We start from the raw sequence: 71,416 nt of genomic DNA, 5'->3' as shown, positions 1-71,416 counted from the left end.
CATACCCTCTCAGAGGTGTCTCCTTTGTGAAATTACTCATACTCTCAAATGAAAACTCATACACTGCTTCCGAAAAAAAATCAGGGCCAATGGAACCCTCCCACACTACCGGTGGTCCTTTCCTACCCCCTTTCCTCTCCCAAAGACAAAACCCTTCCCACTAGACGATCCTCCACTAGCCATTACAACTCCAGCAAAGGGAATGGCCTCAATGGTGTTGTATATAGGCAAAGGGACATGTCGGCTGTTGGGCAGCCAACAGGTCCCTGTCGGCCCTTGGGTAGCCGACAGGACCCTGTCGGCTACTGGGCAGCCGATAGGCCTGTTTGGAATAATTGGGTTGTCCACGGCCGTGGGCCGACAGACCAATCGAGCCGATTAGGACCTGTCGGCTTTTGGACAGCCGACAAGGCCTTTCGATGCTGACAACCGGCGTCTGCGGGATTCAGTTGCGCCAGATCATACGCCACGTAGGCAGTCGGCCCTTCAATGGCCGATACCTAACTAGACGGCTGGCCAATAGCCAACAGGCTACTACTTTTGTAATTTTTTCATTTTGGCATTTATTTTTTTGATTAGTTTTTTAAATAATATTATTTAAAAAAATCGTGAGATGTATGAATGCTTTCAATTTTGTACTTGTCATGAAAACCATGGCATTTGTGGGAACCGATTTCTCTGTTCCTGTTTTTTTAGGGAAACATGGTGAGTGTTTAAGCTCATCATGGTTAATAATGTAGTATGATTAGGGCCTCATGGGGCCTTCCTAATCAGTGCATAAGAACTCTTTCGTACTGATATTTTTAGAGCAACTCCAAGAGACTCTGTAAAATGTTAGCCAAATTTACAGATTTTAACCTCCTTGTAAAAATAGAAATCTTCCTAAAAAGATAGGCTATCCAAGAGACTAGGTATCTCATGACTCTCCATATTCAAAACTGAAAACCCTTGTACTTTTTTCCCTACGCCGATCCATATTCTCTGCTTCTGTCGCCGCCCCCAACTTGCGTCCAGCACAGTGGGGAACCCAGCACCCGGTCACCTGGGGCACTGTCCCGGGCTCACCTAGGCACAGCAACTGCGCATGCTCTCCGCGCAAAAGAATACCTATGAACATAAGCTTAGGATAAATAGCTGACTATGCACATACCCAAGGTTTTAAATCGCCGGCTAAGATGTTTAGCGGCAGAGCTGCCGCTATAGCGTTTAGCGGGCTATAGCCGGTATTTAGCGGGCTATAGTAGATTTTAGCGGGCTAAATGCCATAGCGTTTGGCTTTCCTAGAAGCTATAGCCGTTTATAGCGGAAGCTATAGCCGGCTATTTAAAACTTTGCACACGCCATAAGCACAAATTAATCTATATATAGACGGACATAGCTATTATGGCCTAGGCTCAAAAAAGTTTTTGGGTTCGCCGCTGCTTCCCGCATCCATCCGCCGCCGCGGCAAGGCTCGATTAGCACAAATCCATTACGTGCTGAAGCCTCTGCCGTGCTGAAGACTCCTGCCGTGCTAGCCTGTTGCCATGCTGTTCGTGCTTTGCTCAAACCTCGTGCCCCAACCCATCCTGCACGTGCCTGAGCAGAGGACGCGAAATCCGGCGGCGGGGTGTGCTTGGAGCGGCGGCGTGAGGGCAGGAAGGCGCCGCAGCACCAGCAGGGTGTGTTCCGAGAGCGGCGGCGCGAGATCTGAACGAGCGATGGCGGCAGGGCTGGAGGCCGACGGGCGACGGCATGGGAGCACAAGTAGCAGCAGGACGAGGGCACATGCGATGGCTTGGCGGGACGGCGCGGGGGGGCGGGAGCATCGCGCGGAGGGCGGGAGCAGCGCTGGATTCAGGGAGATGCCGAGTCGTCTGGCTCGGCAAACATGCCTACCGAGAGGAGAGGAACAGCGAGGATGAACAAGAGTCCGTTGGATGTCTGTTTTTAGATGTATTTTTTTTCTCTTTTACAGACACAGATCAATTTTGCTAGTCTGTTAGAGTAGCTCTTACAAAATTGCACTATAGAAAGTAGCCCTTTTACCATGCTTGAAAATACTTTCTAATACTTTTCAATGCCTCTCAATACCTGCATAAAATAGTTTCTTTTCTTGATTTTATTGTTCGCTTGGTAATGTGATCATTGTGCATCGCAAGTAAAAAGGCAGTACCGCCCGGTCACGCCCTCTTCCTCAATCACGCCGCCGCCGCCGCCGCCGCCGTGAACTCGCCCTCGCCTGGCTCCCGCCGGCCTCCGCGCTCCCGGTGGCCTCCTTCTCCCGCGAATGGTGTGGTACGCACGTGCGTACATCCGCACGGTCATGGACGACCAGGATGGAATAGGATGGACGGTTCGGATGAAAATAAGCTGGACGATTAAAGGCGGCGGGTTGGCTACTGGCTATTAGGTGGACTAATTGGTCGTTAACTGGAGGGCCAAATATGGGTCTTGTTCACACGGACTGCTATATAGTAGCCTAAACCAGCCGTCCAAAATATCTATCTTTAAGTTGCTCAAAAAAAATATGTCTTTAAGTAGAAAAGTGAAGCACGCAAGCATCCGTTGACCACATACATAGATGTATTATTTATCTTGCAGAAAAATTGACAACGTATGAATTTACATATTCAATTGACAAAATCAAACTGACCTTCGACCTTGGTGTTCGGTACGGCTGAAAGTTATCGTTGTAGGCCTCTGCTGTTTCAGGTTTAGAGTTTATGGTCTACGGTTTCAGATTCAGGATTTAGAGTTTAGGGTCCGAGGTTAGGATTTAGGATTTACGGTTTAGAGTTTATGATTCGGAGTTTAGGTTTAGGGTTTGGGGGTCTAGGCTCTGAGGTTAGGGTTTAGAGTTTATAGTCTACGGTTTAGGATCTTTTAGAGTTTGGGGTTTAGTGTTTACGGTTCGGATTAGAGTTTATGGTCTAGGGTTTAGGGTTAGGGATTTTAGGTTTAGGGTTTATGATCCAATGTTTATTGTATTTAAGTTAATGGTTCGGGGTTTAGAGTTAGGAATTTAGTGTTTAGGGTTTAGGATTTATGGTTCGGGATTTAAGGTTGAGGGTTTAATGTTGAGGGTTTAAGGTTTATGGTCCGGGATTTAGGGTTTATAGTCTGGGGTTTAGAATCTAGGGTTTATGGTTTAAGATTTATGATCCGAGATTAGTGTTTAGGGTTCGGTGTTTAGAGTTTATATTCTGGAATTTAGAGTTTAGGGTTCAGACTTTACGATTTATGGCAGCGACACTGCTGACCATGGCGAGTTGCGCTGAGCCTTCGCGGTTCCGTCCGTCCACCTTGTTTTTTTTTTTGAACTTAAAGGCGTCCGTCCACCTTGTTGCCTTCTTTGCACCTGACCCATGGGCCCATATGACCCAACCAACTTCTGATGGCCCCTCGACCTGAACCCGTTCTGCCAGTGTGAAAGGATATACAATTTATTACTAACGTGCGTTATTAACGTCCGGCGACATAGTCATTAGCTGCCAGTGCCGTGGGCGGACCACTTGGACAACACGAATCTTATAGCATCTATCAACGGTGAAAATCCGCGTTGCTCCTTCTCCACCACGTCGCCCTCTCCCTCTCCCCCGACGCCGCCTCCACCGCGCCACCCACGCCCTCGCCCGCGTCGGTGCCTCCCGCCGCGCCCTTGCTCTCCTCCCTGCTGGTTACCCCCACCCGCCTGCCCCAGATTGACTCCCATCTCCAACCTCCTCGCGCGCCGGGTCCACAGCCGTCAAGCTCATCGGCAAGTGCCGGTCTCTCTGGCTCTTTGAACTCGTGTGGATTGAAAATTTTCCAGTTCCAGGCTATTTCTCTTTGGTTTTTTCTTAAGCTGATGGAGCTATGGCCCCATAGTACCAGCATATTGCTGCAGTGGTTTCCTCTGCACATTAATGTTGAAATAAAACCTGAACAAATAGTCTGGATTGGGCCTTGCTGAATAAATGTAGGAACTCCTTGTGGATTGCTATATTGTTTTAGTCAAAGTCTGTGCAGCAATGTATGATGTGCTGCATATGCAGTCAAAGTGCTCTCTTGTCTGTTAGTACTTTTACCATTTGTTTGACAAAAATTATAATGGTGTGATAACATGATCTTGGTTTCAGGAACCGAACCAACCTATATACACTGGAGATGGATCTGTCGACTTAACTAGAAATCCTGTTGTGAAGGAAACAACTGGTAGATGGAAGGCATGTCCATTCATATTAGGTAATTTTTTGGAATATGGTCACTAAGTGTGTAAGTATGTTCTTCCATTTAATTCCCTTATAACCTGCAATTAATTATTGTGGTTAACCTAGGTGATGAATGCTGTGAGCAGCTGGCCTATTATGGCATCTCTACAAACCTTGTTACTTACTTGACAAAAAAGCTACATGATGGAACTGCCTCTGCTGCTAGCAATGTGACTACATGGCAGGGAACTTGCTATCTGACTCCCCTTATTGGAGCAATCCTGGCTGATGCATACTGGGGGAGGTATTGGGCAATTGCAACATTCTCCACGATATACTTCATTGTAAGTTATTTTGCTCTGTAGTGCCATGTTACATTCCGTATTGCTGCTCATTAAAGAAGGCAAATGGATGGCATATGCGGGTAGAAATTGTCTTCTTGATAGCATGTGATTTTTACTGATACAACACAGTTTGCTTCCAAATGATATATCTCTATGACGCATCTCTGTCAAGCTAAAGATATTTTCCATTTCCACCGCCCTGAACCCACACACGAAAAGAAAAAAATTCTAAAGATGTTGTACTCTTATTGATCTGTCAACCCTTAACATGGATGTTGAAAAGGTACATGCGAGTAATTTGTTCTTTTTTACCAAATGAGCGTGCCCTCTAACTTCTGTGAACTAGGCTTGCTTATATGTTAGCCCATACACAAAATGCTACATTCAACTGATCCAGGTAGGACCTTGTTAGTTTTTTATGTTTTAGCTTGACATCATCTTTTATTCTTTTAATTGTAGGGGATGGCAATACTGACTCTTTCAGCATCAGTTCCTGTGCTCATGCCTAGCCTCCGTCCTGTGAAGGATCCTTCTGCCCACCAGCAAGCCCTTTTCAGTATACTGTCTTTTTTCTTGGTCTTTATCTGATTGCCCTGGGTACTGGTGGAATTAAGCCATGTGTCGTCCTTTGGAGCGGATCAATTTGATGATACAGGTCCAGCTGAGCGAATCCAGAAGGGGATCTTTTTTTAACTGGTTCTATTTTTCAATAGACATTGGTGCTCTCATATCAAGCAGCTTTCTGGTTTGGGTCCAAGACAATGTAGGATGGGGGCTGGGCTTTGGCATCCCGACCGTATTCATGGGGTTGGCAATCATAAGCTGATGTTTCAGATGTGTAACTCTTTGTATGCATGCATCTAACTTGAGCAGTGTCGCATTCGCATCCTCATCGAGGGTCTGTAAATTGCAAGTTGATGCACATAGCTGAGCAGCTTACTGGTGTTTGCCCAGTTTGTTTTTTTTTTAATTAACAGTCGGGCATGTGATGACCGCGAGGCTCCCCAAGCTCACGTACACGACGGACCGGTCCGCCTGGCCGTCGAGCCACGCGACGCACCCATCGTCCTCGGTCCACAGGCTGGACGCCAGCGCCGGCATGGCGTGGAGAGGGCCGACGGCGAACACGTCGCGCATGCGCGGCGCGATGTGTGCGAGCGCCACCCCCTCCAGGGAGGCCGTCGTGTTGAGCACGAGCGCCCGTGCCTCATGGCTATGCGCGCTGGCCTTGGCGAACACGGGCAGGATGGGGGTCGAGACCGATGCCGCAGGCGGTGCCACCGCGACGGCGGCACACCCTGGGAAGATCCATTCCCGGAACGCCACGCAATGGCTCGTCGAGGTCGCCGCCTTCAGGGAAGGGGAACTCGCCAAGCTCGAGAAGCTTGGGAACGATCTGGTAGGCCAGGAAGCTGAACGCGCTAGACTTATGGAAGGCAAGCGCCGGCACGGCGAGCTCCTCGGTAGTGTCGATCGCCCAAGTTAGCAGGCCTTTGGAGACAATGCAGGTCACCGGCGGGAAGCTGCGATCGCCATCGATGCCGTCACTGTCGTCTTGGCTACGGCGCTCTGCAGACGACAAGGATGCGAGCAGAGCGCGGTACCTCACGGCGCCCACCTCCCGCAGGGACCTTTCGAGCTCCATCATGTCGCCCAGCGAGCGAGGGTGGTCGTCGGTGAGGCCGTCCAAGACGGAGAGGAAGTGGAGGCGCGGCGAGCCGGCCATGGAGGAGGCGCAGCGGAGGTTGTGGTCCGTGTGGAGGAACATGATGAAGACGCCGGCGTCGAGGAGCGCCGCGGGGAAGGGGAGCATGCTGTTGATGTGGCCCTGCGCCGGGCACGGGAACATCAGCACGTCGAGCGTCTTCACGGCACGGCCGAGGAGATTTGCAGTGAGGCGGTCGGCGGGCAGCCTGGCGAGCGCCGCGGCGACGGGGCCGACGGTGAGCACGGCACGGGCGGCGTCGTAGGAGATGACGAAGAACCCTAGCAATATTGAATCTGATCTGATCATCTTTTTCCTTAACACAAATATTCATCTCACTATAGGACTTAAATTGTACACCCTAACTATACTATTCAAAACATTATTTCTATAATTGTGCATTTACCATGATACCCTTGATCGAAAAAATAACTACGAAATACAAATATATCATGATTTTTAATTCTCTTAACTTCGGAGCCATTGAGAGGCGTTGGAAGGCATTATGGTACATATGGGCCTACCGACCATAGACACATCTAACGTCTCCCAATAGCTCCTTATTGACGCCTCCCAATACCTACCCTCAATTAGGCCTACAAATTATAGACACATGAAATGCCTCCCAACGCCTCCCCAAGTATTGTAAAAATTTCACTTTAGGAATATTAGGAACGCACGCAATGACCTCGACAGGACGCTACCCATGTTTGCCCGCTGAAGTGTTGGGGTCGGCAGCACCACAGCAGCTATCTTTGCTGGGTGATCATGAACATCGGAAGGAATGGAGAGCAAAATTAAAAAGGTGTATGTCAGAAAATGAAGGTGCTCCACTGGCGAGTGTTATCCCAACTCCCGAGTCCTGATGCGGAACAAGTTTTTTTTTTCGAAGTAAGCCTTCCGGCAAGCTTTATTGATGTGATAGAATAGTTACATCGTTTACAAGCAAATGTCGGACAAATACTGGGGGATCATCTATCCAAACGCAAGAATTTCTCTCTAATCTTGCTTGTCTAGCCAGCTCATGAGCTACTTGATTACCCTCCCTATGACAATGAGATATGGAAATTTCCGTAAGCTCCTCCCAGAGATGATTACACTCCTCAAAAATAGCAGCTGACGCCGTGGCTGAAAAACCACCATCCCGCATTATATCCACCACCTCTGAACAATCAGCTTGGATTTGCACACGAGTGCAGTCGATCTGTTGGGCCAGTAGCAGACCATCTTGAAAGCAACCAGGTATGTTTAGGAAGCGTTCTCACCTCTTCGGAGGCCGCGTAGCTTTGTTAATATATACAGAGAAGAGCCCTCTGCATGGCGTACAAATCACCAACCGAAATCAAGGAGATGCCGGTATTATACCTTTCTATTTGTACAACAACCATATCTGGACTTTCCTATCTTTACAACCCAGGAACTTTCTACACAATTCTGTACATCAGGACTCCATGATTTCGGTTGGTTTGTTTCCATACAAAGCATATGTTACAATATTATCTAACAGCCCCCCTCAATCATAACTTTACTAAGTTAAGATTGCGTCTGAAATTATGCAGTTTGTCTCTTGTAAGAGCCTTGGTGAATCCATCAGCAACTTGATCATGTGTTGATATAAACCGAACCTGCAGAAGTTTCCGAGCCACACGTTCTCTCACAAAATGAAAATCAATTTCAATATGTTTTGTACGAGCATGAAACACAGGATTCGCTGTGAGATAAGTGGCCCCTAAATTATCACACCATAACCTTGCTGCAGGTGGCGTTGGAACTTTTAGTTCCTTAAGAAGTGATTGCACCCAGATAACTTCTGCTGTTGCATTGGCTAGAGCTTTATATTCAGCTTCTGTACTTGACCTTGACACAGTGGCTTGTTTTCTTGCACTCCATGATACAAGATTACTGCCAATGAAAATTGCAAATCCTCCTGTTGATCTTCTATCATCAATGTCTCCTGCCCAGTCTGCGTCAGAGAAGGCACTCACAAGCATAGATCGGCACTTGTTTATGCTCATGCCAATATCACACGTGAGTTTTACATATCTAAGAATCCTTTTGACTGCAGACCAGTGAGCTGTAGTAGGACAATGTAGAAACTGACAGACTCTGTTAATTGCGAAAGAAATATCTGGCCGAGTTAAGGTCAAGTACTGTAATGCCCCAACTACACTTCTATATCGTGTAGCATCTTCAGGTCCAAGAGGTTCACCTTCCTTAATGCTTAATTTTTCAGCAACCGATAGAGGTGTAGTCATGGGTTTGCATTGAGTCATGCCAACCCGTTTAAGAATATCTGAAGCATATTTACTTTGTGATAAATGAATACCATCACGTACCTTATTCACCTCTATGCCAAGGAAGTAATGTAATGTACCTAAATCCTTTAGGGCGAAATCTGTCTTGAGATCCTTCAGCAATGCTGACACTGCTTCTGAGGAAGAGCTGACTACTATAATGTCATCTACATAAACCAACAAGAAGATGCTAACATTGCCTTTATTAAATATGAACAATGAAGTGTCGGCCTTAGAGGGGCAGAAACCAAGTTGCTGCAGTTTATCACTCAACCTTGAGTACCAAGCTCTGGGGGCCTGTTTCAGACCATATATTGCTTTATCCAACTTGCATACATGATGTGGGAATTTACTATCTTCATAACCTGGTGGTTGTCTCATGTAGACATCCTCCTCAAGAACACCATGAAGAAATGCGTTCTTTACATCTAGCTGCCTAAGACACCAGCCTCTAGACACTGCTATAGAAAGCACCACTCTGATAGTAGCAGCTTTGACAACGGGGCTAAAAGTATCCTCATAATCTATCCCATATCTCTGTTTAAATCCCTTTGCTACCAATCTAGCCTTATATCTGTCTATGCTGCCATCTGCCTTTCTTTTAATTTTGTATACCCATTTGCAATCGATAAGATTTTTTCCTTCCTGTGCTGGTACTAAATGCCATGTTTTGTTATCTTGCAAGGCACTAAATTCCTCATCCATAGCATGTTTCCAATTTTTATTACCAAGAGCTTTAGATAAATCATGTGGTTCATTACCAACCGCTAAGCATCCATAGCCATACCTTATAGTTGTTGGTGATATGCCCAAGAGTCCATCATCACAATACGGTTTAAAGGCCCAAGTGGATATTGATCCAAGAGGGATTAGGGTTACTAATGGGCCTATGAGATAGAAGCCCATTAGTACGCCCTATATATATGAGGGAGGGGCTAGGGGGGCGATGACCTGAACCGCGCCACCTCCCTAGCCGCCGCCCCTCCCTCTCCCTCGGCCGCCGCCCTTGCCGTGCGTGCGGTGCTAGCACACCGACGCCCGGCGTTTCATCCCCGTACGTGTGGACTCCGTGGAGGCGCTGCTGCGACTGCTGCGCTGATCGGCTGCTGGGATCAAGTACGAAGGAGCTCGGTTCGTGGGACGTGATTGACTACTTCCTCTACATCGACGCGCGACTTCTTCCGCTGCGCTGCGCGTCTAGTGGTAACGATCTATGATCTTCTACTCGCAAGTATCTTGGGTTTATGCGGTAGTGATGCTAGCGTAGCCTACCCGTTTACCTACAGTGGTACCAGAGCCATCTTGCGTAGTTTTTGGTCTGGATCTTTTGCATATAGGTGATATGTTGTTGTAGTAGATTGGATCTATTACTTTTGCACGGTTTGATTAGATCAATTGGTCATAAGGGGTTAAAACTGGAGCGAGTTGATTGCGCGGCATGTGACAAAAAGATTAGTTTGTGTTCTTTCTCTGTTATGCATACGACATGTCCCTACCGGCTGGAATCACCATCAGGACTAACTGTGTGCATAGTCAGCAGATTGAACCAACAGATCAAGGTCATGTGTAGATGCAGTCTTCTCAAGTGCAAAGTTTGCACGGTCAAGGTGATTGACCTAGTGAAAATTGAGGCATTATGAATGGCTCGGATTTGAGGTGATGCGATCACTCTGATGAGATTTTCATAGGGATTCCATAGATGCGATCTGTGTAATTCCGTGAGACCCGCGGGGGGCGGCTCCCCCCTCGACCCCCCACCCGCTGACCGGCCAGCGGGACCGCCGTTGCTTTCTCGCTGTAGCGGCTTCCCAAGCGCTACTTTGGTAGAACACGTCGTACGCCTAACTTGTTTTTGCAGGGTGTGATGTGAATGGTATGGCCTCAATGTCATGTGATGATTTGTGCGGCCTGCGTGTCGCAAGTTAACACAACCGGGTTGATGTTGCACCATTATTGTATAACGACCTGCGTGTCGACTTGTGATGTTTGAATCCTCATGTAATTATTTCACTAGCTATTAGATGTAGTAGCTTAGTATCTTTTTATGGAGGTTTCAATCATGATGGCGATGATGATCACCACAAGACAGGACGGATGGCAATGGAGGTCACCTTGGTGCCATGGCGATGGAGCCAATTGTGATGCAAGAGGCTATACTATTCACAATATAATATGATTATATGCATGTGATATTTATTTTCCTGTCATACTATTCTTTCATGCTTTTACATATGGTGGATGCTTTAATCATGATAGAATAGCTTCCCTCAGAAAAGTTTGAGTTTTTGATGCCTTTTACTAATAGCTGCACCTATAAATTTTGATCGTTGTGTGGTAGGTTTACCAAAGTAGAGTACCCTCAGCTATCACTTTTGTATAGGGTGGATGTCGGACATTCACAAGCATAGTATTGGTTTACTCAGCAAAGCTATCAAAACAGTTTTGGGCTTTAAGGCATAGGGTTGGGGCCGGGGCATTGGATGCCACCCAACAAACAAGAGTCGCATAGAGATGTGATTAGTAATTTGTTACTTACCTGTATCACTACTTTTCTAGCCGTGATGCTAAAGCTCACTAGAATTTTAGTGATTATGGATCTTGAACTACTATATGTCATTAGAGGGAAGATGACTTTGATATAGTAGGTTGTCTTTTGTTAAATCAGTTAATGAAAGTCTTTACATAAACTTAGTGCTGAAATCTTGCTTTACTTTAATGTTGTAGATCATGTCTGCCAGTAACAATTCCGCTTTTAATTTGCGTTCTGTTCTTGAGAAAGAAAAGTTGAATGGAACAAACTTTATTGATTGGTACCGCAATCTGAGAATTGTTCTCAGACAAGAGAAAAAGGAGTATGTTCTTGAGCAGCCATATCCTGATGATCTCCCTGACAATGCAACTGCTGCTGATCGCAGAGCTTATGAGAAGCACTGTAATGACTCACTTGATGTCAGCTGTCTGATGCTCGCCACCATGTCCCCTGATCTGCAGAAGCAGTATGAGCATGCAGATGCTCATACCATGATCGAGGGGCTGCGTGGGATGTTTCAGAACCAAGCCAGGACTGAGAGGTTCAATATCTCAAAGTCCTTGTTTGCATGCAAGCTGGCAGAAGGTAGCCCAGTCAGTCCTCATGTGATCAAAATAATTGGTTACATTGAGACTTTGGATAGACTTGGTTCTGAACTTCACCAAGACTTGGCTACTGATGTTATTCTCCAGTCGCTCCCGGCGAGCTATGAGCCTTTTATCATGAACTTTCAGATGAATGGCTTGGATAAAACATTGAGTGAGTTGCATGGGATGCTAAAAACAGCAGAGGAGAGCATTAAGAAGAATCCGAATCATGTGATGATGATTCAGAAGGGGAACAAAAAGAGGAAGCGTTGGACGCCTCCTAATCCCAAAGGTAAAGGCAAGGAAAAGAGTTCCGGTGGTGAGTCTTCGGGCTCTAAGCTAAAGCCAGCACCTAAGGCCAAATCTGGCCCTACTTCTGAAGATGAATGCTTCCACTGTCATGAAAAGGGACATTGGTCTAGGAACTGCAAGAAGTACTTGGAAGAAAAGAAGAAGAAGAAGGGAAGTGAGACTTCCACTTCAGATATAAATGTTATAGAAATAAATATTGCATTATCTTCTAGTGAATCATGGGTATTTGATACTGGATCGATGATTCACACTTGCAAATCGTTGCAGGGTCTAAGTGAGACTAGAAGATTTGCAAGAGGCGAGTTGGACGTTCGGGTCGGCAATGGCGCAAAGGTTGCGGTGTTGGCGGTCGGCACCTACCACTTGTCTCTACCCTCCGGATTAGTTTTGGAATTAAATAATTGTTATTGCATTCCTGCTTTGAGCAAGAACATTATTTTCTTCTTCATGTTTGGAAGAAGTTGGTGATTTTAAGATTGTAATTGAGAACAAACGTTGTTCTATCTTTTGCAATGGTATTTTTTATGCTCATTGTCCATTGGTGAATGGATTATATGTTCTTGATCTTGAGGATAAATCTGTCTGCAACATTAATACTAAGAGGCTTAAACCAAATGATTTGAATCCCACTTTTATTTGGCATTGTCGCTTAGGTCATATAAATGAGAAGCGCATTGAACAACTCCATAAAGATGGATTGTTAATCTCATTTGATTTTGAATCATTTGACACATGTGAGTCTTGTTTGCTTGGAAAGATGACCAAAGCGCCTTTCACTGGTCAGAGTGAGAGGGCGAGTGACTTGTTGGGACTTGTACATACCGATATATGTGGACCAATGAGCTCAATAGCCAGAGGTGGTTTTTAGTACTTCATTACTTTCACTGATGACTTTAGTAGATATAGCTATATCTACTCAATGAGGCACAAGTCTGAATCGTTTGAAAAGTTCAAAGATTTTCAGAATGAAGTACAAAATCAATTAGGCAAGACAATTAAATTTCTGCGATCTGATCGTGGAGGAGAATATTTGAGCCTTGAATTTGGTGATCATTTGAAGCAATGTGGAATTATTCCGCAGCTAACTCCGCCCGGAACGCCTCAATGGAATGGGGTATCCGAACGGAGGAACCGAACCTTGTTGGACATGGTTAGGTCCAAGATGAGCCAAGCTGATCTTCCATTGTCATTTTGGGGTTATGCTCTTGAAACTGCTGCGTTCACACTGAATAGGGTTCCAAGTAAGTCTGTTGAGAAGACACCATATGAGATATGGACTGGGAAGCGTCCCGGATTATCTTTTCTCAAAGTTTGGGGATGTGAGGCTTATGTCAAACGTTTTCGCAATGGTGTTTTCTTAGAAAAGGAGTTTCTCTCAAAAGGATTTAGTGGGAGCAAGGTGCAACTTGAAGAAATTCAGGAAACAACCGAAACTGTTTCAGCACCCACTGAAGATCCACGAGATATGCAAGATGTTGCACAACCCGTAGTTGAGGCACCAGCCCCACGAAGGTCTATAAGGGCACGTCGCGCTACTGACAAGCTCAACCTCCTTATTACGGAGGAGCGCCATGTATTATTGATGGAAAATGATGAGCCCTTGACCTACAAAGAAGCAATGATGGGACCCGACTCCGACAAATGGCTTGAAGCCATGGAATCCGAGTTAAAATCCATGCATGATAATCAAGTTTGGAACTTGGTCGATCAGATTGACAGTGTAAGACCTGTCGATTGTAAGTGGATTTTTAAGAAAAAATTAGACATGGATGGAAATGTTCACATCTATAAGGCACGATTGGTGGCGAAAGGTTTCCGACAAATTCAAGGTGTTGACTATGAGGAAACCTTTTCGCCCGTCGCAATGCTAAAGTCTGTTCGGATTCTCCTAGCAATTGCCGCATATTATGACTATGAGATATGGCAAATAGATGTCAAAACCGCTTTCCTTAATGGACATCTAAGTGAGGATGTGTATATGACATAGCCTGAAGGTTTTGTCGATCCTAAAAATGCTGGGAAAATATGTAAGCTTCAGAGGTCCATCTATGGATTGAAGCAAGCATCTCGGAGTTGGAATATTCGTTTTGATGAAGTAGTCAAAGGGTTTGGCTTCATCAAGAATGAAGATGAGCCTTGTGTTTACAAAAAGGCTAGTGGGAGCGCACTTGTGTTTCTGGTCCTATATGTGGATGACATATTACTGATCGGAAATGATATTCCAATGCTTGAAGCTGTTAAAACCTCATTGAAAAAGAGTTTTTCGATGAAGGATTTAGGAGAGGCGGCTTATATTCTGGGTATTAGGATCTATAGAGATAGATCAAAAAGGCTAATTGGATTGAGCCAAGACACGTACATTGACAAGATACTGAATCGGTTCAATATGCAAGATTCCAAGAAAGGTTTCTTGCCAATGTCACATGGCATTACTCTAAGCAAGAGTCAGTGTGCTACGACACCTGATGAGCAAAAGAGGATGAGTACGATTCCTTATGCTTCAGCCATAGGGTCGATCATGTATGCTATGCTTTGCACGCGCCCAGATGTTTCCTTTGCTCTAAGTGTTACGAGCAGGTATCAGTCAGATTTCGGTGAACCTCACTGGACAATTGTAAAGAGTATCCTTAAGTACTTGAGAAGAACTAAGGATATGTTCCTAATATTTGGAGGCGAAGATGAGCTCCTTGTAAAGGGTTACACCGATGCTAGTTTTCAAACAGACAAAGATGACTCCAAATCGCAATCCGGTTTTGTTTTCTGCCTCAATGGTGGGGCAGTGAGCTGGAAGAGTTCCAAGCAAGATACGGTGGCTGATTCGACGACAGAGGCCGAGTATATTGCAGCTTCCGAAGCTGCAAAAGAAGCTGTTTGGATCAGAAAGTTTGTTTCTGACTTGGGTGTTGTTCCTAGTGCGTCCAGTCCAGTGGACCTCTATTGTGATAATAGTGGTGCCGTTGCACTAGCAAAAGAGCCTAGAACAACTAAGAAGTCCAGACATATACTGCGAAAGTATCACCTCATCCGTAACTTTGTTGAGAGAGGTGATGTGAAGGTTTGCAAGGTGCACACAGATTCAAACGTTGCTGATCCGTTGACGAAGCCTCTCCCACAATCAAAGCATGAGGCGCACATGAGATCTATGGGTATTAGATACTTACATCAGTGATTCTAGTGTGCGTGGGAGATTTTGTGTCATGAGTATGTTTATGTAATGATAAATAATTGTTATTTGTTCCATGGATTATTATTTTACATTGATTATCAAGTATGTGACTTGTTCGTGAAACTCTTTGTTGAAAATGATATGATTCTAAATTATCCCTAGTTTATGTCGTTGTGTGGGACAACAACGACGTTGAGACTAGCACATGCATTAATTGATGATCATGTTTCACGGATCATGGATATGGAGATATCGGATTAATGATGTGGACACATGTTGGTGAACATGGTGTTGGATTGACCCACTCCAAGACAATGTTGGGATTGTTATTTTGTATGTGCCATCAGTTGTTCTTGAGTGTTATACCTACTGAATCCTTAGACCTGAGATCGCCATTGTTTCTCACTGTGTGTAGTGGTGCATCTTGGGGCTGCTAAACGCTACTCCGTGACTGGGTAGTTACAAAAGCAGGTTACAGGTATGTCATGAAACATGGAATGGGATGTGAGCGGATCAAGATGGAATTTGCCCCTCCTAGATAACGGGAGAGATATCTCTGGGCCCCTCGAGATAGTTGGATTTGAAAGTGCATGGCCATGCCAAAGTGATTAAAGAGTTAATCATGATGACTAAAGGTTAGTTATGAATAGAATCCACTATTAGATCGAGAGAATGGTCGAGCTATCACAAAGGTGGCACGCATCTCGCTTTGAGCTTGACTGGTATCGTGTGGCAAAGGGATCGGTGTATGAGTATATCTATGGTTCGGCCGATATGATCTTTATGTGTATTTGTGAGTCACTATGCCCTGCTAGGTGCCGCTATTGACTTGTGATTCGGAAATGATTTCCGATCACGACCACCTACACATGAACCTAACGGGTCACACACTTAAGGGGTTTGGAATGTTGGAAAACTTGCATGTATGATTGTCTCTAGTGCAAGTGGGAGATTGTTGGTGATATGCCCAAGAGCCCATCATCACAATACGGTTTAAAGGCCCAAGTGGATATTGATCCAAGAGGGATTAGGGTTACTAATGGGCCTATGAGATAGAAGCCCATTAGTACGCCCTATATATATGAGGGAGGGGCTAGGGGGGCGATGACCTGAGCCGCGCCACCTCCCTAGCCGCCGCCCCTCCCTCTCTCTCGGCCGCCGCCCTTGCCGTGCGTGCGGTGCTAGCACACCGACGCCCGGTGTTTCATCCCCGTACGTGTGGACTCCGTGGAGGCGCTGCTACGACTGCTGCGCTGATCGGCTGCTGGGATCAAGTACGAAGGAGCTCGGTTCGTGGGACGTGATCGACTACTTCCTCTACATCGACGCGCGACTTCTTCCGCTGCGCTGCGCGTCTAGTGGTAACGATCTATGATCTTCTACTCGCAAGTATCTTGGGTTTATGCGGTAGTGATGCTAGCGTAGCCTACCCGTTTACCTACAATAGTGCCATCTGTGTATGCTTTTGGTTTTCTGATCCGGTTGGTCCGGCGTGGAAGATTTGTTGCTGCAGCATTATCTAATACAGAAGACCCAGTGCCAGGGACATCCTGATGTGAATCCATCTCGGTTGACGATGGGCCAGTGGGTTCCTGACCCATGTCCGCTGTCGACCCACCATCAGACGAAGTCGACGGGATGCCATCATTGCGCAATGATGCGCTGCCGGCACCTGGGATCGTGCTTGATCTTGGCTCCAAGTTTTGCTGCGCACAAGCACCACTGTTTTCAGCTGGGATCGTGCTTGATCTTGGCTCCAAGATTTCCTGCGCACAAGCACCACTGTTTTCTTCCAAAAAAGTATCATTAGGTGCAGAATTTTGGGTATTTTGAATATCAGGCAACAATGAATCAGCTACATTAGTATCCCCCGGATGATTCATGGTGGGACTGGAAGGAAACAAGTGAGGAAGGAGATTGACTTCAGCCCGTAAACGAGCGCCGGCATTGGGATGGAACTCACGGAAAGGAAAAACTCCTTCATCAAATATGACATCTCTTGATATGTAGACTCGTCCTGTACTAACATCAAGGCATTTGTAGCCTTTATGAGATGAACTATAGCCCAAGAAGACGCATCGCTTGGAACGAAAAGCAAGTTTATGAGTGTTATAAGGACGAAGGTTGGGCCAGCATGCACAGCCAAATACTCGAAGGAACTTATAGTCGGGTTTCTTATGAAAGAGACGCTCGTAGGGTGTCATGAAGTCAATGACTTTGGATGGGGTTCGATTAATAAGATATGCTGCCGTGGCAAAAACTTCATCCCAGAATTTTAAAGGCATAGATGCATGTGCAAGCAAGGCTAGACCAACCTCAACAATGTGCTTGTGTTTTCGTTCAGCTGGGCCGTTTTGTTGGTGTGCGTGAGGACACGATACTAGGTGTGCTACTCCAATTTTTGTGAAGAAGGAGCTCAGTTTTTGGTACTCTCCACCCCAATCTGTCTGTACAGCAATAATTTTGCTGTCAAACATTCGTTCAACCATATTTTGGAAGTCATGAAATTTCTGAAAAACTTCAGATTTAAAACGAAGCAAATAGACCCAGGTGAACTTACTATAATCATCGATGAAAGAAACATAGTATTTATTTCTGCCTACCGAATCTGTGGCAGGACCCCATACATCAGAAAAAATGAGTTCTAGTGGCTTGGATGAAGCACTAGTGGACACAGGATACGGAAGCTGATGGCTCTTTGCCTGTTGACATGCATCACAGACAGAGCCTTTATTTGACTCAACTAAAAAGGGCAAATTATTGCTACTAACGACTTTCTTAACTATCTCAGATGAGGGATGACCAAGATGATAGTGCCACAAGTCAGGAGATGATCTGGTGGCACCAAGAGCTTCTTTCAGATGCGCACTCGGTATGGGGTAGAGACCGTTTCTACACCGCCCTTCAAACAGCGTCCTCTTGGTAGCTTGATCCTTAACAAGAAAATGATTTGGATAAAATTCAAGGTATGCATGATTATCAGAAGTAAGACGGTGCACAGATATAAGATTTTTATCAGCAGCAGGAACATGAAGAACACGATTAAGTTTCAAATTGGAATTAGGGGTACTAATAATAGCATGACCAATGTGACTGATATTCATACCTGCACCGTTTGCTGCACGGATTTGATCTTTTCCCTTGTACTTCTTCATGGAGAGCTTCATATGAGTATACCAGTTTGTGTCCACTCCATATGAGTGTGTCGCAGCCGATGCACTCCTCTGATTGGGATAAGACTCCTCATCGAGCCTGTACCAGCATTCCAGGGCGGTGTGACCAGTCTTGTCGCAGATTTGGCACTGTGGTTTGTCGTCGCTGTAGCTGTTGTTGTTGAAGTACCCGCGGCCTGTGCCACGTCCTCCTGGTGTAGCTAAGCCACGGCCACGACCGCCGGAGCGGCCACGGCCACCACCACGGCCTTGCTGATTGCCACGACCGCGGTTATTGCCGCCTCCACGGCCGCGTTTGGCCATGTTGGCAGATCCTTGCGATCCGCCATGCAGTAGATCCAATCTGTGCTCAAAGCTCAACAGCTGAGAGACCAATTCACCCACTGAGATAGACTCGGTGCGCGCCCCCACCGCCGTCACGACTGGATTGAACTCCTCATCAAGGCCGGCCAGGAGATAAGAAACCAGCTCTTCATCATCAACTTTCTTTCCAGCCGAGGCCATATCATCTGCCAGGGACTTTATTTTTGCAACATACTCCGTAACAGACATGTTACCTTTGCGGGTCGTTGCAAGTGCGATCCTCGTGTTGACGGTCCTCGCACGTGAGGCAGATGCGTACATCCGCACAAGTTCTCCATACACCTCTTGCGGTGTTTCGAGTGTGGCCACTTGGGCCATCACCTCCCGTGACAGCGACGTCATCAGGAACCCAAGCACTTGCTGCTCCATGGCTTTCCAGGCAGCATGATCGGGGTTGGGCACCTTCTTGACCTTCTCTCCATCCTTGGCTTCAAGTTCTGCAGGTGGAGGAGTGTCGGTGCCGTCGAGATAGCCCTGCAACTGCGCTCCTCGCAGTATGGGCAGGACCTGCGCCCTCCATAGAGGGAAGTTGGTCTTGTTCAATTTTTCGGTGATGACCTGACCGAACAATGGAGACGCAACGTTGAGCGCCGAGGAGCTCGCCATGACGACGGGCAAGACTCAGGCGACGCTAGATGTATTTTTGTGGGAGTTGGCTCTGATTACCATGAAAGCAACCAGGTATGTTTAGGAAGCGTTCTCACCTCTTCAGAGGCCGCGTAGCTTTGTTAATATATACAGAGAAGAGCCCTCTGCATGGCGTACAAATCACCAACCGAAATCAAGGAGATGCCGGTATTATACCTTTCTATTTGTACAACAACCATATCTGGACTTTCCTATCTTTACAACCCAGGAACTTTCTACACAATTCTATACATCAGGACTCCATGATTTCGGTTGGTTTGTTTCCATACAAAGCATATGTTACAATATTATCTAACACATCTCTCAATGCCGAGGCCTCCGCCATTGTTGCATCCAGAACATGGGAGATGTAGCTGTATGAGGCTGCGATGAAGCTCCCCGAGGTATCTCTTATGACTGCACCAGTGCTACCAATCCCCGTTGTCTCATCAAAGCATCCATCGACATTTATCATCAGGAATCCCTCCACCGGCTTCTGCCACTTCTTGTTTATCACCGCTGAAGCCTTAGGAGCTAGAGCATTATTTGTTACTATCGCCGCTATCGACATAGCAGCTCTCGTTGGAGTCTGAATATCCTCCCCATGTACTACTCACCGTCGCTGCCACCAAATGTACCAGCAACCTGTAATTATCAGTTCAGACCGGCCAATGTTGTTAAACTCCTTTGACAAGCCTCCTGTTCGGATAATTTCTTCAATCACTTTTTCTTCAATCCCTCAAATGCCAAAATAAAATTGTCAACAAAAAATTTACAAAACTTCCAGAATTTTTCTATGAATTACAAATAACAGAAGTTTGAGGATGTCCTAGGATCCCTCAAATGCCAAATGAAAATGTCTAACCGAAAAATTTACAAATTTCCTAAACAAAATCCATGAAGAAGAAGGCCGACAACTCCCACGGCTCAGCCAGCAGCAACACCGGCGAGCAAACTAACCCTAGCCTACTAAAACCAAGCCTAGTAGTATTGGGTATATACACCGGACAACCAAATCGAAAGTTTCCCCATCCTCCAGAGCCGGCGAGGCTGCCGGATTCAAGGAGAACCCGTCGATTTGGTTGCCAGATAGAGAATCGTCTCTGATTCGCACTAGCTGAACTGTAGCAAAGGGGAGAGCCGAAGGGATAAGGCCGCTGGCCTTTGCTGGAAACCAAATCGCAAATTGGCATATGAATCACACCTACCCAGACAACAAATCGCCAAACTAAACCTACGAATTCGAAGAGAAAAAACTAGAACAAACAACCAAATCAAACAAACTGAACAACACAGAACGGAAGAAAAAAGAGACAACGAGTGCTGCTAAGGTCTCGAACGAATTCAGTGGATCAAATTGAAGAGAACAGAAGAGATTGGGTTGAAACCCTAGAAATCGCCACACATAGAGACTTCCGCCTCGCAGAAATGGAGGCGCACTACTACACAACATAGATACTGTAACACACTATTGTTACAAAGAAGTTTCATAGGAACACAAAGCTATGTGTTACAAATAAATGTTGTAACACTTATACTTATTTTATAATTTTTACTAAACATGGTTATAGTAACATAAAATTAATGTTACAACTAAAATGCTACAAACATGGTCGTATGTTGTACTCCCTTCTTAACAAAATAAATCAACTTCAACAAACATGGCGAAATGAAAGTGGCAGACAAGGGAGGGAAGGGGAAAGGTAAAAGTGCGCGGTTCCCGAAATATAAAGAGTGAGTGCAAAGAAGCTGGCCCCATGTCATACGCATGGTTCACAAAACCGGACGGGAACCGACGCGGTTTCCGCGGTTCCCGTTTCTCGTTCCGATTCAAAAACGAAAACCCAGTCGGAAAACGCCGGAAACCGCACGGAAACGCCGGAAACCGCCCGGTTTCCCGTTCCCGGACTTCACCGGGAAATAACTTCCCGACGGGAAGTTAAACCCTGGTCATACGTAGAACAGATCAAAACACAGAGCGATGGAAGGATTCATCAGATGGAGGGCGAGACCAAATCAAACGGTGGAAAATTCGAGTGACAGAGCCATACAAAACACTCAAGTGAGCGCTTTTCCAAAAAAAAACAATGGCAATATATAGCACGATTCAAATCAGTCAAAATCCATTAGAATGCCAGAAATTTCGATGAAGTTTATTATCACAATTTGGGTTTAATCCTACTACATTTGCGTGTCTTCTTCCTAATTCCTAGTCATATTATAGCCATGAACATAAAAACTCTCGCACTATCATCAATTGTCACTGCTGCCGTGAACTGAGGAGGGGATTCGATCGAGCTGCTTGCTGCTAAGCTACTCCGGGAAGAGCTCGTCCTTGACGGCGGGCGCGATCCACTGGATCTGGATGTGCGTGATCTCCCAGAGCTCGTCGCCTTCCCTCGGCACCAGCACCTCCTTGGCCTTCATCTCCATGATCATCCGCTTGAGCATCCGCGGCACGAGCTCCAGCATCACCCCGGCGCCGCCGCCCGCGGCGAGGTCGCACTTGATGCACGTGTCCATCCGCCGCAGCACGCCGAGCCAGAAGGTCCGGAACCCCGGCGCCTGCGCCAGCGTCGGCAGCAGCAGCACGAACACGTCGGCCAGCAGCTCGGCGGCGGCGGCCAGCGTGCCCTCCATGCTCCGCGTCTCCCGCTCCGCGCCCTCGCGCCGCGAGTACTCGAGCGTCTTCTCCGTCAGGTCGTCCACCATGGCGAAGATGACGAGGTTGAAGCAGGCCAGGCACCCCGCGGGGCCCAGGTCGAGGTCGCCCGCCGCCGCCAGGTTGAAGGCGCGCCCGAGCTCGAACACGGCCTGGCACCGGATCTCCTCGCGCCGGACCAGGCTCGTCTTGCGCAGCGCCTCCGCGAGCTTGATGAACATGTTCGCCGCCAGGTTGCCCATCCGCGACGCGTCCTCCACCGACGACGCCGACGACGACGACGCGCTGCTGCTGCTGCCGCCGCTGAAGCCGGCGCTGTTCCCGGGGTCGGAGTAGCCGGACTTGTGCCACTGGATGAGCCAGTTGACGGACTCGGCCATGAGTTCGAGGATCCTGGTGCTCACGTCCAGTGGGCTGATCTTGAGCGCGGCGAACCCGAAGGCGGCCTCGATGACGGCGGCGTAGTTGAAGCGCGTGACGTGCGCGCCGCCGTCGCTCATGAGCTTGACCATCGCCGCCACGGACTGGTCGAACGTCTCTGGGTGGCGCCCCGTGACGGTGAGCAGGTGGAGCAGCGTCTTCCAGCCCAGCGGCGTCTGCACGCCGCCGGCGTGCTCCGTGAGCAGCCGCACGATGCTCTCCGAGATGGCCTCGCAGCAGGTGTCCAGGATCTCCTTGTCCAGCTTCCACATCATGTTGATGGACTTGAAGACGAGCTCCTCGGAGACGCGGGTGTCGACGGCGCGCTGCGGCGCCGCCGCCGCCGCCGCCGAGACCAGCCGTACGGCGACACGGAAGAGCGCCACGATGGCCTTCTCGGCGAAGGGGCACGGCGAGAAGAGCGGCAGCTGCGACACGGCGTTGAAGCAGTCGAGGAGCGGCGGCCAGAAGGTGGCGAAGCGGTGGAGGTTGGCCGACACGAGGAGCGCCAGGAGGTCCCAGCAGAAGCCGACGGTCTCCTCCTCCTCGATGGGCGTGCTGAACTTCTGGCCCTTACCGCCGGCTGCGAAGATGAGCGCCCGCCCGAGGTTCTGGAGCGCCTCGTCGGGCAGCTTGCCGCTCTCCTTGAAGATGGCCCCGACCTGGCACTGCTGGATGATCTTGAGGTTGTTCTCGAACTCGCTGCCGACGGAGAGCAGCGACTCGCCGCCGGAGTCGAGCGACAGGAACTGCGAGAAGCGGCCGATCATGCCCGACACGTGCCGGCTGGTCCCGGCGCCGCGGTGCGTGGCGGGGAAGATGACGCCGCCTCCAGCGTCCGAGGTCGACGCCCGGTGGCGGTGCCCCTGCCCCCCAGGGCGCTCCGAGGAGCCGCCGCGCCCGCCGCCGCCGCCGTCCGGGTCGATCACCGCCGGCGGCAGCAGCTTGAGCCGCTTGAGCTTTAGCAGGCAGTCGACGACGTTCTTCCAGGCGCCGCGCACCGACTCGCCGAAGCGGTTGGCGATGGTGAAGAGCGCGAGCGTGGCCATCCGCGGCTTGAGCTCGTTGCTGAAGGTGAAGAGCGTCTCCTCCGTGGTGGCGTAGGGGTTGAGCAGCGTGGTGAACTTGCAGAGGCAGCACAGGACCTCGTCCAGCACGTCCTCCAGCCCGTACCGCGCGATGCGCGCCACGGACACGAGACCCTCGACGCACTGGTTGAGCGTCTCCTCGTCGTCGGCGCCGTCGAAGATGGCGGCGAGCGTGGCGACGGCGGGGCCCGAGACGGCGACGAACACCTCCCGGCTGAGCTTGTGCTTGAAGTCGCAGGGCGTGAAGGGCTCCATGGCGCGGGAGCGCTTGACCAGATCGGCCCAGCGGCTGGGCGTCATCTCCGCCGCCGCCGCCGCCGAGGTGCTGAAGACGGTGATGGCGTTGGTGGAGATGGAGTGGAAGAGCTCCGAGAGGTACTCCCGCGGCAGGTCCTTCTTGTCGTTGATGGCGCGGTTGTTCCGGATGAAGTCCTCCTCCGACATCTTCTTCTTCACCTGCGGGTTGTGGAGGTCGGTGTTGAGCATGATGAGCGAGTAGCAGAGGATGAAGGCGGCGTCCTTGGTGGCGAACACCCCCGTGGTCTGCTGCTCGAAGAAGCGCTCCGAGAAGGCCTCAAGGATGCGCTGGATCTTCTGGGACTCGCCGGGCAGCCGGAACGCCTCCAGGTAGGTGCGCAGCGCCGTGTCGAGGATGGCGCCGGTGAAGTCGAACGTCTCGGTGAACTCCTTGAGGACCTTGAGGTTGAACTCGTCGGGGTCGCCCAGGAACTCGCCGATCTTGTTCTTGTCCAGCCCCGGCGAGTAGCGGAGGAAGTAGGCCATGCTCCGGGGCTCCGGCGGCGTCGGCACCAGGTGGCACAGCTTCAGGAACTCCACGCCTTTCTTCTGGTCCCGGTTGTAGTGGTTCGCCGCGATGGCCACCTTCTTCTTGCGCAGCTTGCGCTTGCGCACGAAGTCCACCCACGTTTCTCTCTCGGTGCCGGCGCCGCCGCCCCCGCCGGAGGAGTCCCAGCGCTCGGTCCAGAAGAGGCGGAACTCGGACACGTCGACGGCGTACGCGTCGTGGTCGGGGGCCTTGTCCACCTCGACGTTGTCGGCGATGGTGGTGATCATGCTGACGAGGCCCTCGAACGCCTGCAGCTGCACCGGCGTCATCGGGCCCGGCGCCGCCGGGAACGCCGCCTTGCAGAGCAGCTTGCCGACCTCCTCGAACACGTTGCGCAGCAGCGGGTCGCAGTCGTAGTTGACGTACATCTCGATCACGAACGTCGGCTGCCGGATGAAGCTGATGAGGCCCTCCACCGCCACCTCCTGCAGCTGCGGGCCGTTGGCGCCGCCGCACACGCGGAGCAGCACGAACATGAAGAAGGCCTCAAGCTGGAGCTTCAGGAACCTGTTGGTGGTGGGGATTGATTCTGATGTCAACGGATTTCGACCAAAATCTCCTCTAAATTTTGACCAAATTGAAGAGAATTTGAATAACGGAGCAGCCAGCAAGCATCAGGCGTCTCACCGGCGGAGGAAGTGGTAGAGGTTGAGCGCCGTGCTGCAGATCATGGAGAGGACCAGCGGGCTGTACTCGGTGGCGTAGTGGATGAGGTGGTAGAAGAGGTCGTCCTGGATGAGGCGCAGGAGCTTGGCGTGCTTGCCGATGGCCTCGCCGCCGAGCTCGACGGCGGAGTTGACGAGCACCAGCGAGAAGAGCATCACGTCCTCCTCGGAGGTGAAGGCGCCCTGCCCGTCCGGCGTGGCCACCATGTCCGACGCGTTGAGCAGCAGCGAGCAGAGGAAGCTGAAGACGTCCACCATGCACCGCGCGCCGAAGCCGGCGCCCGAGCCGCCGCCGAGCACCGCGGGGTCGTCGCCGTCGCCGTCGCCGTCGCGGATGTCAGGCAGCCTGGCGAAGACGGCCTGCAGGATCTCATGCATGCAGTGCCGCGCCGTGCGCTGGAGGAGCTCGCTGCTGCGGCTGCCGGCGGCGTGCTGCACGATCTGGAAGCACGTGTTGACGGCGGTGCAGACGGAGCTGTCCGAGAGCAGCGGCGCGGCGCGGGCGCGGAGGAGCGCGGCGAGCACCTGGAGCACGCGCAGGAGCACGGCCTCCTCGGCGCCGGCGTCGGCGAAGCGCTCCATGCGGCAGTTGGTGAGCGCGGCGAGGATGGCGTGCACGGCGTCGCGCGCGCCCGGGGAGCACTCGTCGAACACGTCGATGCGGAGGATCTTGAGCACGGAGGAGAGCGCCACGCCGGTGGCCGCCGGGGGGGCCTCCTCGCTCTGGACCACGTCCAGGAATGGCGTCAGGTACGTGGACGGGTCGGAGCAGCGCCACGCGCCGTGCCGGGGCTGAAAGAGGAGGCCGCGGAGGGCCTTGAGGGAGCTGATGAGCCCCGCAAAGGTGGCCTCCTCGGCGGCGGCCACGGCCGGCGGGAGGTACGAGTAGGGATCCGGGCGGCGCCGGATCACGGCCAGGAGCGCGGCGACCTCGGTGTTGAGCATGCAGGAGATGCCCAGGTCCTTGAGCCGCGGGTCGCGCCGGGGCCCGCGCTGCGCGGCGTAGGCCGGCGGCGGGCCGTCGTCGTCGTCGTCGCCCGCCGTCCTGGCCATTGCTGCTGCTTGCTTGGCCGGGACCGGGAGGAGGAGGATCGATCTTGATCAGTTCAATTTGTCGGGAGGACGGAAGCCATCTTTCTGCCACGTGGCAACGCTGTCCGGGATGATCGATGTCTTCCCAGTATCATGCCACTCACTGGCTGCGGTTGCATGCGGATATGCCATGTGATTTACTAAAAATAGCATGGCTCGGTGCTCTCCGGAACTTTGGTGGAGCCCACAACGTCCGGCTATTACGAATTTTGAGGAGCTTACGTATGGCTGCATGTGGTCTAAGCTTTTTAACCAAAAAAACGTGCTGTTCCAAATTTTCAACCAAAACTAGTCGACGGATATCACGCCAGCTTTTAAAGATACGTTTTTACCCATCTCTAAATAAATCCGTTTTTGTAGTAGTGTATGATTTGGCATTACCACTACCCACAAATTGGTATCGAGTGAATTTCACAACCCTACTAATTAATCCCCTGTGCTAACAGTCACTAACCTACCATAGTTTGTCCCCATTTTACAAACCAACCACTATTTTGAGATTTCTTCTCACAAAACTACAACTTTATATGGATGTTTCACTTCAATGACTAATTGACCACACGTGTCAATGATAGTTCATCAAATTTTACATATGGGCCTTGCTCACAAACATTAAGGTGTTGGCGTGTTGCTCACATGTGGATTTGGCTTAGGTAATTCTAACAAACAACAAACACTAATACGCACAACTAGAAAACAAGCCTTAGGTCCACCCCAAAAGTACCAGTATGGAGATGAACCGGTACCGGTACTTTTGGAGTGGATGAAATTTATGAATGAGCCTTAGGTACCGATTGGTATTATCAACCGGTACCTAAGGCTCTCCATAGGTATCGGAACCGGTACCTTAGAAGCCTTAGGTACCGGGTGGTACCACCAACCGGTACCTTAGGCTTATCCATTGGTTATTTTAAAAGGAAAATATCTTCTTCTCGATCAGAACAACTGTGTAGCTGAGATGGTAAAGGAGCAACGTGCGAGGCTAGAGGTCGCGAGTTCAAGTCCCAACCAAAGAGAATATTTTGCGTGAATTTTGAAGGCTTATGCACCGGTTGTTTTACCCGGTACCAAAGGCTCGGCCTTTGGTACCACTTTGAGGGTACCGGTTCAAAAAAACCGGTACCAAAGGCTCCTTGCAACCGGTGCCTTAAGCCGATTTTCTAGTAGTGACGACATCAGACAAACACGATATGTTACTCCTAATAGTTCTCCCACTTAGCAAACTATGTCGAACCGTCTCCATAGTATCCTCCCGTAGCAGAAGGTGCTGGCGGTGCCGGCGGAACCGGAGGCCCATTGTTCTTGTGACATGGGCAGTTGGAATATGGATTAGTGCATGGTTCCTTCGGTGAACTGCCACCTTTGTTCTCATCATCCTCCTCGTCGTTGTTGCCGCTACTCACTTCCATTTCTAAATCGAAGATACGATTCTGCAGATAATAGATGTACTCTGCGGGAGGATGAATTGGGGGAGCATCGACCCATCTTACGAACCCGCAGTTCTCTGGAGCATTGGATGCCTGAAACAGAAAATATAGTGTCAGTGATACAATGCAAATTAAACATATCCAACACATCATTAGTAGTCAAAATTACTCATGCTCGGGGGAACTTGAAGAAACGACGACCTCCATCCGTTCCCTCGGCGCACATCTGTACTAAGCAATCCTCATCATGTATGCATTTTGGCCAATCTTCTCTGCGGTTATCATACCCTCTCAGAGGTGTCTTCTTTGTGAAATCACTCCTGCTCTCAACTGGAAACTCATACACTGCTTTCGAAAAAAAATCAGGGCCAATGGAACCCTCCCACACTACCGGTGGTCCTTTCCTACCCCCTTTTCTCTCCCAAAACAAAAACCCTTCCCACTAGAAGATCCTCCACTAGCCATTACAACTCCAGCAAAGGAAATGGCCTCAACGGTGTTGTATATATAGGCAAAGGGACCTGTCAGCCGTTGGGCAGCCAACAGGCACCTGTCGGCCCTTGGGAGCCGACAGGACCCTGTCGGCCACAGGGCAGCCGATAGGCCTGTTTGGAATAATTGGGCTGTCTACAGTCATGGGCCAACAGATCAATCGGGCCGATTAGGACCTGTAGGCAGTCGGCTCTTCAATGGCCGATACCTAACTAGTCGGCTGGCCAACAGCCAATAGCCTACTACTTTTGCAATTTATTCATTTTGGCATTTATTTTTTTGATTAATTATTAAAATAATATTGTTTAAAAAAATCCATGACCCATGCCTACAAAACCAATGAACGAGAATCCTATTATCCTAGCACAGTTCTAGGTACAGATTAATACAGTAATAATATTGTTTATATCGATAGTCATACAACCGGTTGTGTTAGATTGCAAAGTAACTCGTTCGAAAATAACACATTATTAACAGTGCCAAGTTCCAAACGTAAAATTACTTGTGCTAGAACCTACCCATGTGGATTCGAGTCCTTGACTACGGAAGCTCATATTTTTCTAAATTTATTCCAGAATTTAAATGGTGATATTCTTTCAGTTGTAGAAGGACATACCCCTCAGCAACGAGAACGCCTCTGGTAATTTATTTATTTCTTCAATATTAAGGAATAAGGATCAGTCACCTTACTTTTTCTCAGATATGCTTGTACGTGTATGATTGTATGCATGTAATTATAGGGGCGAGTGTACGCACATGTATGTAAGCATCTGCGTTTGTATGGTGTTTCGCGAAAAAAATTCCAAACCAAATATTAAATCTTTTACATAAATAAACAAACAAAGTACACGATTCCAAAACAACCATATACAAAGCAGTTCGTTCGTGTGCCGTTGGGTTTACATCGATGTGCTCATCGTCGTTCGTGTGCCGCTGGGTTTACATCGATGAAGTTCAAAATCGGGAACAGGATTTGCAGTGCCAAGCAGTTCCTGATTCAGTCAGGTACGTAGCCCTCTGCCAAGTGAACACCATTTGCTATTTCTATTTGCTGCACTGATTTGCCGTCTCTAGAGCAAACGCAGCACATGTCCGATACGTCCAAGGCCGAAGTGTATTGTTATCCAGAAGTAAGACTGGCAGCCTGAAATGAGCAGATGTTGCAGAGCCAGCTCCGCAATACTATCCTACCGAAAAATCACTGCGCCCGTAAATTCTGGCTAGCAAAGCCTTGTTTCAAACACCGTTTGTACATTAACATTGGGCATGCAAAACTTCGCTGCTGCACTCTCGCAAGAATCCAGCCTTTTATTACCTACACAGCACTGACAACTTGAATTTTCGCTGGAGCCCCCTGATTATTAAGTACATTTGCTGATCCCTCGGATGTAGCGCACCCTCATGCACTAGGAGAACTGTCAGTGACCAACAAGCAGAAGTTTGAGCAAAGCCATCCTTATGTAGAGACCATTCTTAGCCTGCCTAAAATAAGCAGCTCTCGGGTCACTATCAACATCTACCGTGATCTGCAAAGGAATTAATCTCATTTAGATTTCTTGGTCAGCACCAGACTGCACTAAGAAACAGCACCAACATCAAAGAGCACATCAATTGTCAAATTGTAACCAGGATTGCTGAAAACTACCATGGTTATTCATCAGTTATGGTAAAACATGAATAATTCTCACTGGCTTTACATGATTTCTGTATTGCTTTGATGTTAATAAATAAATAAATAAATTTGCACAAAAATGCTCCTAAGAAAGTGAAAAGGTTCCAAACGACAACTTCAATATGCTTTCCTGCCAACTTCCAAATAGACTGATGCCAACTATACTAAAGATCCAGAATCAGACATCCATTGGAACCAACTCCAGACAAGTGCTGTGGCTAAGCAGATTTACAGGAGGTTTTGACATTGAACATCATATACATACTCAAGGAAAACTGGTACTTACCATCTAACTGGAACTTTTGACATTGGATGATTGGAGGATCATATCTATCTATACTTGAGGTAAACTAATACATCAAGTGAGGACATGTGTGCAAGTATCCCTCAAGGAAAACTGATGCATCTACCTACACAAAGCCATTTCATTTGGTACAGTAACTACTAACTAATCAAAACAGAAAAATCCTAGCATTTCCATCCACAGATTCACTAAGGGCCAGTTTGTGGTATTTGCGCTGTGATGTGCTATGCTGGATTTAGTTCCAAAGTTGCTATGGAAAGCAGTCTTCAGAAGCATATTGTTCGGAAAATTATAGTTTTACCTAGTTATGTCATCTATAGTTGATTGTTGCTTATTTTTTCTGCCATGAATAGTTTATATAATTATTTTGGTTTTTTCCCCTCCTTTCAACTCAACAGGGTCTGCTTTCAGCATGAACAAACACCAAAAAAAAATGTAAGATTATCTTTATCCTCCATGATGCCGAACAAAGCCTAGTGCTCAGACTTAATGTTAGATTAAACTGTGGAGTGCTAACACTTGAAACATTAGATGAAACTGTGAAATGTTCATGCAACACACCGTAAGACCAACAGGACAAAGCCAGCTACAGCTGTTAATTCCTAATGTCAAGTACAACTAATTATATTTCATTGGGAACATTGACTGCATGGGACAGCATGAATACTGTGAAAACTATTCCATTTATAAGGATAACTTCTAACCTCATCAAGCCTTGGAAGGGGATGCATGATCACAGCATGCTTTGGCAGCACATCTAAGACCTTCTTGTCTACGATGTACTTGCCACGAGCGGCTTCATAAAGATCAATCCTCTCACCAAATCTTTCTTTTTGAATACGTGTTTGATAAATAACATCACACTGGGATGCTACCTCCAACAAATCTGAACTTTCTTCCCATTCAACACCTTGGGAATTTAGGTGGTCCTTGATGTCATCCTTTGGACAGAAAGGGAAACAAACACCATTTAGGGCTAAAATACGGAATAAATGAAACAAAAGTCAATGATGTTGATTTACAAGAGTAGGACCTTCATTTTAACAACATCAGGAGACACAAAGTATATCTTAATGTTCTGGTATTTAGCAATCAAATAAGCCAGGGAACGAACTGTCCTCCCATTAGCAAGGTCACCAACCAAACCAAGTTTTATTCCATCTAGTGCGCCAATTTCTCTCTTTATTGTGTACACATCCAATAAAGCCTGAAGAAGAGAATGAAATTATCAGTTAGAAATGATACTACAAAATCCTCAAACTGAAAGATAGATGCAACATAAAGGTATTTTAGAAAGTTGTTACATAAAAAGTACACTCCGATTAGTACTATATGACTTTACTTATCAACATGATGCCACAGAACATGTTTGTGGCAACTGATTCTTGCGGGTGCAGAACATACGTAAGGAAGTTGCCAACACAATGAAGTCCTAGTCAACTTATAAATAAATAATACTCCCTCCTTCCCCGTTTATAAGGCATGGTGGAACATGACACGGTCTTCTAAACAACACTTTGACCATTTATTTATCATATATTATATCACTTTTGATTATAAACTTATAATCATTGTAAACTATGTTTGATTATGAATCCAATCATATGAAATTTGCATTATAAAAATAAAAATTTAATAGTCAAATTATTGGTCAAAGATGAGAAGGTTTGAATCTTGATATACGTGTATGCCTTATAAACGGGGAAGGAGGGAGTACAAATTATATTATATGCCAGTACATGATCTGTTTTAAGGAGATCTAAATGGTTTATTCCATTGTGGTAATTTCATTCTTCCAGTGCTACAACCATATACAAATACTAAATGGAGCATCAGACAGGTTCAGAACCAGACATAAACAATGTGAAGAATTGCCTCAAGAATATCCAGGCTAAGGCTTTGAATAAGTGTCCATCGTCAGGTCCAAGTGCACATCCTTATCCTTTTTGACATCCTCAAGTACCCAAACTCCAAAATGGCCATCCAAGAGTTCATTGCACTTGTGAATAACTTTGAAACTATCGTCCACTACAACACTGTTTTAGCTCTTTTCCCGGGATTAAAAAAAAACTGAAAACCCATTGTCTCAGTAGCTACCCTCCACAGCATCTGATTGACGACACTATTTTTTAAGTAAGAAAGAGGAGACTAGGAGAGAGGGACAGAAACTGAATATTAACCTGGGTTGGGTGTTGCCCTGGCCCATCACCTGCATTAATAACTGGAATGATTGCAGTATCAGCAGCCCTCCTTGCAGCACCACTTTCAAAATGTCTCAGAACAATAATATCAGAATAACCCTCAACAGTCCTTATGGTATCTGCAGCATGGATAGACATGATTAGTAACCTGGAGTGCACTCAAGAAGATGTAGAAATTGATAAAAATGGATACCAATAGTGAACATAAGGGTTAATTCAATTCTACATCGAAATAGTCACCGCGATGCATCCATACTTTTTCTTTAATTAAATTCATGTCGAACATGACAAATTCAGAATTGAAATTTAGCGGGAAGCTAAAATAAAAAATAGTACACTAGAATTGAAATCCATTTCAAATTTCACTGACTCAGAATTGAAATTTAGGGGCAAAAAAATGGACAATAGTTGACCAGCGGCAAGTGACAATTGTTCCCAGAAAGCTTGAAACCCCTGTTTCTTCGCCTACCCGCTTACGCCCAGCCAACATCCATTCTCAACGGCACCCAAAATTACTCGACTTTATAATGGAGCCACCGACCGTCCCACTCCAACCACTCCCTCCCCAACCCGAAACCTCACCAGATTCTGACAGACAGCCGAAAGCCCACCTTCTAGTGTCTCCCCCTTGGCGGCCGAGGAGAACTCTCGCGCGTTCTCGGTGGTGAGCACCTCCCCTCCGAGCCTCCGCATGGCGGCCTCGAAGGAGAGGCGCGTGCGCGTGGAGGGCTCGTAGAAGAGCGTGGCCATGAGGTAGCCCTCGAGGACGCGGCTGGGGGCGCCGTGGGAGCCCCGCTCCACGGCCTCCATCTCCCGCGCCACCTCGAAGATCTCGTTCAGCGCGGCCCGGTCGAACTGCTGCGCCTCGATCACGTCGCCCAGGCGCGTGGTGACCTGCGGCTGCGGCGGCGCGGCGGCGGCCGCCGCGACGGGGGCGGCGGCGCGGGGGCCGGGGACGGGGGAGGCCGCCAGCGAGACGCTGGGGATCCGGCGGGCGGAGGAAGGGAGAGCGAGGTGGGGGCGCGGGAGGGCGGCGCGCGCGGCGGCGGCGGCGGCCATCGACGAGGGGCGGCGGGAGGGAGGTGGGGAGGGTTTAGGGTTTTGCCCGTTTCGGGTGGAGCAGGGGGGGGGGGGGGGGGGGAGTGACCGGCGGCGGGAGCTCGCTAGATTTTGCCGCTGTGTTTTTTTGGTCCTGCGTGTGTGGACTCGTGGTCATTGTGGGTCAACTCTTGTGGGCCTGTGGTCGAAGTGACGGGGTGTCCAGGAATCAGGAATATTTTCCTCGAGATAGCTTTGTAATTTTCGCAGCTTTTTTTTAGGATTATTTTCGCAGCTTTTACGAGATAGTATAGTACAATTACGAGATATCCGTAATATTTTTATCTTGTTCGTTTTTTTCTGAAAGAAGAGTTTTGATCATGTTGCCTTCTAGTGCCGTCATTGTGTTAAGGAGGTGACTTAAGTGTTTTGGTGCAAGTAATTTTCATCACAAAATGAGCAATTCGCATTATCACGTAGTATCTTTCGATGGTAGAGTAGTGCGCATGCTCGTGGAAAAGGAGATCAGCACACAATTTCACCACTCTTTTATCAAATTAGTGGAGATGCGGCACGTGTTTAAAGAACAATTGTATTTAAAAATTATAAGTCTCGCCCGCCATGGAATCGCGAGGTGGGAAAGCAGTCCAAAATCAAAGTACTATGACGGACTTATTATTTTATTAACCAAATAATTAACCAAACAAAGTCCAGGAAAGAAAGACACTTGTCCGCTCATAGCAATTCTCCATACTATTGGGAGCTACTAAACGTAAACATCTAATCCGAATCCAAACTAATCTGGCATGATATGATTACAAGTCTAATTATCATTGTTATATAGATAATTGTACATATAGCGCATGGACGAAACTCTGTCCGAGACCCTTGAGGGTGAGTGTACATTCTTGATCCAATCTTCTCTGACGACAATGGCCCTTTTAACTGCATCGTGGTACATGACGTCCGTACGGAGTAAAGTTCGGACACCTGTATAATAAGAACAACAAATCTTGTCACAAATAGAGCATATATATATACAATTAATGTTGTGGTATGCACCTTCAAGTGTTGCAATCGTGGGGGGTGTATCAGGATCTAATAAAGTGATCACCGTGTGGTCTGAATCCACGAGGCAACCTGCAAACAACAAATGATAAACATGAACCATCAAAGCCATCTTTGAAACACCAAATCTGTTTATTTTTGTACCAGGAAGACAAAACTCTGTCACGGTTTACACGGACTTTAGTTGCCATCGGATATTTGTTATGGATTTCTGCCTCGAGGAATTCCAACCCTGCGCTATGGGAATTGTCATCAGAGACAGTACGAAGGAATCCAATGCGACTGCAGTAAAAGCGAGGCATAAGTAATCTTCAACTGTTGGCATAAGTAAATTAAAAGCGAGGCATAACAAATCTGGAGTCAACCAAACAAATCTCCCGTCTGAGTAATGGCTCACGGGAGCAGTTGGGGATCAAAGGACCGATAGAGGCCACAACAGCAAAAACATCAACTATGGATCCATCAGCCATGGCAAGGGCCTCCTCCATGGACACCAACTTGGTGCAGTAAACCATCTTTGCCTACTTCTTTGTTTCTTTTCTTTTTTGTTGGCGTCAAATGGGCTAGGTAGCTATTTATAGAGGGAAAGCAGGGAATTAGAGGACAAACAAAATAGAAAGTTTGATTCCAAAGGAGCACGTACGTGGGTATATTTCCAAAATCAAAATATCAACACTTCCAAAATTATACAACAAATAAAATTGGGAATGTTATCGGATGAATGGAAAGATTGCAGGTATATATTAGATAAAAAGATTGGTTGGCAGGATTGATTGGCCGATCATTTCCTTTTCTAATTCGTGTTGTATGAAAAATTATGAATTTGCAAAATTAATACCATAACTTTCGTAAATCGTGTGATCAATCTCGATTGTACGTATGTGTTGCGGCATGCATGCACAATTCCTTGCGTGCAAATCAATCACAAAGCAAAGTAGGCATGTTTCATTTTTCTCCCTCTATTTTTTCATTCCATTTGCATCCCAGCAGTGTAATCAGGAAGCTTGCTGCATGCGCTCCTCTGTTCTGTGACCTACTGTTCATGTACTATACTGAATATTGACCACATACACGGACTGCCGATCATGCTCAGAGACATGACAAGATTTGGTTTTTTTTCATGCATGCATATATTTATACTTTTATAATTGTTTCCAAGTGCCCTTTACACATGCTGCCTCTGATTATCGCGCAATAATATTATGATGCAAAAATGCATTGATAATAAGGTGAATATTTAATATATGTTGCAATTAGCAGACATGCTATTTGTCAATTTATTAATGTATAAGACTGGAAAGTAAACTTGTAACTCATTACTAACTCTAATTGAAACTCATTGCTAACTCTAATCACCATCATCGCGATTCATACTATTGCCATTGATCATGAGCTCGTATACATCAGTTATGGAGTGGGGGCTGTATCTCCTCATCATTGCGCACTCACGTGTACAATGCAGCTTCTTTGTCTTATCAGCATGTTCGGCACTTGCACGTTTAATGCCATCATGCATCATAAAATCCGTGCGCAACTCCCGTCTAACATCTGAAAAATCCATAGTAAATACATTAGTAGTACACATATCTATACACACACACACACACACACACATTAGTGGATTAGATTTGCTCGTTTATTAAAGATCAAAAGGATAATTTAATAAAATCAAAAAAATAATATAAGATAAGAGCTGACCTTCTTCAACTTTGCATATTACTTCATCATGCGGTTATATAAAGCTGCTATACAAATACACCTCGGGATTCCAAGACATCTCTATATACAATATTCTTCGTACTCTTTCCAGTAGGATCGATGTTCATGTTTCTCTTTGCAAGAACCCACGTACTCTCACGGGATACACCTCTTGACAGCGCTACATACAGCTGTCCGTGTGAAAACACAGGCTCGGAGAGGTAGATACCAACATTAGGTATGGTCTGACCTTGTGCCTTGTTAATTGTCATTGCAAAACTCAACCGGATGGGGAATTGCTTCCTCTTAAACTTGAACGGAAGAGTGAGGTCTTCTGAGGGAAACATTGGTATCCTCGGTATGAACACCCTCTTTCCTGCATGTTGCCCATTAACAATCTCAGCATCAATTGAATTATTCTGGAATCCCCGTACCACCAGCCGAGTTCCATTGCAGAGGCCATTATGAGGATCGAGATTACGAAGAAATATAACAGGACAATTCTTCTTAACCTTCAGCTCATGAGGGGGCAGCCCATTAGGGGTAATCAAGTTGAGAAAATCAAGAGGATAATTGTTGCATGAGTCATCATCGACAGAGTCGAAGCTGTAGAAAACCTTCTGCTTCCCTGGAAATCTATCAATCATAAGTGCATTCACCGTATCAACATGTTCATTTCTGGTGGATAGTATCGCACGCTCACGCATATAAGTGGCAGAAGTGCAATTAGCAACAAGATCTGGGAACACCTGATCAATAAGAATGTCAATGGAATCGTCATATGGAGGATTGTGAATCAATATGCCATCAGGAAGCCACACATAGTCACCATCAAATGCTTTCTCTGTCCCATTACCGATTCTCAATAAGTAATCTGCAAACCACATATCAGCCTGAGCTCGCATGTTCTGGGTCAACCTGATCCGCCGAACACTTTCCCAGATGTATGACCTCAGTAAGGTTGCATCAGTGATATGGGCTCTCGTACCACGCGGCACCACAGGAAGAACTTGTCTGAAGTCGCCACCAAACAACATAACCTTCCCTCCAAACGGCGTATCACATCCCATAATATCCCTCAGTGACCTGTCAAGAGCCTCAACTGCTTGCCTCTTAGTCATTGCAACCTCATCCCATATTATCATAGATGCCCTTCTAAGCAGCTCTGCAGTGCCACTCTGCTTTGTAAAGCTACACATAGTATTGCCACTCAGTTTTATTGGAATCTTGAACCGGGAATGTGCGGTGCGCCCAACAGGCATAATGGAAGTAGCTATACCAGATATAGCAATAGAAACATCAATAAGATCCATCGACCGCACCTTAGCAATCAAAGTTTTGTAGAGATAAGTTATACCCGTGCCACCTGGACCATCTACAAAGAACACCTGTCCTTTGTTCTTCAAAACATGATAAAAAATTTCCTCATAACCAGCCATTTGTTCTGCATTCAATGTATCAACAATTTTCAGATGATCTTCATCAAACCCAAGGTTTTGCTCCTCAGTAAGTTCCCTATAATGATCCCTCGACCGCTCTTCCTCTGTAAAGCATGGAATAGGACAAACATTTTCATGAGTTCAAATTATAGATAACGGTACTCAAAGCATATGAATATATAACTAAAGCAATCAAGATTACGTACAAGTCTGGTGTAGCTCCAGCAGACCGTAGTGCCTGATATCCTTGCCCATAGATGTCAAATGATATGATATATCTCCAAGCACCATTTGTTCAACTATCGAGCTATTGTCACATGTACAGCGAAAATCCTCAGACATAGAGTCGAGATGGTTATCCCAAAGACGCCGGATATTAAAACACTCACAAAAAACCATTATAGTGGCGAAAAGCCTCCGCAATGAACAAGACATCCTGAACTCAGCCGACTCCCTAAGGCAGTCATCAAGTGACTTGTCTGATTCAACAAGACCCATAGCCTCACATGCCTGTCTAAATGTCGCATAAGTAACACCCCTCCATGTTCTCAGATTCTCATATGAGGTTGCACCTCTAACATGGTTCAACATGATCCGAAGATAATACCTCTCACCTTCAGCAGGATTTGCATAAACCAACCTGTCAATTTGAATCCTTTTAGTTTTTCTAGGATTCCAGAACTTTTTTGATTTGTTTCAAGTGAAGTGCTCCGGAAACTCCCTATAGAGATATCGGCGAGCTACAGGGTTCACTTTGAAATACTCTGTAAGCATGGACCTCTGTGATTTTTCAGACCGCACAACATTATTCAAGTTAGCAGTAGACTTATAGGCAACCATATGCATACCCTCAAGGTGCACTTGCATCTGCAGTACCGGTGGAGACATAGAATACAACTTAAATGCATATAGTCTGTACATAGCCTCTATAGCAGTTATCATCCTAGAATCCCTGTACTGTTTTATCTCATTAATTACTTTCTTCCCATTATCCTTAGGCTCAATAGAGAAAAATGCTCGATCATGCCCTTTATATATATATTTGTAGAGGTACTTAACAGACTTGATACTGCAACAGATTTCGACATTAATGTGGCAGTTATACCTCATCAACAAGATTGGATTATAAGGAACCACCCATCGATTATCCAGCCATTACTTTCACTTTCTGCCCATCCTCTCGTCTTCTGTATATTGGATAAGAGTCCTTTCCCTGCTGCGTACTTTCACTAAACTAGCAAGGATACCGGAAGCGACATTCTCCATCAATCATGCACGGACAATTTTTATTTAGAACTCCACATGGACCGTGCATCATATGTTTGCATACAAGCTTGTGCAACTCAGGATATTTTTTCTTGTCTGGAAGTTCAGCTGAAATATATTTATCAAAATCATCAGGACTCTTTAACTTACTCCCAAGCTCCATAACCAGCAGAAAATGCTTATGTGGCAGGCCCCTCTTTTGAAACTCTGTTACATGCGCCCATGCAACAACCTTGCCCAAGTGACCCTTTTTAATTAAAAAATCCTGAAGGTCCAACAACTTAGCGTGATACACCCTGGCAACAACATCAGGTCGATCTTGGGGTGTCTGCCCTAGCAGCAATTCTGCAATTATCTCATCCCAATACGGATTGCACATCATTGTTACAAAGAAATCCGGCTTGCCATACCGCGTAACCAGTGTCATTGCATCCATGAACCTACATTGCACATCACGATCACTGCCAGGGAAATCCTTACTCAAAACAACTCTAAGCCCAGCCTTTGAAGCATCAGCCTCTCCCGCAGCGAACGTGTCAAGAAGACCCTGGCCACAATAAATTCAAAACATTTTAGAAGCTAATTGATAGAATTACATCCAATTATTGAGTATAATGATTATTGTTTAAATTGATCTCACATGATATAGATCTGCACGAATTATAGCCTGATGTGCTGGCTTCGCGTACCAGTCTAGACGCATTGACTCAACCTTGACATACATATCAACTGCAAATTACTGAAAAAGTCGACCAGCATGAAAGAACACATTGAATTGACCTTCACGAATCTGTAGCTTGAAACAATAGTACTCCCTCGCGCTGACGTGGCGCCGGGATCCCCCACCAGCTGTCATTAGGGGTAGAGAGAGTTGTAAGGTGAAACCATATGCAATACATTAAAATAATTGGAAAACTTCTTGATATACCTATGTCGTCGAGATCATCATCGGGACCATCCTCTTCCCCGCTATCCTCTTCCATATCATGATCTTCCCCATTAAAATCATAATACACTGTATGTCGGTGTTTTGCCTTCTTAAGAGGCTGTAACTGAACTGCACCTGATTCCTCATCAATATTTTCATCTGTAAATGGAAATATATGTTTACTCTCAAAAATAGTAATATATAATTAATATTACTATCTACCATATTTTATTTGAAGACAATTATAGAAATTAGAAAATACTAAACAAAACTTGATTCTTACGCTTAGTATACTTTCTCTTCGGCTTAGCAGGAGGTGGATCCTGATATTCAATCTTTGTATCCTCCCATCCAGTCTCACTACCTGGCAACAACACAAGGTAGGCTAATGGGTCATAGCAACCATGGTACGCCCTGATATAGTGAGGTCGATCCTCACTGCCATATATTATTATGCTGCGAGAAAACCGCTGCTGAGGGTCATTACCATCCATCCATATAGCAGCGACCTGATCCATCCCAGGTGCGTTATATCTCCTCTGATCAACAGATATACTCGTATTAAGTTCAATGTTGTACTCTGCAATGTTAGACACCGAACCAAGATTCTTGAATAGAAGCACATATGGATTGTCCTGCAGAATCCTCAAAATCAACCGGATCATTGAAGTATCAAGCTTAGGAGACCTCTTGACCCTATATGCAATGGTCTCATCAGTGTCATAAAAATATAGTTGCATATGCCGTGGCCCTCTCCCACTAGGAATAAGCTGATCCAATCTATGATAAATCTGACCATGTGCTTTAAAACAATAGACACCAGTACCTCTTGCAGATGCGAGATTATGATCAATGGAAACTCCAAAGCTTGTGAATGAGAAGTGACTGTTAAAATAATGAATGTTCTTCCTAAAATATTTTGCATCCCTGTCAACCGCTTTGCATGGCAGAATTGACAGTTTTTTGCCTTTTTTAGAACATGGTGTTTTTTTGGAAGATCCTTGTACACTGCATCATATGGATTCGAACCTCCATACCCAATATCAGCATCCACATCATACTGGTACTGGAAATCTGCGAGATTATAGTGAAATAAGGGATTGTTTATCAATTAAAAATATATATTAATATATTAGTGAGTTCATTTGGATTAGTAACTAACCCTGGCGATGAAATACACGTGCTTCGTCGTCCTCTATATCAGCAGGTCCATAATCCTCGGGGTTTAGTTGATCAAAATCATTTTCTATTAAGTAACACAAGCAATAAATCACTTCATCATTTTTTTACTTTAATCATTATGAAAACACAAACTTAGGGTACTACTAATAATTTAGATAGGTATGCAAAATCATTAATCATACCTTCAACACGGTGCATTGGATCATCTGGTTCCCATAACCCCGAGTCAAACTGATCATCTCGATCCACATTTCTAGTGCGCGCCCTATTTAATGGAGGAGACTGTTGTTGCGTCAACGCAGAATGTAAGTTCCCAGTAATAGGTGTATTTATTTGTTCACCTGAAATTGTAGGCTAAATATTATAATACACAACACATATAGAAGAAATTATAGTCCTCGGCAAAATAATTTATCCAGCTATAAGCAAACTGGTAGGACCACGTTGTATACCTGTCAAATAATTGTTCTTCTGACGTCTTCCTTCATTAGTTCTGACTATCTTTTCATGTTTTGACAGAGTTGGCATCTCAGCATACCTCTTCATATCCCTTTCTTTTTTAATGCTTTCATGCGATACTTCATCTTTTTCATCTGTAAAGATAAAGAAAATAATTAGTTTAGATGCAAATATAACGACCAGAATGAATCATACTCGAAGCCTATACAAGCAACGTCTGGAATATGAACCTATCGCAGGGGCCAGCCCAAACTCTTGAGTGAAACAAGGTTCTTTTGTGCCGAGGACTGGTGACTGAAATGCCAGACCTGTATTAGAATTATATAATATAAATTTATTAGCAATCACAAAACTTACTCAACAAATAGTATAAATTTATATAATTAAAACCTACTGACGAACCTGCACTTTTCATAATATTGTATCTTTCCCTTTGTTTGGTATTCCTTTCGGTCCGTTTCTCAATGGACATTGTTGCAAACCTAATTCGCTCCCTCTCTCTTTTTTTCTGTTTTCTTGCACTACCAGGGGAGACTGTGACGACATTATCTGTCACAATTCAAAAGAAAATGAAGATAACATGGAATGCAAGAAATCATTATTTTCATTATACCTGTTTTCACGGTGTTTGTGTTGGTCATTATAGCAAAATTGCTACTGGTGTGGAAGCTCCGTGTATATGAATCATTGCGATGAAGCCAATCTGATGAATCATTTGCCCCAGTAGCTAGTAGGATATCTGTATACCAAGGAAAATAATGATATTGCACTGGCACAAAGCACATTGAAATGTATACATATTATAAATTAATTGTAATCACCGGACAAACCATTGTCATGTTGATCCATGGACACATGTATTTGCTCACTTCCACCAACACCATCAGTTCCATTAAAAACTGCAGTTCCATCCACATGCAACAAAGCCGATAGGGGGGGTGTCTGACAGTCCTATGACCATGCATTAGCATTTTAAAATTATCTAAATTGGATATATAGTGGGTTGCAACATTCAAACGTGGGTACCATTGAAAGGACATTGAAATCTATATTATGTATATATATTAATTAATTGTAATCATGAAACAAACCAGTTTCGGGTTGATTCACGGGCACGTCTATTTGCTCACTTCCACCAACACCAGTAGTTCCATTGAAAACTGTACTTCCATCAACATGCAGCAGAGCCGAAAGTGGGGTGCCTGATATTCCTGTAATATGTCATAACATTAATCATCCTTTGCGAAGAAGAAAATTATATAAAAATTGAACTAACCTGCAGTTCCACCAATGTGGAACGACGACTGAGGTGTGTCCATCGAACATAGAATTCCATCAACATGTAACAATGCCGACTGGGGTGTATCCATCAATGCTGGCATAAATTATATTTGTGGCATAATATAACTTTCATAATATATTTGTGGCATAATATAACATTCATAAATTATATAGCAACATGTAACGAACCTACAGATTGCTTCTCTACCTTCTTTCGATGATAGTTTTCCCGTTTTTTTGCATTAAGTTCTGCCTTCTTATCTGGCGGCATATTCGCATAACGTTCTCTAGCTTTTTGACGCCTAGTGTTTCTTAGATCATCATCATCTAGGAAACAGACATATATATATTTGTTAAGATGTAGGGTAAAGAATTTATTTTCCAGATACTGGAATTGAACAAACTAATGTTGTGGAACTCACCGTCTTCAAGATTTCTTGTTCTTTTTTTAGGAGCAACATCTTGATTTCGCGTGTTGGTTACATCCCCAAGCGGAACACGCTGTTCCTTGTAGTCGCGGCGCGCCATCGACGTAGACCGTGGTTGTCAGTGTGGTCGATTGTTCGCGCTGTCGACGTAGAGCGTGGTCGTCTGGCGGTTGGCCTGCTCGCGGCGTCTACGGCACCCTTCTCGCCTTCTCGGCGACTGTGAACGTCTAGGGCACTCTTCTCGGCCACAGCGAAGCAAACGTGTCGTGGAGGCAAGAGTGCAGGCTTGTTGCAAATTCAAACGGTGCTTAGAACATGCAAAAGAAATGTAAAAAAAATTCTGGAGTATGGTTTACCTTCCAAACAACGTCCGACGGGATCGATGGCCGTCAGGAGCCGTGGCCGTCGGGATCGATGGCCGTCAGGAGCGAGGACCGTCAAGAGCTGTGGCCGTCGGAGCAGCGGCCCTCGGAATAGCCGTCGGGCACGGCGAACGTCGGAGCAGCGGTCGACTGCCGTCAGCGCACGCGGCCACCTCGTCACACGGCCGTCCGGTAGCAAAAACTGACCTAACAGATGATGTTGCAGACGTTGAGTGCAACAACCCTGTACGTGAACTTGGGACAAGGATAGATTGTGAGTGGATTGGTTTTGCTTACGTGAAGCTGCGAGCGTGGGAGAAGACGGCGAGCAAGCTAGCCTCGGCGCAGGCGGCCAGGGAGAAGCGCGTCGTGGCGGAGGCCAAACTGAGTCACCGACGTGCTGCAGCAGACCGGGCACCTGCCGCCGTCCTCCTCCTATCGCACACGGACGTACTCCAGCCCGTCCGGCGAGCGCACACCTGAATGTGGAAGGCGGCTGATGAATATGGAAGGCAATCGTCGGGTTCCTATCGCCGCGCGAGATTGAAGCGAGAAAAGGCGTCGGTGTCGCACGGCGGGTACAGGGGCCGGGTAGAGAAGGCATCGGTCTCCAATTTTTTTTGTCGCACCGCAGAATCCACAGGCGCAAGGGGGTTTTCAGTCTGCCAAGGCCCCTGTCAAGCACCTAGCCCTTACACGTGGGCCACCTGGAGGTGTTTAGTGAGAGGATGGGTAGATGAAGGTGGGTGGAAATTGTATATGAAAGTTTCAACTTTCATAGTATAGATTTTGTAACAAGATCAACCGATACCTTTCTCTTTGTGGACTACGATGATCTTCGTATTTTCGTGTTAGGCCAGTCTCAATAGGTGGTTTATGGAGAGTTTCATGACATTAAATATTATCAATTTTGATGACATGGTAAGGAGAGAGAATGATGAAGTTTCATGGGATACTAGTGGTAATGCACGTGCCACAAGCACGTGTTTAAAAAATAATTATATTTAAAAATATTATGTATTTATAGAATAATTATATATAAAAATAATTGGATTGTATCTAGACTACTAAACATTTAATTCATTTATTAGTACACCTAATCCAAACCAGAACTATGCTTCCGATCAAAAACTATTCTACTCTAGCTTAAGAACTAATAAATTGTAATGGAACAAATCCATATGCTGAGCTAGGTCGTTAGACATGAATATCAAGATCCCATGTATATCTGCATGACTGCATCTTTATCACATGATTGATTCTTGCCTTGGTGTGGAATAATACGACCTAGCTGAACAATTTTTCAACTCATCTGTCCCTGTTTAGTTCCCAAAATTTTTCCTGTGCTAAGTAATTTTGAATGATTGACCACTAATTAGAAGTATTAAATAAATGTGTATAACTAACAAAATCCATTCCATAACCCCAGGTGAAATCACGAGACGAATCTAATGAAGCTAATTATGCAATAATTAGACAATATTGTGCTACAGTAAACAGCCTCTAATGATGAATTAATCAGGCTTAATAGATTCGTCTCGTGATTTCCCATCCATCCGTGTAATTAGTTTTATAATTAGTCTATGTTTCATACTCGTAATTCGTGTTGGAAATGGGGCCAAAAAAATTTTGGTAACCAAACGTGCCCAGATAGGCATCCAGATTCACTTACACTTCACAAAATCATATAAGCTTCAAGTGTACAACCACATGGTTAGATATGCATCATGAACATTACTGTGGCCTTGCATCTATTTTAATGTGGAGACATCCAGGCAAAATTATCCTAAGAGCTTTCTATTTTCCTAAAAGACTGAAATTGATCAGTATAAATTTTTGAATGTATACAAATAGTTAAGTACTTTTCCCCATCTAGAGTTCATGCTACATTATTTCTAAAAAAGCCTCTGCTTCACCAATGGCCATGACATAACTGCAAAAAGAAAAGTTAGCTGCATCAGTTATATCATAAAGCAAGCATGTACCAAAGGGACATAAAGCATCCATTTGTACTCATGGCAAAATGAAATGATTACAAGCACATAACAGTAATTACAGAATTCACCAAAGTTTCATGGGGACAATGAGCTGATATGAGATGAGCAGGTATTACATCCCACGTATCCAATCAATCGGCACAAGATAGATAAACTGAATGGTCAGAACCTGCAAGCACAGAAAGTGGCATACCAAGGTGACGTCTAAAGTAGGCTAATTCACATTCGTGTACTCATCACTGCACCTTATTGTCCCGGCATCCAAATTACAGTATGATTCTCCTAAACCAGTGATTTGTGATGCCAATCATCTAGTGGAATTAATCCTCTCGAAAGGTCACTGATACACACACGATAGGAAAATAGACATTAGTAATCAATTAATTTACTCATGAACAAGAAAGGTAGTAGTACTCTGCATAGCAATGCAGGAAGGAGCTAGAAAGATCGAATTACTTGAAGAGTGAGTGGGCTAGTTCACAAAGCATGCCATCGAGGAGTAAAAATAGTATGGTTTTCTTTAAGAAATAGGGCATTACCTCGCATAGAGAAGTCCTCTACATACATATTGGTAACGATAGAAAGAGCATATTCATCAAAGGTATAAAAAAGATCAGAACTTTAAACCTGAATGCAAACAAAATGCAGGCACGAAGGGTTATTCTTGGAAGATTAGTGAAACTGTTAAAACCAATTGAATGCACAAAAGCTTAGTCTGAAGTTTCTTGTTTCTGAATAAAATTGCATTGGAGTGGTTAGTATTCAGATTCAAAATGAAACTTTTTCACTAAAGCACTGGTTATACTTGATTACTCCTATATGCTTTTTAAGAAATATATGTCAAACATTGTATCAATGGGTTAGAGCATATCCATGTATGGATAACTATTTCTATGCAGACTTCAAATATGTAGCTCTGGGTATTTGATATTACAGACTCAAAATGGCCATGTTTGTATAACTCTTGCCTCATGAACACACGCTGCACCACACAGTTCATGTCCATAAAAAAGAAAGGGATACACTATTTAAATAAGTACTTTACCTGAGAAAGCCAACAAAATTGATGTTGGCCCCATGTATAGCTTTGCTCCCATGTTTTCCTGAGTGGCTTTGTAGAGATAAGATCTTCTTCACATAAAGTAGGTTCTCAACTGATGTTGTTCGTACTTCACAGAACTCAGGGGCAAGCTGCTGTTGAACAACCCTTAGAAATTCTCCAATAGCCACCTTTACATACCTGGCATCATAGTAGGCTATGTTATAATTGTATACTCCAAACTCCGATGTTCGGAAGCCCAGACATAGAAGAAGCAGTCCAGTAATGGCTAGAAAATAACCAGGATAACTCTCCTGTGCTCAGTGACCCAGTCCCATCCCAATAAATGTAAATCTGTAATTGAGAGAGGTTCATCTGAAATGTGACATAAAAATGGTTAATCGTATAGGAAGAAAAATATGAAAAATCCAAGTTATAGTAGATTGATGAAAGGTGAATATTGCTATCAGAATGTGGCGATACTTTTGATCAGTTCCTGTTCACGCAACATGCTTCTTCAGTCATCTGATTCTGCTTGTTCCTCTTCCTCTGTCTATCAAAGTTCAGAGAGTCTCTATAAAGGATCATTCATAGCAAATAACTTGTAGGTCAAATAAAGATTGGAAATGATGAATCAATCAACACTCCTAAGTGCTTCTCATAAATTAACAGAAATATCTGTATGATCACAAACATGCTCATATGGGCAACCAGAGTATTTAATATCGCCGACAACCTCCCCCACCAGGCACCAGCAACCAACCTGCTCATTCTTGATCAATCAGGTCCCCCACAACACCAGATGACCAGAATAAATAGAATCAGGCAAAAATTCGAAGCTTATTCAGTGAGGCGTCGCTCCAAGTCACTATCCTCCACATTATCACACATAATTACAGATTTACAGGTGGAAACAGAAAAGCATAATTTCAGTGAGTTACAGTGAAAAGGAAGTATAAAGTATACCAGAAAAGCGGCAGCTTAAGATTTCTGCTTGCGACAGCTTGAATTTCCAAACTTTTTTGGAGTGCAATGGCTGGAAAACAATCTATGCGTATTGCTTCACAGAAATCTCTTTCCATTCTGAAGATGAAGCCCCCTCAGCTCGATAATCGTGGAAAGAATACAATATTTGAACCGGTGAGCTACCTGCATTTGCATAAACAACATAGAAAACCAAATAAATGTAACTCATAAATGTCGTTACAGTATTTAGGTACAGATCTCTCGAAATAGGAAGAAACTACCAAAGGATTTCCGCCTTCAGGTACAACTCTTCCAATTATATGCCCTTCAGGTAGCTTTGCTCCCCTTTGCTCCAAGTATGATTGAAGATTAGCAGCTAGTCTGTTGACTTCTAGTACACAAAGAAAAAATGCAGCAAATCAATACACATGAATAAACTGAGACCTTTTTATTATCAAGAATGTTTGCAACAAAGAATTTCCTGTAACAGTAGAAGTGCATGAGAGGGCAAATGACCATCGATGCCCTTGCTTCTTCTTCTCCATCCCGCGCGACCGGGCTTCTTCTTCTCCATCCCGGGTGGCCGGGAACCACGTAGCCTGCAGCAGGCTCGCGGCGGGGGCGAGCACGCTCGTCCTCTCCGCCGACTACCGCTCGCCTCGGAGCACCACCTGCCAGCCGCCATCAACGACGCAGCCGCGGTCCTCCTCTGCCCCACACTGTCCGAGCTCGTCAACCTGGGCTGGTCTTCATCGCGGGCAAGTCGGCGGGCGGCGTCCTCGTGCACCACCTCAAGTCCCGCTTCTCGGGTGCGCCGGGCACCCGCACGCGGTCCACCCCGTGCGACTCCGCGGGTTCTTGGCGCCGATGCCCTTCTTCACCGGCGTCGAGCTGACCTTCGGGAGGTGGAACCCCCCGCACTCGAGCCTCGGCGCCATGGCGGGAGCTTGGTGGAGGCGGCTGTGGCTCTGCCCTGCGACGACGTGGCACCCAGTTGGTGTCGCGAGGAGTGCGGCGAGATGTCCGAGGTGGTGGAGGCGGAAGTGGACGCAGAGGTCGAGGATCAGGAGGAGAGGTGGGCGAGGCTACAGACGGAGCTGCACTCCAACGCCTGGGCACCGGCGCCTCACTCCTCCTCCGGCGCTCATCTCCGTCGTGTCCGGGAACGCCGTGCCCGCGCTGCTCCCAGAGGCGGCAGGAGCGGCGGCGCCGGTCGTGGGCCCGTGGCTGCTGCGGCTCCCGCTCTTTCCGTGGCGTGCCGCGTGCGCCGGGTGCGGCGCGGACGGGTACGACCTCCTCGCCGCGGCGGGGACCGGGTCGAGCAGAGACTGCGAGGACGGGATGCGGCGGCGGCCGTGGGGAAAGTGGGCGGCGGAGATCCTGCAAAAGGGAGGCATGAACCCGGCGAGGCGCGTATCCATGCGCGCCGTCCTGCTCCTCGGCATCGTCGTGCTAGGGCTCTGGCTCCTGAGCGTGGAATTCGCCATGGTCAGCGGCGGGGGAAGGGGGCCGCCGACCCCGCATTCCAGGCCGCGATCAGGGTTTTTCTTACGGGTAAAAAAAAACGGAGGTCACCGAGAAACGCGTTTATCCGATTTATCGGAAAATTCTCGGATTCACCGTTTTGTTTTCGGATGAAATTTGAAAAAAAAAATCCCTCATTTTGTACAGGGAATAACATAGATTACTTCCAAACAATCTAACAACGAAAACTTTGCTGGAATCGGCAAGCACGGCTGAAATCCAAGAGGCTCACATTCTCTGGTAGTTTCTAGTTTGGTTAAGCAGTGCTGGGCTGCTGGCTCCGTGCGTCGGGGAAGCTGGTGCCAGCGAGGGCGGGGGACCGGAGCTAGGAGTCCAGTGTCCCGGCGTCCCAGCGACCCAGCGTCCCAGCACTCGAGCGGGCGGCCGGGCGCAGTGCTGCAGTCACGCAGAGCGGCGGCCAGGGCCGTCGTGCGACGCAGGCCGCCGTGCGTCGCGGGCGTCGCGGGCGGCTGGGCGCAGTGCCGCAGTCGCGCAGACCGGTGCGCGGGGCCGTTGCGCGGGAGACTGGGAGAGGCGGTGTGCGTGGCCGCGGCAGCTACGGCGACCAGGGGACGACCGCGCAGACACGCAGTGCTGCCGAGCAGGGTCTTGGTGCTGAGACGGGGAATAGAATGCATTTGGGCCGTGGGGCGCTAGGCTTAGGAGCTGGCGGGGGTGGCCTGGTTTTGGGCCAGGCCAAATTGAAAACAACCGAAAATTTTGAGCGATAAACCAAAAAATCGGGCCCCACCGAGAAACACGGTATTCGGATTTATCGGAAAATTTTCGCCGAGAAAAAAAACCTTGGCCGCGATGGCCGGGAGGAGGAGGACCCACGCCCAGGTGGCCGTCCGGTCGCCGGACGCGTGGCGCACCTGCCAGTGGCGGCGGGAGGTGGACCGCCACGCCGTCGTCCTCCGCAGGCACCTTGCGGACGGCATGCTCGCCGCGTCCTCCGTCGCCGTCTGCCTTGGCGGCGCCCAGGAGGCGATGGCGCCGCAGGAGCTCGGCGTGGTCGGCGCCGTCGCGGTCGCCAGGAAGTTAGAGAGGGCGAGGAGAGAAATCTCGCTGGGATAGGATGCGAAGAAGGAAGTAAACGGGGGAGGCGGCGGAATTAGTGAGTTGGGTACAGGCGGGCGGGTAAGAGCAACTCCAAAGTTTAGGAATATTGATTTAGCTAGATAAATTTGAATAAAGTGGGGTAAAAATATCTTCCAACAGAATCTTCATCTCCCTCCCCTCGCTATCAGCTTCGCCATCTCTCCCCCGCCCCTCGCTTTTTTATCCGATCAACAGAGCCTCGCCATCAGCTCTCGCACGCGCGGGGTCCCACCTCCCGCATCGTCCTGCCGCCTCGCCCCGTCTGGCCGCCGCGGCGGAGGGCGCGGGCTGCGACGGCGGCGTCCCTCAGCGGCGGGCCCTTCAACTGCGGCGTTGAACGGTGGCGGCCTTCCCCTACTACCTCCTTGCGGCGCTCGAGGCCGACAAGAACGTGCTCGTCGGCGCAGGTCTTCGCAGCACCGTTGCAGCGGCGGTGCTCCTCGCCGGCATCCACGTCGCCTGCTGCTGCACCGGGAGGAAGAGCGCATCCAGCCTCGCGACGCCGCCCAACAGGGCGGGCTTCGCCGGCGGTCGCCGTCCCCGCGTCGCGCCGCGTCACACTGCTGGAGGGGACCGCCTTGAGGGACCGCCGGGCGGGGTGGAGGGGAGCAGAGGATGCAAGGCCGGTGGAGAGGATGAGGAAGGAGGAAGAAGAGTATGACGTGTGGGACCCATGCGTTAGTGGGTGTGGAGGAGGAGAATTGAAGAAGCGGTTACAATTTGGAGAGTGAGAAATGGAAAGTCTGTTGGAATAAACCCCTTGATATGATGAGGAATTTGTTTAAAAAGCTAGATGGAGAGTCAAAAAGAAAGTCAAAAATAACTACTCTCTTGGAGATGCTCTAAGGTCGCGCGTGGTGAGAAAAGAAGAGACATTTGGGCAGAAACATTTTGCTTGATGCTGTTTTTGCCTTCCACCAAGTTTGGTCAAGCATCTAATTCTTTCATGTGGGCCTTAAACAGTTGTTTTGTGAGAGGGGTGGGTGGGTTAGAGTTGGTGACAATTGTATTCAATTATTTCATTCTTTATAGTATAGGTTTATAGTATAGATGAGGAGAGTTTCATCACTATGAAACTCATCTAGCACAGTTACTAGTTTTCAATCTAGGTAAGTGTGTCTATGAAACTCTCAATGAAACTGGTCTTAGAAATGTTTTTTTCTGTATGTTATTTTCCTTCAAACAATATATTACTAGAATATGTACACTTAAATTCCTGCAATAACCACTCCCACACATGATTGTGCATCTTATGGCTACAAGAAAGATTTGAGACTTTTATCTTTAAGTGCGACCTATGACGATCAATTTTCGTCAACGGTAGTTAATTATTATTTGTCATAAAAAATTAGTATGTGTCAATATGGCTGAAAAATATGATGGTCGGTGATCCTTTGTCTTTGATTAGAGCCAAAGATGAGGAAGCTTCTTTGTCATAAATCTTATGAAGTTATAATTACATCATAATATCATGGTTTAACCCAAAAGCACCATGAAGTATGGATCGCAGTGGTTCAACGTATTAACCATACAATTAGCATATGTGATATTGTATTTCTCGTAATAGATTAATCACATAACAACATGTTTTTGAAACCTTCAATGAAAAACTCTCAATGACTAGAATTAGCATAAGATAATCTACTCTAGTTCGAATTGGGACCTCTTTGATCTTGAAGAAAATATAAAAACCAAAAAAGACATGTCCTGAGAGTTTTTAAGGGGAGGTTCACTCAAGCTGAGGAAGAAAGAGGATGTATAGAACTCAAAAGGTAGAGGTGAAATACTTCGCACAAAGAGTTAAAACTAATTCCATATCTAATTCCATGAGAGAGCCATAGAGTAGGTCAAACCCATATAGTAATTGGGTAAGAAGAAAAATGAGACAGTGAGAGGAGCCAGCAGGATGCTTCATGGTCACATATGTATGCATTTAGGGTTGTAACTTATAGATAAGGAGATAGGAGCAAATACATTCAATAGTACCTGCCTCGTTATAATAGGCACTCTAGGGAAAATTGTTGGATATGTTACCCTTAAATGACATGGCGCATTCACGTAAGGCCATTGTCATTTAAGTCCTATATTTTTTCCTTTTGGAATTCCTCCTATGGATTGGAAGAATTCCAAAGGAAGAAGAGTCTTTTACCTCTATACCACTATCAAAGATGGCAGTTACCTGTATACCATTAAAAAGTTTCCTCGCTCCTGTATACCATCGCGCAAACTTTTTTTTACCTATACACGCCATTCCGTTTGCCTTCCGTCCAGTATTCAACGTTATCTACCTGACATGTGGGTCCGGTCAGCTCTGCAGCGCCCCACCACCACTCCCGCACGCCGGCCGAATGTGCCCATCACCGACACCGCGAGGCTGGCCGGCCGTTTGTTGATGCCTTTTGGGGTCAACACACGGACGCACTCGAACGTGCGGCGCGAGGAGGAGCTCGCTGCAGCGCCTCCTGCGTGAACCGGTCCGACCGGTTATAGCGAGCGGTCAGACCGATCACCGCCGTTGAGAACGACGAAGAACCTACGAATGCTAGCCCGGGAAGACCCGTCGGGGCAAACACACGTAGGGTTGTTCTAGGGTCGGCAGACCACCTAGAACGCCCTCAATCGATATAGAGACGACGGAGGAACAGCAAGTAGTAGATTGGAAAAGCTAGGACAAGAGAGAATAAAACGATAAAAATTGTATTGATTGATCGATTTGATACCCTCAATCGGCCGTGACCCTTTATATTTATAGGGTGGGGTGGACTTATTCCGCAAGGAATCTTTTTACAGATCTAAATCTACAAGAATCCTAATTCTACTCGGATTCCATGTAGATCGGTCAGACCCACTGGTCAGACCGGTCGGTGTTACCAGACCGGCTACACAGTCCAGACCGGTTAGACCGCTCGCAGGCACCAATCAGACCGGTCTGTTCGACCTGTGCCAATTTTGGTCGTCAACATATGCCCCCTGTTTTTTGGTGATGCTAGCATGCCAAAAAATATGCCTCTGAACCAAAATTGTCTATGGACGATGATAAACATGCATCAGCCATATTTTGTTCTAAGGGCGATAAATTCGATCGGCTGTATATTGCTTCTTCTTCAAGCTAATGACGAAACAACTTGCTTATGCCTCCATACCTGCTTAATGGTCGCCGACCTTGCTGGCACAACCTCCGCTTATTGTTCCATGGACTCCCTCTTGCGCATCCGCTGCAGCCTCCTCTTTTGAGTGTGAGACAAGCCTGAAGGACACCACCTCGGCTGTAAATATTGATTATCTTGCTTCACATCCTTCTCACCATCTTGACTGCATTTAGGTTTGTTTTTGACCAGATTATCGCCACCAACAATCGGTCTTTAAGAAGCACCATGACTTGGATATATAGAAGAATATTGAATAAAGTATGGATGCATATACATTTTACTATAATCCATAGGTGTGTAATAGTAAGGATACGACCAGAACCATGGAAAAACCGGCTCACCAAATAAATATGGTGCAAAAGTGTTATTACCTTGTTGCAAAAGAGAAGCCGATTGCTCACGATACTTCGACGATGGTTTTGCATCCTTAGCTTGATCTGATTGCTCCTTCTGCCTCTGGGTACCCCCTTTCTCCTCATATTTGGCCAAGAGTTGCTTGAAACTCAGCCTTCCTTTCTTCTTGTTGTTTCTGAATTTTTTCCAAAACTCCCAGATGGACCGGTCAGACCGGTCTGTACAGACCTGGCGCCCATCTTCTGTTCTTGCCCGCCGAGCGTTGAATTTTCTAATGAAGCTTCAGGGGACTTCCTCTCTGTGACTTTCTTGATCTGTTCAGATCTTGGTTCACCAATGATCACATTTTTTCCCCTTTGTTAATTCGGCTTGATTTGGTCGAATTAAAATCTTAGAATTATGTAATTCAACAGTATGCACATGGAAAGGATTGTTATCAATTTACATCTGTGGAACAACCAATCGTCCTTCATTAACGGCCGATTGAATTTGCCTTCTAAACACATTGCAATTATTGGTTGTATGAGAGAACGAATTATGCCATTTGCAATAAACATGCCGCTTTAATTCCTCAAGCGGCGGAATATCGTGAGACAATTTGATGTATCCCAATTTGTTTAACTCATCAAATATCCGATCACATTTGGATACATTAAAAGTAAACTTAATATTATCTTGCCGATTTTCTGAATCGGCTAAAGGGAACTGCAAGTGCAAGATTTATCATTAGAAGATCAAGCAAATTTAGCAGCATAAACATTATTACCTTCATCGTCCGAACAATTTGATTCACAACCAAGAACATAAACAGGACGATTAGGCTTTCCATTGGACTTTTGCAAAGCTTCTTTAGCTCGGCTTTCATTAGCCAGAGCCTTTTGAAGAACTTGACTAACATCTAGAAATTCTTGTCCATCTAGCTTTTCATTAGCCAGAGCTTTTGCAAAGCTTCTTTAGCTCGGCTCTCATTAGCTAGAGCCTTTTGCAGAACTTAACTAACATCTAGAAATTCTTGTCCATCTAGCTTTTCTTTATGAAAATCGAGTAAACCAGCAAAAGCTAGATCAGCCAAATTTCTATCAGAAATTGTCAAACTATAGCATCGGTTTCTAATATCTCTAAATCTTCTAATATATTCAGCAACACCTTCATGTATCTTTTGCTTAACCGATGTAAGATGTGACCATTTCAATTCAGTTTCACCATTAAAGAAATAATCATGGAATTTCTGCTCTAAATCGGCCTATGTGCGAACTGAATTGGGTGGCAATGAAATAAACTAAGTAAATATAGCACCTGATAGAGACAAAGGAAATAATCTCAATTTGTAAATATCACTGGTACTAGCTTCACCACATTGTATAATAAATTGGGCGATATGCTCTAATGTAGTTCTACTATCATCACCAGTGAATTTAACAAATTCAAGATTTTTAAAACCCTATGGATATGCAACATGCTCATATTCTTCAGGATATGGTTTTTTATATGATCGGCATCTCCTTTTTGGATCTATACCAAAAGTTTGTCTAAAGATTTTAATTACTTCATCTTCAATGCTGCCAGATCCAAAATCATCGGCCATAGGCCGATTCGGCATACCATGATGTTGAGCAAAGTTCGACGGCGTAGAATGCTGCAACGAACTTGCTGCCCCATGTGGTACATTTGCATGAGGTGCTGAATTATAATTAATTCGGTTACGCTGGTTAGCCAAATTAATTACTAAAGCATTATTAGTTGGACTTTTGCAATTAGCCGAATCATTCATTGCCTTATCAGTATTAGATGTAGATACATTATTATCACTACCGATAGGCTTCATACCAATATGTGATTATATTCGGCTAAAGCGATCATCAAATATATTATGAAGATTTTGACCAATAAATTCCAACTTATTATTAACATGAAAAGAAACAGCATCATCTATAGCATTAGCTATTTCTGAAGTAAGAGCAGGCTGTTCGTTCTCATCGAATTGTACCTCGAACTGTGAAGCATCGAAGGCGGCATTCGGTGTGACCTTTCCTTGACAGTCGATGGAGAAGTGCGAGATGTACTGCTTCACGGCTTCTTCCTCCAGCTTCTGGATCTCCTTCTCCTTTTCTTCTCTGATCTTCTTTTGGATGTCATCCAGAGCATTCTGATGTTCGGCCGAAAGTTGCTGAACAGTTGGCCTTTTGATGTTGGCGGCATCAATATCACTAGGTTTAGGAATTTTACCGGCCATGACAGTCAATTGATTCTATCCCCAGCGAAATCGCCAAAAAGTATGTTGACGTCTTTTGAGATCAATACACACAGACGCACTCGAACGTGCGGCGCGAGGATGAGCTATACGGTCCAGACCGATCAGACCGCTAGCAGGCACCGGTCATATCCGTGCCAATTTTGATCGTCTGGTTCAGGCTTCAAGGCGCGCGCCTTCATGCGCACTGGCGGCACCGCCCTGCCCTTGCTGCAGCTGCCCGCGCCTTCCTGTTCCCGCCTCGGGGTTGAGGATCCAGTGCCGCCGCCAGACGTCGACAGCCTGCCCTTCCTGTCCCCACGGCCGGTGTGTCCGGGCCGGTGAGCCTCTGCACGAGCGGCATGAACTCGTGTGGACCTCGACGTGGATGACCTTGGGGACACCATGTAGATGATGACCAGCTTCTGCTCCTGCTGCCCGTGCCCGCCGCCGCCCGGCTTGGCGATCTTGAGCGACGCCGCGTGCACGCCGAGGGGGCCGGTCCCAGCCGCCCCGCCGTGCCGCGGGACGTTGCTGTCGAAGCTCGCGGTGGCCATGGGATCGAGGAGACAACAACGATCGCCGAATTGATGGGTTATTATTGGATGATATGGAGGCAGTAAGTAGAGTGGACATGAAAGATCCGAAGAGGATAGGCTGAAGGACGACAGCGAGAAGCTAATAAGGCTTTGTATGGGGGACCATGGATGGATAACCTACACTACCTCGCGTTCGTCATCAAGGAGATGCTCCGGCAGTCCGGCTGCACCCGTCGGCACCATTGCTGCTGCCGCGCAGGTGCGGGAGCCCGTGCCAGGTGCTCGGGTTCGACGTACCAGAAGGAGCCATGGTGGCCGAGGAGGGAGGGCGGCCGATGAGCTCTCCGACCTCGCCGTCGGTGCCGACCAGCTCGCCGCCTACGACGCCGTCGCTTCGCCCTACTGCGCCTGGCCCCGTCGCTTCGCCCTGTAGCGCCGCGCCGCTCTCTGCAGCGCCGTGCCGCCGCCCGCCTCGCTCTGTTGCTGGCCGGGACCACATGTCAGGTAGATAGCGGTGAATAATAGACGGAAGGCAAACGGAGGCGTGTAGGTAAAAGAAAAAAGTTTGCGCAATGATATACAAGTGCGAGGAAATTTTTAATGGCATACAGGTAATGCCATCTTTCATAGTGGTACAGAGATAAAAGACTCAAGGAAGAAATATTGGAAGCAAAGTTCCTCCATTTTGAATATTGTTCGTGGCCTTTGGAACAAAGGGTTGAGCAAATCCTTTCCTTTGGAAAGTTTTCATAGCCTGTACGTTTTGGAGGAAATAAAACATTCACTTGAGCCAAAGGAAATTTTGCTATGATTGAAGAGAAACAAACTCCTCCTTACGCTCCATGTAAAGTTCTCATCACATCGATATCCATGCCTCAATTTGAAAAGAAAAACAGTAGAAAATCAAGAAATCATTTTCTTTTCATCCTATGCAATGCAAAATGCATTGCGATGGCCATGCCTCAATTTGGAAAATGCAATGTGTGCTCTAATGCTTGTTAGTTGGACTAAGCAGTCAAACATAACATTTGTTAATTAGTTGTTTACAAGTGAGAAGCAAAAGACACCTTTAGTTTATTCAAATGAGATTAGGATCCACTTTTCAAATTTCTCATACTCTTCTTTTTTATTTCTGTTCCAATCTCCTACAAAATTTCTACATTTTTCTACTTCTCTATTTTTCTCACCTCATTCCTTCCCTATTCCTACATTTTTACCCTATTCCTGTGTTTTGTATTCCTTCATTCCAAATAGGATGTGCTCATTTTAAAAAAGATCTTTTTTTAAATTTAAATGTAAAATATCTATTGGATTCGCACCAACTAACAACAACCAAACAACTGAGTTGAAAAAAAAAAAGCAAATCCGAACCCACCATCGCCTTTCCCCTCCCTCCCGGTCGCGGAGTCGTCGTTCCTCGTCTTCGGTACTCGCGCGCGCCAGCTCACTCCCTTCCTTCCTCCCTGCCCTTCTCCCCCCAGATCTTCCTCCATCCCTCCCACAGAATCCCAGATCTCCCCCAGCCCTGAGCCCGGAGCTCCGGATCCCCAGCGCCGCCGCGGGTGCCAGGCCGCGGGCGTCGCCATGGGCATCGTCTTCACGCGGCTCTTCTCGTCGCTCTTCGGCAACCGCGAGGCCCGCATCCTGGTCCTCGGCCTCGACAATGCCGGCAAGACCACCATACTCTGTGAGTCGCGCCCCGCCCGTCTCGTCCCCTCTCCCTCCTCGAATCGCCGCGGGTCCGCGCCGGATCTGCGGCGCCGTTCCCGCGAGGGCTCGCGATTCTGATCCGCTCGTGTGTTTTGGTTCGCCTTCGCAGATCGGCTGCAGATGGGGGAGGTCGTCTCCACGATCCCAAGTGAGTTCCGGCTCTGAGTTATCGACTCCGCCTGCGCATTCCTCTTGTTGGGTTGGGTTTGGTGGAACTTGATGTGATGGCGTGCGTGTATTGCTGCAGCGATCGGGTTCAACGTGGAGACGGTGCAGTACAATAACATCAAGTTCCAAGTATGGGATCTCGGTGAGTTGCTCGGGTCCTGCAGCTCTCTTTTGCATTCAGATTGATCATTGGCTGTTTAGGTACCCATCAGCGAACAGAATTGTGATTTCAAACCAAAGCTCTAAGGGACTATTGTGTGAGCTGGGCAATTGAAACTGAGCTGGGTTGACCTATATAGTGCTGACCCTGTGAAAGATAATTGAAATTGCACCCCATTTGTATGCTTGGGTCGAATCAGAGTGCAATTTTAAATTCAACCAATGCATGCTCACACCTGTGCGCGACTGGTTTTTTTCCATCTTATAATGTGGCTGTTTTTTTTGCATCTCATCATGGAATCATATGTTCAAGTCCAGGAACACTTTTAGCTGAATATGCTAGTTTGGACCTATCATTGTGTGGTCCCAACTTTTCCAGCTTATTTGCTGGCCTTTATTGGTGCTATCCAAGTTAGCATGTTCTCTTAATAAGTTAGGCTCAACCTTATAGACACAATTTGCAATACATGTTGGCCCATTTCATGCTAAGGTTTTAAGGACCCATCATTGCTGTGCATTTGTCTGATACATGAATCACTATCTTTTACTGCTTATCCATGGTGTGTTTGTTTTCTGGGGAAATAGGGAGCTCAATCTTCAAAATTTCTATTCTTTAGTGCCTGCATACCTTAGTTCGGAGAATTGTGACTGGTTGTTTCTGTATTTTATTATGGCTGGTGTATTATCATAATAGTAGCTAAACAGCATGCTTACTGCAGAATTTTATCACCTTTTTATTGCCATGGAAACATTTTTGGTTAGTGCACTGTATTTTCCATGCTGACTTTTGAACGCATCATTATTAATTGATTGTTTTTCCGCATCCAAGAATATTTTCCTCTTGTTTCGTGCATCAAAAGCCATATTTAACCTTCTAGTGCCACCACTTTAGTTTTGTCGGTATTTGTGTTATCTTTTGGTCCTTCGAAATATCCATATTTCATTATTAACACCAACTTTCTTCTTGACAGGTGGTCAAACAAGCATCAGGTACTGGCTCTTTATCATCAGAGTTAAACTCTTGACTGTCATTTTTTCTGATGCAAATAGTACTATTCAATTTATTTTCTCGATGGAAAACAGATACTAACTGAAGTATTCCACCACCACCTTTTCATTTTTATGATCTGTAATTGGTAGAGAAAATAGCCTGATTGTACCCTATCACTTAAGTTTTGGTAAGCCAAATCATAAGGCTGTAAGAGCAGATCTGTTTAATAAAGATTAAGGTTTTTCTAAGGTAGAATTGTAAAGATTATCGGATTGAGTAGAAAATATCTTTCATAATCTTGTTTTTGAAATGGAGCCTGTCCTGTGTCTTTACTGTTATATGATGTACCTGGTGCCTGCAATGGTCGTAATGCTTATTGATCAATTCTTGTCAACATATTTCATGATTCACATATATGTGATATATTTATGCATAGTGGAGTGGGCAGGCAATGAAAACTATCCAAATGAAGGATTTAATTATCTTTAAAACATGGTCTCTTTGAATCCTAGTAATTATGGTGAACTAGTTTATTGAAATAGTTCTAAAATGTGAACCAAGATATGTTATTCTATACAAAGGAACTCCAATGCATATCTAGATGCTTTTGTAACATTAGTTGTTGATAATCTGTCTTATACTCTTTTACATGTGATTTTTTTTAGGAAAAAAATTAGGTCCCTATAATATTGTAGTAGTTGTATAAGAACTGTGACAGTCCATTTTCCTTTTTCTCTTTATAAGTGCTTGAAGCCTGCAACAATTGTTTATGATATGGCATGAATTTTCTTGAAGCTTGTTAGTTACTCTTCCTGGGTTTCTTAGATAAGACTGACGTGTCAATCAGTTTGGGTTTTTGTTTCTGATCCTGCATCATTCCAATATATCAGACCTAGAATCATTACTTGACATGATACATTTACAATTTCTATACATTTAATTTTTTCTGCATGAACTAACACACTTAATTTTGCATTAATATGTTTGTCATGTGTGCATTTTCAGGCCATACTGGCGGTGCTACTTTCCAAACACCCAGGCTATCATATATGTTGTTGACTCAAGCGATACAGATAGGCTTGTAACAGCAAAGGAAGAATTCCATGCCATCCTTGAGGTACTACCACGCAGTGCATGGGGTCCTCTCATCTGTATCAAGCAATCTGAGATACTTTTACTGGCCTTATTTGTTTAGATTTAACATTTCATGCCATTATCTGAGAAGAAATAAAAAGATTAAAACATTTTCACAAATGGATGTAATGATTATTCATGCTGACTGCAAAGCTGTAGCATGTGATTTGTTGATTACTTTTCGATGAGTAAGTTGATGCCATATGCATGTATATAATGCAATTGCATTTCAAGGCAGTGAATAAATTTGCTGAATGTTAGAAGATTGTTTGGCCATTCTTTTATTTGCAAACTGAACGTGCTTTTAGCGGGTTATGGATTCAACTGCTCTGTTAGAAGTAACAAGATTCTTACGATAAAAAAAAAGTAACAAGAATCTTTTGTGCACCCATCGATAAGACGACAACAGAAGCAATAAAGCATTTCATGCTAGTGGCATTAGTTGTGCTCTATTTTAATTCGATTCCTGATAAAGATATGGGAACCCTTGAAAGTAAATGATGCATTAGCACAGGGAGCATATAAATATATATTAGTATATCTAAGGAATGAAAAGAAATGTAAAAGGGCTATGAGTCACAAGTCACAACATAGTTCATGCAGTGGAAATATGATATATTTCTGGCTACTGAATATTGTAGGAGGGTGGTGTACAATTTGGGGGTGACGCTAGTTGGTAGGGATGGGGTTAAGCTTAGTACTGTTGTCTCAGAAGCATCGAGGTATAGAATGTGTCTGGTACTGTTAATGGTATGTGAGATTAGGGGAGCATGGGGGTAGCATACCTTGTGCTGCTTGATATGTAGTACTCCGTTCCAAATTGTAGGTCGTTTTGGCAAATCTAAATGCATAATTTTTACTATGCATCTAGATAAATACTATGTCTAGATACATGAAAAAAACTATGTATCTAGATTTGCCAAAACGACCTACAATTTGGAACGGAGGAAGTATCACAGTAGTATCATTTCATTAGTAGAATCTTTGACAACTATTATTGTTCATTCTAAAGCCCATACCTGATCTTTTTCTATGTAGCCTTTAGAACTTGGAATACTAGCTAGTGTTTATACGCCTTTAAACTTGGCACAACCCCGATCTTAATTTTTTTTTACAGAAATGCTAGTTTTTTTCCCTCAAATACGAAAGGGTAGTATGTAGTACAGTTTGCAGTTCAATTTGTTACATTTGCTGATTTGGTACACGCCTTTATTTGGCAGGAGGATGAGCTAAAAGGTGCTGTTGTCCTTGTATATGCAAATAAGCAGGTAAAAAGAAGCATTTAAATTCCTCATTCTGTTCTAGATTTAGTACTTTTTTCCTGATCATCAGAATTAAATTGCATGTATAAATATCTGTGCTCACGTGAATGTTGATGCACTCCTCAGCACACATGGAAAAAAATGCTACCTTTTGACTAAGGCTGTCTTACTTTTTAGTATAAAGTTTACTTTCTTTTGTAATATATTTTCTTTTTTCTACTTTACAAGCGCCCTGCTTTGTATTAGGGTACTTCATAATTTTTTTGTTGGAGCCATTGGTCGATCCTGTAGCTTGCTCATCCTTATCAAATTTTTTAAAGAGGATTTTTTCTGTAGCTGTATGTTCACCACTCAACACAGTGCGAAGATATGCTTTGAGTTATGCCTTATGCTACCTAACGTCCTAACCTGTAGCTTTAGTTTCCATGTGGTTTTCTGCATTTTGACTGACATTTCAATGTGTTTTCATGCAGGATCTTCCAGGTGCTCTCGATGATGCTGCCATAACAGAGTCATTAGAACTCCACAAGATCAAGAGCCGCCAATGGGCGATTTTCAAAACATCTGCCATAAAGGGAGAGGGACTTTTCGAAGGTTTGGACTGGTAAGTCGTGAATTTTTCCTGCTTTTAATGATGTTTGTGCTTGACAATTTGCTAAGATAAGACCACAACTGCTAAACATAGTAGTGGCTGTCCTGTCCGTGTCCTATGATCAGGCTGCAGCTCTATCTAATAATTCAAAAATCAATCTAACGCCTATCACATTTACTTCATGATTGGGACACACGGGGACATAATTCGTTGAAGCAACTCATCTGAATCTGGTTGACTATTATTGCAGGCTCAGTAACACACTCAAATCCGGAAGCAGCTAATGTAGGAGCCTCCTTCACCATGAACCATTGCTGGATGGTAAACAATAGAGCCGGTGCTACCCTTTTCCTCGCAGGAGAGCACGAAAATCCCCATTCTCTTTGTTTAACTCCAGAAGCTCCACACCACCGTCAATTTTCTGTAAAGTGCTTGCTAAAGTTTTCATATACTACATTAGATGTACCCTCATATTGAGATCAAGAATGTCTGTAGAAGATGATGAGCAAACTGTGCCCCCGTGTCTTTGCGTAAATCCCGTGGATTGTGACATTTTTCTTCAATGATTAAACGCACCACATTTCTACCTTGTCGATCCAATGATGAGACGCACCACATTTCTACCTTATCTTGCACACCTTTTTTATTGGGTACCTTGTCTTCAGCATCATTTGCTACATGGTCTACTCGACCAATGACAAGTGGGCGCGAGAGGTTACTTCTCTGTACAAAGAAATTGTCAAAATGACATGCAATTTGAAAAAAAATGGACTAGAGGCAAACTTATTTTTAAGTATTGGTTACTGGTGAACTTATCTTTAAAGTATTTTATTGGAGTGTAAGCATTTGCAGACAATAAACTTTTTCTAAAAAAGTATTCCTTTGATATTGGAGAGAAAAAAGTAGTGAATGGAGTGAGCAGGTGTTTTCATTTCATGATGGACCCTTGCGGTGCCAGGAAAAGATTTTGCAGGTAGGCCCGGGGGCGGCCAGGCTGGCCCTAGCACAATCGATCGCACGAAAAACCGCCTGATGGGAGAAGGACCCGCGAATTGGCGTCAGCCGGGACGTCACCTGAAAGCAAAGGTTCTTGCGCTCAACGGCAAAGCCTGCTTGGAGTTTCGCACCACGGAAACGACCGTTCAACCGTCGTCTCGCATCAGATCAGAGGCAGTACTTAGCGGCTTGGAACTTTGGAATAAATCGTTTCCCAAAAGGCTAACGTGCCTTTCATGGTAATATCATCAACAGTAGGACACGTGCTGCTCCGGTTCAGACTTGTCTCGAAAATCTAGATTTTTCGACGTATGTTACAAGCGACGTCTGCAAAGTTCACAATTAGCGACTGCCTTTGCTTCTGGATACACTTCTGTTGACGCAAAAATCAACACACTGGAATTCGAGGGTAATTGTTCGCCGAGTCACGGAAAAGTCAACCAAGCGTGCCAGTCAATTTGACCTGAAATTGACAAGGGAGAAAACAAAGTCAAATTCGATTCGAGAGCGTATCGGCTGGGATTCCGAATATCTCTCAGATGAGCGTATCGGCAAGCTTTGCCGATACTAAAGACGACAAAAAGATATTAAATGCGAACGCGTAGTAAAGGAGCATATCGACAGAATCAACCGATACACTAGGCGACAAAACCGGCTTTTTAGGCAGCCGATCGCGTATGTATGTCAAGATCTAAGCTACGAATGTGTAACTTAGATGACGCGAAGCTAAAAACAGATCTAAACCGGCTCTTGAGATAACAAAAGTGTCACTCCAAAACCTAAAACCGATCTAGTATGTTTTTAAATGTGATAATGGCCAAAAAGCATAGGGAAAACCTACAAATCTAGCCGATACCGATAATTGGTGAATAAATCTAGACGAGACGACAGCGATGCGCCCGGAAGTCAAAGCCTAGATAAACTCGATAACTTTTGAATAGATTTGAACGAAACCACAGCGATGTGCTCGATAGCTAAAGCTCAAATATACTCGGTAAAACGAAAACTCACCAGCAAATCAAGTCGCTCGAATGTGAGGCGTCCTTGATTAACTTGAAAGAACTCGTCGAAAAAAGAGAAAAAGCGAAGTCGCCGAAAAAGTGTAAAGGAATTGTAAAGTTTGTTGTATTGAATGTGTATCAAATTTTTCCGGTCCATTACAACTCATATTTATAGCCTAGCGCTATCAAGTCCTAGCCGATTACGGCAAACGTTACTTGACTCTAAAGAAAAGACTATCTAAAAGATAAACTATTTAAAATATTACAACCGAATCATCAAGATTTTCGTAGAGTCCGGATCCTCTTCTCCTTCCTTGACTTCATCGGCAACTTTTCCATCGGCCGAGCACCAGAGCTGGCGGATTAGCATTTTCACAGAATATTCCCCTGGCCCATCGGACGGACTCCCATCGGCCGATTCCTACTCTGTACATCTTTTGGTTTCTTTTGAATCGGCCATCTTTCCTTCACCGAAATCACATTCCTTGGCACGTGTCAAAAAACGGTGTCAACACATGCCCCCCAATTTCGGAGTAATTTATTTTGCTCCGAAATTAACTCCAGCCAATGTTTAAATGAATCTCTGTCTTCCAAACAAACATAGTGTCAAATTCCCATTTTGCCCTCGAGCAAAGGTTATAGATATCTCCATCTTCTCCGCTGGCATCTTTTCTGTAGCACCTCCGCTTCCTTCTTTGTTCAAGAACACACTCGCTCTGCCGCCGCCAGTGCAGCTTCCTAGGGTTTCAAGGATCCAAGTCCAAGAACTCTTCCTGCGGCAATGGCTTCCATCTCCGAGATCCCAAAGGTACGTCTTTTTCCTCCATCTGCATCTTTGCCCCCCATTCTTTTTCCGATCCCTTCAATCACATTTCTTATTTACTCTTTTATTTTTCAGAATCTTAGGGGTAACGCAATTATCCCACTAGAAAACCAATCCGGCATGGTTTGCTTAGGTCCCATGGGAGATCCAGATCCAACTAGTGTAATTAACCTAGAAACCAGCATGATCCCTCTTAAGTCTTCCAACATGAATCTAGATTGGACTTGAGCCTTCAGATCTTGGCCGAATGTTACTCCCGGATGGATAAACTGGTTCCGTAGAATAGCAAGTTCCCAAAGGACCAATTGGGAACAGTACGATATTAGCCAATGCCTGGACCTATCTTTATCGGGGATGATCAGGAACGAGCCGATGCTTATATCGGCTTCTTATTTTTGGTCTGATGCACTCAACACATTTATGTTTAACCATGGACCAATGACACCAACCCTGATGGATATTGTGATGCTTACTGGCCTGAATATTCATGCTGCCGATAGACCTTTTTGTTTGCTAGAAAAAGCATCTTTCAAAATTGAAACCAAAAGCATTGGCGGGTGGAAAGGATATATTGGCAGGAACATGAAGACTGGATCAGTGTCTGTCAGAGAGCATAATGCCTTTCTCAACATATGGCTCGAGAAATTCATCTTCTGTGGCAAAGCAGTTGGTCCAACAAATAATAATCTCATGCTGGCAGAAAATCTGGCTACTGGCAATCCTGTTCCTCTCGGTAAACATCTTCTGAGGTCAGTTTACCACCTGCTTCATCAAGTATCATCCAGACTCAGAAAGAACCAGCCGATCACCAATTTGGGAGGCCCCTGGTGGTTTATTCTGTTGTGGCTGCACATGTATATGCACAAAACTATGACAGTCGAATTGTCAGAGATAGAATTCCCATTAGAAAACTTTTCTGAAGAAGAAGAGACCGTCACTCGCCGATGCACATCATTTGGTGAAGTAGCTATCATGATTGCCAATGATCCCAAGACCCTTGGCATTACTGACTTTTTCAAGTCCTTCTACAATGGGTTCCCAGAAACCTCTACTATCTGGTTTGCATATCAGGATGAAAAAGTGATGTATGAAAACTCCTTCAAGTTTCAGCTCGATTCATGGAAGACCGATAAAGAAGCCACCAAAATCATGAAGGAAATAATTTCCCCAAAAATTCTGCCAATTAACTTCACAGCTGGCAAAGATACTCCTAGCTATGAGTTTTATAATCCATCAGTGGCAGCCAGACAATTGGGATTTGGCAAAGTGCCCCCTTTTTCCTTCTTTGCTAGTAAAGTTCAGTTTAGAGAAACCCTTGACAATAGCTCTCTCTCTTACAGTCGGCTGAAAGATCTGGAGCCTGACGTAGATATGACACTTCTAGCCGATTGGCAGATTGCACCTTTTGCGACAACCCCTTTTATCCAATGGTGGTCTGAATGGCAAGAACATATCTTCTGCAAATCGGCCAATCTATATTGCATGGCTCTGGATAACAATTATCCATCAGGCGAAAATGAGATAAAAATTAAAATACCTCCCATAATATTTCTTAACATCTTTTGCTTGCAGTCTTTAACCTCTACTCTTTTTAGGATGATGATCGGGATCCTCTAACAATCAGTAGGAGTGGGCAGCTGATCAGCTATGCCCTGCCAGCCGATAAACCAAATATCAGCTATGGTGCTCCTACTTTCTCAGATGTGGCCACTGGAAGAAAACGTAAGGTATCTTACACCAAGGTGACAACCCGTAAGAAAAAAAAATCTCCAAACCAATCTTCAGCAGCAGCAGCACCCCGAACAGACACTCCGATCGACCTTCCTTCCTCTTCTTCAGAAGGTAAAAGCCTGAATCCCATGTCTTCACTTTATCTGAATGCTAATCATACCCTGACTTTATAATTAAGATGGTCATGAACACCAATCTGGAGGAGAAGAAGACTCTCATAATACACCCCCTCATACATTACCCATTATCCAGGTATGATCCTCTTTCCTCAGTAAGTATTTTAAACTTTTTCATAATCCTGAATCTAGTATTGTTTCCTTTTGGTTTTATAAGGCACAGCATTCACCTCCAACTCCCAGGAAACTCAGGGCAGAATCTCCATTGATACAGGTATGATTTTAGAACTTGCTCATGAACATATTCTGTATATTTCTGATAATCATCCTTCAGCTTGACGACCATGCACTATCTGAATTACTTGGCCAGCCAAACACTGCAATCCCGAGCTCTTCATCACAACCCCTCGTCCGTGTTGGCTCCAACATAGAGGAAATACGCCTGAAGCAAGTAAGCATCCTTCCCCTTGGCCGATTTCATCATCCCTCTGCCTTCATCGGCCATCCTAACCATATCTCCCTGTCAGGCACAAGAATCTCCAGATAATAGTCTGTTTTCTTTCCAAATTGGAGCCACTCCCTAGGAAGAAGAAGAAGCAACATCGGCCAATCCAGTTGTATTGTCAGATGAAATCAGGGCCAAACTCCAAGAATCCCTTCAGTTTTTGAATCAAGACATCGGCCAATTAATCAAGAATGCACAGCCGATCCGAGCCATCTTGGAAGAACTGGAGGGTAAGCTTTCAGAACCGATCGAAGAGGCGTTAATTCCTGCAGCCTTTATCGAGAGTCATCGTGCAGAATTCAACAAGGCCCAGAAACAACTCGCCGATCGTCTTCAGCAGGAAGAAATTATCAAGCAAAGGGATAACTTCAAAGCTCTAGTAGAATCGGCCATTGGTGAGATCAAATCTCTGAATGATACTCAGACCAGCATTATGAGAAATAAGGCAGCATTGGAAGCCGGACGGGATCGTCTTCTGCAAGAACTTAATCAGGTAAATCAAGCAATAGACATCACATATCACGATCTTTCTCAGATTCCACCGGCCATTGCCAAACTCAAGGAAGATAAGCAAAAGCATGCTCGTCAAGCCTATCAACTTCACAAGAGTTTACGGCCGATTTCTGGCTCATCAGTAGACAGCAACCAAGTAATTGAAAACATTGACCAAATTCACCTGCGTGCGATGAAAGTAATCTAGGAAGCTTTAGGATTATTGTAAGAACACCTCATGTAATGTAACCTCCAGAGTTAGCAGACAACTTGATCTTAATCCATAAATTTGGCTTTATGATTTATTGCTCTAAGGGCAACTCATATCGCGTCGGCCATATTACAACCGATGCATCCAACTTGCGAATCGGCTTTCATATATTTTTTGCACTAAAGGCAATACTTCCTAGTATTGGCTATAACTTACAAAATCCGGCCGATACTACAATTGGCCACACCCCTCTTTGATCAAGACTCTTCCGAAGAATCTCCTGACTTTTCTGATGTAACTTCATAATCAGCCATCCGAAAGAAATCATTTTTCCATGCTTGACCAGAAAGACAATTCATCCGATCATAACTCACTATATGGGCCTCAGCCAATGCCACACTAAATGACGAATCGGCTGTTACTATTTCAACAGTATTGTCAACCCACTGAATCAAACATTGATGCATAGTAGATGGAATACAACAATTGGCATGTATCCAATCCCGACCCAACATCAAACTATACGAACCTTTGCCATTTATAACGAAGAAAGTAGTGGGAAGGGTCTTACTGCCAATTGTGAGATCAACACATAATGCCCCTAAAGCAGGAGATACGACTCCTTCGAAATCCTTGAGCATCATATCAGTTTTTGTCAGATCATCTTGATTCTTCCCAAGCTTGCGTAGCATAACATAGGACATTATATTCACGACTGCACCTCCATCAACCAACATCTTTGTAACAGGCTTGCCATCAACTAATCCCTTCATGAACAGTGCCTTAAGATGCTGCCTCTTATCATCTTCTGGCTTCTCAAATGTTGCTGGCAATGGTTCCAAATTTAACTGTGCCATGGCTTTCTCTAATTCTGGTTTATGATCTTCATCATCTGGTGCCATAAACTCTTTTGGCATTATGAAAACTATATTAATTGGTGCGGCCGATGATCCAGAATCTTGATCACCATCGGCCCTGGGCTTAGCACACCAAACTTGTGACCTGATCCCTTTCTTGTGCAGAATCTGTTCTTGTTCTTCCTCAATGATCTCCAGCTGGCGTAACCTCTGAACACGTCGCTTCTGAGATCTGGTCAAACCCCCTGGGCACCATTGAGATTGATCCGTGCGATCAGGTTCACGTTCTGGATCTCTTCGCATCAGCTGATCATCTTGTACTATGTCATCGGCCATCTGTTCTAGCCGATCCTGTACAGGCACTCTTCTCCCAGCAGGATCACATAGCATTGTCCTGTCCCCCAGTCGATCATGCACCGATAATCTTTTTCCTAGCCGATCATGCACAGGGGTGCGCTCACGCCGATAGGGTTCATGACGTGGCCTATATGATCGGCTGCCTTGACCATTGCATTCGGGACAATCATATGCCGATGGCAATGTCAACCCTTCTTCCCAGCAGTAGACAAAGAAAGGACACCTCCAATGATCTTGTTCGCGTCGTTACTCTTCTTCTCTACGCTATTGCCTTTCACGATCACGTTGAAACTTATTTAACAGCATTTGAGACATTACACGTCTACGTGGTGCCGATGAACGTTCAGCATCCCTCATCAGACCCTTTTCTTTGACCTCATCGGCCGCTATCTGCGCTTTAGGATCAACAACTCCAGATTTCTTGGCCGATGATGACATCATAATCTTAGCTTGAGAAGAGCCTTCATCTCTGGCCACATCAACCATGTTTGTGGCGAAAGGATGTCCATCGATTTTTATCGTCTTCTTGGGAGCCTCAAATTTCAACCTCCCTTGTTCGAAAGCCATCTGAATCTGCTGTCGAAAGACCTTACACTCATTTGTATCATGTGATGTGGCGTTGTGCCACTTGCAGTATTTTATATTCTTGAGCTCATCCTCCGATGGAATCTTGTGATATGGTTTCAACTTGATCAAACCTTCCGACAATAATAAGTCAAAGATCTTGTCGGCTTGGGTGATGTCGAACCCATATGACTCAGGCTCTTTCTTTCCAAACGGACACATCACCGGCTTTTTACTGTTCTGTATCCACTAAGCCGATGCGACCGTTTCTTTCTTCTCTTCAGACTCATCATTAGCAGAATACTCCACATAGTTGATCTTCTTCTGAAAAGGCTTTTTGGACTCGTAGGATCAAGTCTCTCCTGTCATCCGACTTGCGATCTGGCTAATACTTTCAAACTCTTGCGATGTATATTTATCTTTAATGTGTGGCAAGAGTCCATTAAATGCTGCATCGGCCAACTGCTGATCGGACAGAACCAAACTGTAACATCGGTTCTTGACATCTCTGAACCTCTGGATAAAAGCAGCAACCGATTCATCATTTCTTTGTCTCAAGCCGGTCAAATCGGTCAACTTTAATTCAGTAATCCCAGAGAAGAAGAACTGATGAAATTGTCTTTCTAGATCGGCCCAATATAATATGGAGTTTGCTGGCAAAGTGGTGAACCAAGCAAAGGCCGATCCAGATAAAGACAAGGAGAACAAACGGACTCTGAGTGCATCCTGGTTGCCCGCTTCTCCCAACTATAGAAGGAACCTATTAACATGTTCCATCGTAGAAACTTCTCCCTGCCCTGAGAACTTTGCGAAATCAGGCATCTTGTACTTGTGTGGGAGAGGAATCTGATCATAAGCCGGAGGATAGGGAGTCTTGTACATAACGGACTGATGTTTTGGCCTCAAACCAAACTGCTCCCTCATTACTTCAGCTATCTTCGTACTCCAGTCAACTTGTGGCTCAATTATTGGCATTTGCTGAGGGGAAATCGTACTCGCTGCACTGGTCATCATCGCAAGTTGTTGAGCTGCATAGTTCATTGGCTGTCCAGCTGATTGCATCTGTCGTGCTTGCTGGGACATCTGATTAGGTATCTGCTGAGTCATCGTCGGCTGTGTAGCTGATGAGTTAGCCGATTGTTGACCATTGATATCCATATATGGCACATTGACATGGAATACCCAGTTAATTCCCTTCTGATGTGGAGATTGCGACAATAACACTTCTGAAGGAGATTGGGGTTGGAGCAGGATAGCAAGACGCTGCTGCGGGGTCATCGGTGGTGGCGCCGATGCATTAGCTTGTGCCATCTGTTGTGGACTCCATGCGCCTTGTGCATTTGGCTGTGTTGCCAATGCATCCTGCCGTGCACCCATCGGCTGAACGGCCGATGGATCAGGCTGAGAAGCTATCGACTGAGAAGCCGATGCATTAAACTGCATCTTGGGTGGAGTAGAAAAGAAATCCGGATGCATACCATACCCAGTAACAGGATCCCATCCTTTAAGAAATACAGACGCGGATCCACCTTGCACAGTTGTAGCAATCGGCGGCG

The 71,416-nt window shown here is 45.7% G+C and overlaps 3 protein-coding genes, 2 long non-coding RNA genes and 1 other non-coding gene across 7 annotated transcripts; 1 reads left to right on the top strand and 5 right to left on the bottom strand.

The window, feature by feature from the left end:
* Window positions 1-18,630: 18,630 nt before the first annotated feature.
* Window positions 18,631-18,769, bottom strand: LOC120680339. The gene has a single exon (XR_005677609.1). It is a non-coding gene; the product is annotated as a small nucleolar RNA Z247 (small nucleolar RNA).
* Window positions 18,770-21,586: 2,817 nt separating this feature from the next.
* Window positions 21,587-26,008, bottom strand: LOC120680247 (ARF guanine-nucleotide exchange factor GNL2-like). The gene is made up of 3 exons (XM_039961857.1): window positions 24,918-26,008; window positions 23,651-24,797; window positions 21,587-23,104 (listed from the first exon to the last, which is right to left on the bottom strand). The coding sequence occupies exons 1-3, from the start codon at window positions 26,006-26,008 to the stop codon at window positions 21,587-21,589; spliced, it is 3,756 nt and encodes a 1,251-aa protein (XP_039817791.1).
* Window positions 26,009-28,766: 2,758 nt separating this feature from the next.
* LOC120679407 (aspartate carbamoyltransferase, chloroplastic-like) lies at window positions 28,767-33,217 on the bottom strand. Its single transcript, XM_039960995.1, has 5 exons — window positions 32,755-33,217; window positions 32,123-32,262; window positions 30,976-31,149; window positions 30,647-30,883; window positions 28,767-29,492 (listed from the first exon to the last, which is right to left on the bottom strand). The coding sequence occupies exons 1-5, from the start codon at window positions 33,200-33,202 to the stop codon at window positions 29,385-29,387; spliced, it is 1,107 nt and encodes a 368-aa protein (XP_039816929.1). The 5' UTR covers window positions 33,203-33,217; the 3' UTR covers window positions 28,767-29,384.
* Window positions 33,218-33,875: 658 nt separating this feature from the next.
* On the bottom strand, window positions 33,876-34,910 carry LOC120677274. The gene is made up of 2 exons (XR_005676240.1): window positions 34,244-34,910; window positions 33,876-34,171 (listed from the first exon to the last, which is right to left on the bottom strand). It is a non-coding gene; the product is annotated as an uncharacterized LOC120677274 (long non-coding RNA).
* A 10,163-nt stretch (window positions 34,911-45,073) lies between these two features.
* On the bottom strand, window positions 45,074-48,488 carry LOC120679250. 2 transcript variants are annotated; one of them, XR_005677062.1, is made up of 4 exons: window positions 47,576-48,488; window positions 46,630-47,477; window positions 46,335-46,529; window positions 45,074-45,629 (listed from the first exon to the last, which is right to left on the bottom strand). It is a non-coding gene; the product is annotated as an uncharacterized LOC120679250 (long non-coding RNA). The 2 variants fall into 2 exon arrangements; XR_005677063.1 differs by having other exon boundaries at window positions 46,335-47,477; window positions 47,576-48,487.
* Window positions 48,489-57,544: 9,056 nt separating this feature from the next.
* On the top strand, window positions 57,545-62,807 carry LOC120678687 (ADP-ribosylation factor 3). The gene is made up of 8 exons (XM_039959981.1): window positions 57,545-57,878; window positions 58,011-58,049; window positions 58,149-58,211; window positions 59,200-59,218; window positions 60,225-60,336; window positions 61,574-61,621; window positions 62,089-62,219; window positions 62,458-62,807. The coding sequence occupies exons 1-8, from the start codon at window positions 57,776-57,778 to the stop codon at window positions 62,489-62,491; spliced, it is 549 nt and encodes a 182-aa protein (XP_039815915.1). The 5' UTR covers window positions 57,545-57,775; the 3' UTR covers window positions 62,492-62,807.
* Window positions 62,808-71,416: the final 8,609 nt, after the last annotated feature.

Source organism: Panicum virgatum, chromosome 6N, assembly GCF_016808335.1.
Source record: "Panicum virgatum strain AP13 chromosome 6N, P.virgatum_v5, whole genome shotgun sequence".
NCBI lineage: Eukaryota > Viridiplantae > Streptophyta > Magnoliopsida > Poales > Poaceae > Panicum > Panicum virgatum.
The sequence above is the reverse complement of the archived record's forward strand: the minus strand, read 5'-3'. Positions and strand labels throughout refer to the sequence as shown.

Excerpts from the sequence above, each read along its gene's own strand:
- LOC120678687 (XM_039959981.1), top strand. The coding sequence starts at position 57,776 with ATGGGCATCGTCTTCACGCGGCTCTTCTCGTCGCTCTTCGGCAACCGC. Across the intron at positions 57,879-58,010 it reads CGGCAAGACCACCATACTCT|ATCGGCTGCAGATGGGGGAG; the intron begins GTGAGTCGCGCC and ends TCGCCTTCGCAG. Across the intron at positions 61,622-62,088 it reads TTGTATATGCAAATAAGCAG|GATCTTCCAGGTGCTCTCGA; the intron begins GTAAAAAGAAGC and ends GTTTTCATGCAG.
- LOC120680247 (XM_039961857.1), bottom strand. The coding sequence starts at position 26,008 with ATGGCCAGGACGGCGGGCGACGACGACGACGACGGCCCGCCGCCGGCC. Across the intron at positions 24,798-24,917 it reads CTCTACCACTTCCTCCGCCG|GTTCCTGAAGCTCCAGCTTG; the intron begins GTGAGACGCCTG and ends CACCACCAACAG. Across the intron at positions 23,105-23,650 it reads AGCACAAGCTCAGCCGGGAG|TTCCTGTCGCTCGACTCCGG; the intron begins GTGTTCGTCGCC and ends CGCTTCTCGCAG.
- LOC120679407 (XM_039960995.1), bottom strand. The coding sequence starts at position 33,202 with ATGGCCGCCGCCGCCGCCGCGCGCGCCGCCCTCCCGCGCCCCCACCTC. Across the intron at positions 31,150-32,122 it reads CAGGGCAACACCCAACCCAG|GCTTTATTGGATGTGTACAC; the intron begins GTTAATATTCAG and ends TCTCTTCTTCAG. Across the intron at positions 30,884-30,975 it reads CTGATGTTGTTAAAATGAAG|GATGACATCAAGGACCACCT; the intron begins GTCCTACTCTTG and ends TTCTGTCCAAAG.